A 57,624-nucleotide genomic window follows, 5' to 3' on the forward strand; every position below is an offset into this window, starting at 1 on the left:
CCTAGGACTTGTCCCCCTGCTGGTGGAAGAGGAGGGTCCAAGACCCCCAGGAAATTCATAATTTTCTTGGGGCGACCTCAGGTTGGGACCAAGTCCTGCAGGCGACATCTAGGGATAAACTTCTCTCCCAACTCAAGACTTCTTTTACTTCACAAGTTTAAAACAGGAACGAGGCCACCCCGCCCTTTTCCCTCTCCCTGCCAAGAAAAGGATCAGGTATGGACAATGACATTCCAATCACCCTCCTTTCTTCATTTCTCAAAGTAACGGGTGCAAGTGAGGACGTGTGTCCGAGATTTTATACACCTAATGCTCAGCGCGGCGGAACAGCTGGGCTCTCCCGAACCCAGGTTTCTCGCCCCGCCCCCTTTGTGATTCCCCGGGCTTGCTCCGCCCCTGCCCCTCCCCCGTCCCGCCCCTCAGCCCCGCCCCAGGCTCGGCCCGCCCCGCCCCCTCCGCAGCTTCCTGGACTTGCACCGCCTCCTCAGGCTTGCCTCGCGGGCCAGCCGGAGGCTCGTCCCGTCCGGCTACTCGCGTCTCGCGCCCTCCCAAGCTACCCGGGCGCGTCCCGCCTCCTCCCCGCCCCTCAGCTATTCTCCCAGCTTGCCCCGCTCCCGCCCGAGCGCTCCTTCCGCCTCTGCACACCGCTGCTCCCCCGGCTCCAGCCGCTAGCTGTCTCATCTCCATGGCGACGCTGTGTCTCTGGTTCCCAGCTCCCAACTCCGCGCGAACCGCGAGCTGGGCTGGGCTTCGGTGTCTACCCTCCGGACCGGCGGTGTGAGAGGACCACGAGCGGGTAAGAGGCACTGCAGCGACTGCGGGTCGCTCTCTCCCCTCCCTTGCGTGCGGACAGAGCCAGCCCTGGCCTCCGACTCCCCCAGGCCCCGCGCCTGAACACGCAAACTTCTCTGCCCTCTCCAGGTTCGGGCTCCGGAGCTCCGTGGCTGTCGAGGCGGCGCGCGAGAAGGTAGGCTCCACGCGGCTGCTGGTGCACCTCGGACTTGGCTTCCTCCTTTGGCTGTAGTCAGGCACTCCCGAAGGGATATAGTGTTTGTGTCTACATGGGTGTGAGTGGTAATTGGGCAGTTCCGACAGGAGGTCTACACCACCATTCTGTGACCTCCGATTCGCATGCGCCAACCCCCCCCCCCGCCGCAAACAGTGAAAATAGCCTTGTTGCATCTCAGAACTTCCAGCTACTTCACTCCATGCTTGCCCCCACCTCCTTTTTAAAAAAAAACTTTTTTTCTCTTACTTTTTTGGGGAAACAGCTTAATGACCAGAAGGAGCCAGCATTCACAGACTGTACTTAAGATGTCATTACTTGCTAGACATAACTTGCTCGACCATAAAAAATTTGTGTGGAATTTGGACAAATCATTGAACCTCCTCGGGCCATGTTTTCATCTTATGTAAAATGAGGGGCTAACGGCGGATTATTTCTAAGGTCTGGTCTTCAGCCTTTTGTGAGGTGACGAGATTGACTTGAGATTTCCTAAATCAAGATGTGTGGCCTTTGATTACTCAAACTAGTCTGCATTGCGCTGCTGTGGCGTTTAAATTAACACAGGGCGTAATTATAAATTTATCGTTTGACTTCCCAGAGGGCATAAGTGAATTGGGCCAATTTGTTCTTACCCCAAGAGACCCCTGGAAGTGACTTTTTAAAAATAAACCTGAAAAAGACACTGAAAATGTCTTTTGATTTGTTTCATTCTCCATAAATCAAATTCAGTGATCCCCAAATCCACCTGATTGATTTATTGATTGGATTTATGTATTTATCTATCTAGCTATCTATCTCAGGAAAACAAAGTTTTTTCCAGAGGTGAATTCCAACACCTTTGTAGGGATTCCACTGCACTACTCCAGAATTCCAGAGCTTCCTATCCCACCCCTCACCAACACCGTTTAAGCGAAATGTTGAGTGTTTTCTCCCTCTTATTTGCTCCATCCAGTCTCAAGTGTGCACTTAAAACTGGCTTTCTTAGAGTTCACCTTCAGCACTGTCCTTGCTAGGTGGTAGGTAATAATGTATAGGAGGAGGAGGAGTTGTAGTAATTATAATTGTAGTAGGATATAGGTGCTGTTATTCATTATTAGCTATTTATATTAACTTCGCAATAACTCTGTGAAGTAGGTAGTATTTTTGTCCTCATTTTCTGTTGAGGAAAGTGACTGTTAATTCATTCTTTGCTTATTAGAATACTAGGTGGCTTTTAAAAACAAATAGCCCCAAAGGATAAAATAATTGCACAAATGGGATGGAGGAACATGTATATATCTTCCAATATTACAAGAGAAACCTCAAATGAGAATTTTGTGAAATCTGAATTTTGAATGCTGGTAACTCGTTTTATGAAAGGTTTTTCGAAACCTATAGAATCCAAATAAATCCTATTTGGCCCTAATGGCGGCTGGTTAGTGAACATTTACCTAGAGGAGTAAAGGAATGAGATATTTTATGCTCTTTTTTTAGTACTATGTCCTTATAATCTGGTGCGCATATCTTAAATTGAACCAGTCACATATCAGGTGTTCGACAGCCACATGTGTGTAGTGGCTACCATATTGGATAGCAAAGGTCTACTTTAATACTTTCTTTTGCTTTCTTGATTTCTTCCTTCCCATTCAACAAATATTTATTGAGCACCAATTTATGTGATACCTGAGTTTTTCTGTTCTTCGTAGCCAAAAAAACTAGCTGCACTAATTGGGCCTTTGGGGTTTTTGTTGAGAGAGTCACTTTTTCCAAAAGGCTATAACTATATCACATAAAACTCATGTTTTGTACCATGTGTAGAAAATCTGTCCGCAATGAGAAGAATGAGACCCACCTGCAGGGAGAAGCCGAGATGAACAAGGGAAACCCCCATGCCCCTCCTTGAACACAGCTGTATCCACTATTCTGACTTCCACACAACTTGGGTATTTAACTCTTGGATTTTATGAGCCAACCCTTTTCTTCTTTTACCTAAGCTAACTTGAGTACGGTTTCTGTAACTTATAACCAAAAGTCCAGACTAATATAGCTAAAAAGGCAAGAACTAAGCCCTTTCTTTTAGAAATGAGCCCATAATTGGGGCACCTGGGTGGCTCAGTTAAGCGTGTGCCTTCCTCCTACGTCATGATCCCGGGGTCCTGGGATCGAGCCCCACATTGGGCTTCCTGCTCAGAGGGGAGTCTGCTTCTCCCTCTCCCTCTGCCCCTTTGCACCCCACCCGCGCTTGTGCTCCCTCTCTTGCTTTGTCTCAAATAATTAAAATCTAAAAAAAAAAAAGAATGAGGCCATAATGACCCCCACCCTGACCCCCAAAGTACATTTTAATTTACAAGATAAACAGAATATTTTCAAACACATAGTATCACATAATTACGCCTTTATAAATCACTTTGTCACGTACATTTTAAATATTTATTTAACGATATACATTTATCTTCTGATTAATACTACCCATCTTTCTATATTAGTCATTCAGTATTTTTTTCTTAATAAAAATAAATCTGCACCTGCCTTTTCCCAACTCTTTTCCTCAGAATCATCCCTCCGAATTCTATGGGCCTTTCTTTTTCATTATAAGAGCATTCTAAGACAATTAAGTTACTTATATCATTCCAGTGGTTTTATCCATTCAGTCAATATCTGAGTGCCTTTAAAATGGTATGGGACCCACACTCATGAATAAGAACCAGTTTGTGCTCTCCAGAAACTTCTATCCTGGTGATATAATCATTCCACCACTCTGTAGTTATCTGTCTACATAATGCTCATGGGTGTTTCCTTGACTGATTCTTTTGCTCCACCTGCTCCGTAAATGTTGGTATTACACCCAGGATTCTCTCCTGGGCCTTGTCTTGTTCTACGTGGGCCATGCTGTCCTTTCCCACTTTTTCACAGCTATCCCACACGTCATCTTTTCTCTTGAGTTCTAACTCTCTGTAATAGAATTGAACACCACTTGATTTCAGAGGACCTACAGACATCTCCGAATCAGAATTTCCCTAAAACAAACTCATTATCCACCCCCCAAGAATGTTCCTCCCCTGGTACCCTCATCCTAATCATCCACACTAGAACCATCAACTTCTTTTCTTCTCCCTCACTTCTATGTCTAGTGATCCTAAGTTTTACCTCTCTTTTGGTTCCAAGTGTACCTTCCTGGCTTTGTACATCATCTTTTTTCCCCAGACTAGAGTTTGGCAAATTTTTCTGTAAAGGGCCAGATAATATGTATTTTAGGCTTTGTAGGTCATACAGTCTTTGTCGTAACCATTCATCTCTGCCATCATAGCCTGAAAGCTGCCATTGACAATGTACATACAAATGAGCATGTCTGTATTCTCATAAAATTTCATTTATAAAAGTAGGCAACGAGGGACACCTGGGTGGCTCAGTCGGTTAAGCATCTGCCTTCCACTCAGGTCATGATCCCAGGGTCCTGGGATCGAGCCCCGCATCGGGCTCTCTGCTCAGCGGGGAGCCTGCTTCTCCTCCCTCTGCTTGCCACTCTGTCTGCTTGTGCTCTCTCTCTCTCTGTCAAATACATAAATAAAATCTTAAAAAAAAAAAAAAAAGTAGGCAGTGAGTCATATTTGGCTCTTGGGCTTTAGTTTGCCAGCCCCGATCTGGACTATTATAATGGCCTTGAAACTGGTTTCCCCACCTCCCATTCTTTCTCAGGTTTACCCTCCACAGAATTTCTTTTCTAAGATAGATCTAATATGATTATTCTTCAGAGCCTTGGTTTGCTTTCCATTGACTAGTGGTTAAAATTCCACATCCTTTGTACATGGTAATTAATGACTTTTCAAGTTTGCTCCCACATATATATCCAACTCCATCTATTGCCATTTTCTAAGACACTGTTGTTCTTCTCCTTCTTTTGACTGCCTACTTGGCTAAATAAATGTCACCTTCACTGTGAAACGTGACTCTTGCTTCTCATATCAGGTAGAATAATACCATATTCTAGGGGTACTTGTAGAAATCATACCTGGGGGAATATAGCAAACCGGGAGGACAGTCCTCAGAACTGGATTCTGGAACTGGAAAGTTGTTCAGGGGCAACTCTGTTGACTCTCTTCCTTTGTCTTTCCAATTCTGTCTTCACTGCCTGCTGACTGTCCTTGGGTACCCCCAGTCCATGAGCTCAAAAGAAGGGATTTGATTGACCCTGTTTGGGCAGTATGGAAAATTATATTAGAAGGAGTATATAGTACAGTGCTTTGAAGCGTGGTCTGTCCTGTATATGGGAAGTTAATACTTGTTTCCCCTATAAAATTCTGAGCTTCTCTTGTATCCCCAGAGCTTTTCACAGACATATCTGTGCTAAGGTACATGGTAGGTGCTCATCAGATATTTGTTGTAAATAGACATTGAATATCGGAACATGAAATAGACATGGAAGTCGGGAACTATCGTAACTGTGTTGTTCCCATTACCATTGGGACTGTTGAAATACACCAGAAGAGTCTGCCCATGTTCAAAATCCAGTGGGTATACTTCGTAGAAACTCAAACAGTGATTAAATGACTGTTGTGATGTTAACATTAACCATATACAATAGTAATGAATATACAAGGTGTGCACCTCAATACCATTCTTTCTGAATACCATGACCCCAATTTGAATAGGAACCACTGGGTGGAGAAGAGAATTGAAGTAAAGAGAATTAAACCACAAGACCAACATACAGCTTACATGCCTGTAAGAGATAGATAAACATATAGATAAAAATAGTGTTGCAAATTTTAAGTGGTATTTGTTTTTTTTTTTTTTACTAGATAATACATTTATTTTTTTTCAAAGGTCAAGAGATACAAATGGACATAAAATAAAAATGTCCCTCCTACCCCAGTCCTGTAGCCATCCCTTTTTCCTACTCAGAGTCAACCATTATTATGTTTCTTTTCTGAAAGCATTTCCTTTCAGAGATATTTTTGCATACTGATAGTTATTTGAAAAACACATATTACTTAAGATCAGGAACACGACAAGGATGCCCACTCTCGCCACTATTATTCAACATAGTACTAGAAGTCCTTACAACAGCAATCAGACAACAAAAAGGGATAAAAGGTATCCAAATCGGCAAAGAAGAAGTCAAAATGTCTCTCTTTGCGGATGACATGATACTCTATATGGAAAACCCAAAAGAATCCACTCCCAAACTATTAGAAGTTATAGAGCAATTCAGTAATGTGGCGGGATACAAAATCAATGCTCAGAAATCAGTTGCATTTCTATACACGAATGATGAGACTGAAGAAAGAGAAATTAGGGAATCCATCCCATTTACAATAGCACCAAAAACCATACGTTACCTTGGAATTAACTTAACCAGAGACGTAAAGGATCTATATTCTAGAAACTATAAATCACTCTTGAAAGACATTGAGGAAGACACAAAAAGATGGAAAAATATTCCATGCTCATGGATTGGAAGAATTAACATAGTTAAAATGTCCATGCTACCCAGAGCAATCTACACTTTCAATGCTATCCCAATCAAAATACCGATGACATTTTTCAAGGAACTGGAACAAATAGTCCTTAAATTTGTATGGAACCAGAAAAGGCCCCGAATCTCCAAGGAACTGTTGAAAAGGAAAAACGAAGCTGGGGGCATCACAATGCCGGATTTCGAGCTGTATTACAAAGCTGTGATCACAAAGACAGCATGGTACTGGCACAAAAACAGACACATAGACCAATGGAACAGAATAGAGAACCCAGAAATGGACTCTCGGCTCTTTGGGCAACTAATCTTCGATAAAGCAGGAAAAAACATCCGGTGGGAAAAAGACAGTCTCTTCAATAAATGGTGCTGGGAAAATTGGACAGCTACATGCAAAAGAATGAAACTTGACCACTATCTCACACCATACACAAAAATAAACTCCAAATGGATGAAAGACTTCGATGTGAGACAGGAATCCATCAAAATCCTAGAGGAGAACATAGGCAGCAACCTCTACGACATCGGCCAAAGCAACCTTTTTCATGACACATCTCCAAAGGCAAGAGAAACAAAAGATAAAATGAACTTGTGGGACTTCACCAAGATAAAAAGCTTCTGCACAGCCAAGGAAACAGTCAAAAAAACTAAGAGGCAGCCCACGGAATGGGAGTTTTTTTATATTTGCAAATGACACTACAGATAAAAGACTGGTATCCAGGGGTGCCTGGGTGGCACAGCGGTTAAGCGTCTGCCTTCGGCTCAGGGCGTGATCCTGGCGTTCTGGGATCGAGCCCCGCATCAGGCTCTTCCACTATGAGCCTGCTTCTTCCTCTCCCACTCCCCCTGCTTGTGTTCCCTCTCTCGCTGGCTGTCTCTATCTCTGTCGAATAAATAAATAAAATCTTAAAAAAAAAAAAAGACTGGTATCCAAGATCTACAAAGAACTTCTCAAACTCAATATGCGAGAAATAAATAAACAAATCAAAAAATGGACAGAAGATATGAACAGACACTTTTCCAAGGAAGACATACAAATGGCTAACAGACACATGAAAAAATGTTCAAAATCATTAGTCATCAGGGAAATTCAAATCAAAACCACACCAAGATACCACCTTACGCCAGTTAGAATGGCAAAAATTGGCAAGGCAAGAAACAACAATTGTTGGAGAGGATGTGGAGAAAGGGGATCCCTCCTACATTGTTGGTGGGAATGCAAGTTGGTACAGCCACTCTGGAAAACAGTGTGGAGGTCCCTTAAAAAGTTAAAAATTGAGCTACCCTATGATCCAGCCATTGCACTACTGGGTATTTACCCGAAAGATACAGACATAGTGATGAGAAGGGCCATATGCACCCCAATGTTCATAGCAGCATTGTCCACAATAGCCAAAGCCTGGAAGGAACTGAGATGCCCTTCAACAGATGACTGGATTAAGAAGTTGTGGTCTGGGGGTGCCTGGGTGGCACAGTGGTTAAGCGTCTGCCTTCGGCTCAGGGTGTAATCCCGGTGTTATGGGATCGAGCCCCACATCAGGCTCTTCCGCTATGAGCCTGCTTCTTCCTCTCCCACTCCCCCTGCTTGTGTTCCCTCTCTCGCTGGCTGTCTCTATCTCTGTCAAATAAATAAATAAAATCTTAAAAAAAAAAAAAGTTGTGGTCCATATATACAATGGAATATTACTCAGCTATCAGAAAGAACGAATTCTCAACATTTGCTGCAACATGGATGGCACTGGAGGAAATAATGCTAAGTGAAATAAGTCAAGCAGAGAAAGACAATTATATGATTTGTCTCATCTATGGAACATAAGAACTAGGAAGATCGGTAGGGGAAGAAAGGGATAAAGAAAGGGGGGGGTAATCAGAAGGGGGAATGAAGCATGAGAGACTATGGACTATGAGAAACAAACTGAGGGCCTCAGAGGGGAGGGGGAGTGGGGGAATGGGATAGACTGGTGATGGTTAGTAAGGAGGGCACGTATTGCATGGTGCACTGGGTGTTATACATGGCTAATGAATCATCGAACTTTACATCGGAAACCGGGGACGTACTGTATGGTGACTAACATGATAGAAAAACATTAAAATAAAAAAAAATGCATATTACTTATATAATGGCTGGACCTCATTCTGCTCAGCTTATCAGTCACTGCTTTAACTCTACCTGTGTTCTCAGTTACTCTGTTTTTTCCCTGGAGTCAGTGATCTTTTTAAGCAAGTATCATTACTTTGGAGCTTATGTGATTTTTTAATTAATTAATTAAAAGTCTTCAGAGCTAGTCTGCTTGTCTCAATCACAATAAAACCTTTTTATTTCCCTTAGCAATCTTAACCAGCCCCATTGGATATCGTCCCAGTTTTTCCTTTAGATAAAACATCACGTTGTTTCTACAGCATCCCTCCTGTGTGCCAGGTGCTGGGCTAAACACTTTACCAGGTCATCCTATTTAATCCTTACACTGATCCAGTGAAGTTGGTGCTATTGTGGTTCCTTTTTACAGATGCAGGAACTGAAACCTAAAGAAGTTATGTAACCTACAGAAGCTTACATGGGAAGTGGTAGAACTGGGCTGTGAATCTAGTCTCTTGCACTAAAGAGCCCCAACTCTTGAGTATCACTCTGTAGTGCCCCTCACCCCAGAGAATTCAATTTTATGAAAGGAGATTAAATGGACATTTCCTAGGTAATGATAAATCCAGACCCAGCAGAGCCTGGATTTCCATCAAGGGCTGGGATCTGCCCATCCTAGGTTTTTCTTTTACCAGGTGAAAATGGGAGAATTGTATGCACTGATGTTTCATCCAGGTAAAGGGTAGAATGTAGCAATTCATCAAGATCCTAGAGCTAGAAAGGAGAGAATATAAATATAAAGGGGATGTCTACTCACACATATGAGTAGCCACAGGATTGTGGAAATCTGTGGAAAGCACCTCTCAGGACAGGTCATCTTGGATTTCCTTTGTTAGGGTCTCATTTGGTTCATTATTGTGTTGCTTCAGCTTTTGAGCTCTACTGCCCTGGAGAAGTAGGACATTATCCTAGAGTTTGGTCTTCTGCAACTTTTTTTTTTTTTTTTTTTTTTTTTTTAAGATTTTACGTATGTCTTTATTTAGACTGAAAGAGCGCTCGAGTGAGCCTGGGGGCAGGAGCGGGGGCAGAGCAGAGGGAGAGGGAGAGAGAATATCAAGCAGACATCATGCTGAGTCCTGAGCTGGATGCCACTGGGCTCTTCAGGCGACCCTGAGATCATGACCCGAGCCGAAATCAGGAGTCAGATGCTTTTCCCACTGAGCCACCCAGGCGCCCCTGGTCTTCTGCCACTCTTTCCCAAAAAGGTGCCTTGCTTTTTTGATGGACTTTAGCTCTCTGAATTTCTCAGAGGAGTAATCAGATTAATGACATATATAATGTCTGGCTTGTTCAGGATTTCCCAGAAAACAAAGCCTGAGGCAAAAGTTTATGTACCAATGCTTTGTTCCAGAGTGCAAATCAGTAGGAGGGAGACAGATTTAAAAAGAGAAAAACTTAATACAAAATAGAAGCTTCTCTTTTATTGTCCACAGTTTTGGCCCTGAATTTTGTATTCCAGAAATCCCTGGTATGTACTACTCCTACTAATTTTTGAAGTCTTGCTTGGGATGTGGGGACAGCAAGTGTTGGGGAAGGAGAGGGCAAGTAAATTGTTACTTATGAAAATTTTAAATGTGGCCTCTCTCATACTTAAAAAACCGTTAAAAGTTGATTTTTGTCTTGACAATTAAAATTAATATGTAGAGGGCTAATTTACGGGAAAATCTATTTAGGGTAACCTTAGAAAGGTAAACATTCACAAAGAAAGCATTATAATTTGTAAGTATTAATAAATACATAGGGGAACTTATAAGGTGAGAATTGTATTTTAAAATGTAACTTTGGATGAAATCAAAGGTTAATTTCTAAATGTATTTATTGAAATAATATTTTATTTAAAATACTCTTATCTTGAAATATCATGGAAAAAATTCTTGTTCTGGCTTAAATACTGTTTTTCATAACACAGATGAACTGGAGTGTGGCAGACAGTTTGGTTTATGTTGTTTTATTTTGTTAAAGTAGGGGAGAAAAGTGGTTGGAAGGATGAACCAAGCTGAATTTATGACTTCTAGGGTCAGCTCAGTAGGAAAGGGGAGCCCTTAACCTGCTGTTGATTGTGTTTGGATCTGGAGTCCAAGTTACATAAAACGAAAACAGAAGCAGTGAATTAGAGGCTTATTTAATACATCACTTTTCTAACATGCAGAATTATTCCTATAGCTCTTTTTACATAAGCTCCAAGGTGAAATGGGGAGAAGGGGAAGGGCTACTTTCTCTAGACACTTTTTTTTAACCCAATTTCATAATCCAAAAGAATGAGGTTTTTCAGTTAGGATGGAAGTGACACTACTAAATAAAAAAGCCAAGATATTTAATATCCTTCTGACAGAGTTCTGCGTTGTTTTATTTATAGTCTAAATTTATACAGTATTTAAAGACTTAGGAAGTCAGTATTTTGTTTTTTGCAAGAATTATCTAGACAAGACAGATGCTGTAAAGATTAGACCATATAAATTATTTTTAGGATACTTTAGATCTCTTTTATTACCAATTTACATAGTTTCTGAATAATTGGCTTTAGTATGAAATTATATTTTAGCTAGATAGTAGAAATGTTTATATAAAGGCTATGCATAAATTATTTCAAATGCCTCAAACTAAAATAATAATGATAATGCTAGTTTTTATTTTTGCTTCTATTTTAGGTACCAAAATATAAACAGAATGGCAGATTGCTAGTGTTTGACCCAAAGGGTAAATGATTCATTACTTAAAAAGAATGTTTTGTTACCATTTTGTTCTAAATAAGAAGATAGTCTACTGGAGTGATTGAATGTGGTTGAAGTCTTAGTAGTTAAATCCTTTATTATATTGCTTGTCATTCAAAAAATGCTGAAGTGTATTTGCCAATCAGGAATTTCTGTTAGGAACATCACTGCAGATAAAATACTGAGTTGGTTTTTTTTCTTCTCTTTCAGAAAAAGTGATGAGTGAACCAAATGAAGCAAAGTCAGAGTAAGAAGACATCTCTGGTTGTGCAGCTGATCTGTCACATGCCTTTTAAGCAATTAGAACTAGATAATGCGATCATTTGTCAGCCAATTAAACTTGAAAGGCCAGAAATGCCTGGATTAGCACTTTAGCTTTTGCTTCAGTCAAAGCAATTGTTACTTAGATAAAAGAACATTTAAAATGAAAAATGAATTTTGATAAAAATTTAGAGGTATAGATAATAGTCATTTCTACTTTTTTAAATGCTTAAATACCAAGTAGTCTGTATTTTACTTATATAACTTTCATTGCTCATTCCTATTTCGTTTTGATACTTGCTCATTTCTTTCAGAATATCCCTTTAAATGAATATTTGCTTTACAATTAAAGATTCTTTATTTACTATGAGATGGATCATTACTACTAAATAAGGGAAACTGATCACCCCAATTAGCTGAAGGGACTAGTGTTAAAAAGAATCATGGTCCACTTTCAGTACAGTAGCTAAATATGAAGTCCCTGATTTGTTCAAGGCACTGATTCTAATAATTCATCAAAACCCTTCCTGATATGATCATCTCCTACCTCCTGAGAAAAAAATTCTATTATTAATTCCATGAAAAATTATACTTTGAAAGTTGGTCATAAAACACATTCATGGAGATCCATTATTGACAGATTGGTAGAATGGTGCAAAACTGCTGTTATTTTGGCTTATTCTGAATAAAATTGGCTGGGAAATTTTTCACCTTATGCAGTATATATTTTAATTTTCGTACTGTCAAAGCTAAAAATTAAAATTAGAATCCACCTTGGCTTTTGTTGTAAATTATATATTAAATACATATTTTTGTATTAAAGAGAAAGAATGTGTAACAGATCAAAGAGAATCTATGTTTATTTCAGATTGTTATAGATAATCAGAAAAAATAGATGCCCCCCAAGTATATTAATCTATGTGTAAATATGTATCTATATCCAATTACATGGTTGAAATATATTTAAATTTTAAAAATATAAGAAAATTTTAGTAGTCTTTGAAGGAAGTATGATATAACTTTCAATAATAATAATAGATCATTAATGAAAATAAATTACTATTGTGTCTGTGAATACCGATGTTCATAGATTGTGATAAGCAGTGCTGGAACTGAAGCAAGGGGGTAATCCACATCCTGAGTTAAACCCCAGGGATAAACCAAATGCAGCCTGGGCCAAAATAGGAAAGCAGAGTGATTACTTGTTCTCTTCATCTCATTAATAATTGCATCTGCTTATCAAACTAATTTTTGCAAGGACAAGACATCATGTTCTCTTCAGTTGACTTGCAAAGAAGAGTTTGGGTTTGGTTTGATTGTTGTTTGGTGTGAGGGAGGAGGAGGAATGGTTAGTGTAGCCAATAAGCTTCACATGTGTGCGACTTTGTCGCCTAGGTGCCTTACCCAGAGTTCAAGGTAACCAGGGCCAGTCCTGGAAAAAAAAATGATCAAGTAGGAAAATAGAAAATCACAGAGGACCTTTGCTTGAGGAGCGGTGTGACCTGGAAAGTTGATGAATTTTCTCAGAATAGCTTTCATTCCACTCTCTACCTCCCTACTGGTGGCGCGTCCTCTTCTGTCCCCTCCACCCCCCACTCCCCTTTCCTCCTTTGTTAAGTGAAGCAGTGGGAGTGCTTTTGCCTTAATCTTCTCATTGCTTCTTTATTCTAGTCTGAGGCATAAGGAATGTATGGACTCATAAACAAAGAGTTTCAAATTTTTGTGCATGTGAAGCCCACATTTATTATTTCCTCTTTTCCCCGTGGATCCCATGTGTGAAAGATTTTGTCTACCCAACAAATTGCACTTAATTAACAATTTTCAGCAATAAAAGTAAAATATATCTTTAATGCTAGATGAAGTTTTATAGATCTTGGACCTTTGATCTGTTGGGTTTGGAGTCAAGCTTTCAAGAATCGTTAAAGATGGGGGGGAATGGCCAAAGTAAATCCACAGCATTCAGTTGAAAAAAATTGAATTTATAGGTTTTCCATGATCATATGTTTTATCTCTTCGAAGATGAATGACAGGTTTTTTTTAATTTCTATTTTTATACTTTAAGTAAATGCCTCTTTGGACGTAGACCAAGATTGGCAAGCAAATTTTGTACCTTACCAACACAAGTCTCTCTAAATGTAGCTGGGACATTCTCAGAAAAGTAAGTTTTAATCAATTTTGGTTTTAAGCCTATGTTTGACAAGTTTAAATGATTTTTAAAACAAAGTTTAAAATCTAAACTTACTGAAAAAATTATTAATTCCAATAGAAATTTGGGGCCATTTCATAAATATGCCAAAAGCTCTTAACACATTTTTAGGAACAGTCCTAAAATCTAGGTTACCTATGTTCTACCATAAGTATGTTTCAGTAGGATGTCTAACTTGACTGACTCTCTAACTAAGTAGAAACTAAAATATCTTCCATTTCCAAAGGATATTATATAAAGTAAAAATCTGAATCTTTCCTCAACTGTAAGTATTTGAATTAAGGAAAACAAATATTTTACAATATACTAGCTATCTATTTTTTTTAATTGTCAGAGGCATTACCGTAAATAATGTCACTTTCTCAAATGGAAGTCAAAAGATTATAGTTGAAAACGAAGTTGAACTTTGGGCCTTTGATTCTTTGAAACTATATGAAAAAGACTACAGATAGTGAGCAGAAAAGGAATTCATATTTTACTGTTAAAATGATGATTTTGTCAATTCTCATATGTATTTTTATGGCATGTTCACTGCTTCCAAATAGTAATATCCCATTTAATATTGGGCATTGACTTCCTCCGTGTTGTGTCATTAAGGTTATTAGAGGAATTTCCAATTATTTAAATATCCCAAACTATACCAGACAAATTCCCTAAGGGATATAATTAGTGACTATGTAAGTACCATATCTCATAGATTCTAAAGCACACATATTTTCTTCATATTTTAACATTTCTTACAATTGATGGCATCTTACACTTAAACTTGGCAGTGCTTTTTCTTTCTTAAGTAACAACAGTATGTCTTATAATAAATACATGGTATCTTAGAGTCAACAAAACACTAATTTGTTGGGGGGAAGACAGTACAATTCTTTTATTTAGATTAGGTATTAAAGCCTATAAATTCTAGTAATCATTTGTAGCAAGCTTTGACAACAGGAATCTCACTAGAAATTAAATACTTAACTGATTTCTCAACTTTTTAGATGTAGAGTTTAATCTTGGATGCTTTTTTTTTTTCCCAATTAGAAAATCGAGGAGGGCAGAGGCAGAACAAATGTAAATCAACTTTGCATTTTTCATTACTAGAGAGGGGTTTTGCTTTAGCAGCATATATTGAGGAAGTGAAGATTCTGTTCCCTCCCATAATATTAGGAATATAACAAGCTATTCCGCCTGTTTGCTAAATCACTGTACAAGATCACTGACATAACTGTACTCATGTTCTGGATTCATATGTCAATGGGAAAAAAATGCCACCATAACTGGGGAAAGAAAATACTTCACATCTTTTTATATCTTGACATGCAAAGTAGAAGTTCAGTTTTTTTTAATTTGGTAAAGAAGATATATTAAAAGAATGTTAAGGCCACAGAAAAGAGACTTGGGATTATTTTTCCACCAGCATAAGGACCTGTCTTTGTAGACAGAGTGCACCATACAAGAATCCTCTGTCTTAATGCATTATTAGTGACATGAAGTTTCAGCCTTAAAGGCTAAAAGAGAAAATTAACCCACTTTTATTTTAGCTACTTAATGAAAAAGCAGGCTACTTTATGTTATGACCAAGGTTTGATATTAGTGTTGGGCTCTCTCCATAAGTGTAGCATTGCTATTAGCAATGGTAAGAATTGGTTTATAAATCTAGAAAAAACCTCAAGGCTAGTATTCCTAGTTTTATTCCAACATATTACAATGATGTGCCAAAGACATTCATATAATTGATTGCTTGTATGCTCTATGTTAAAGAACCCTGAAAAGATTTTAAGGATTGTTACACAACGACAAATGCCAAGTAGAAATAGAATTTTAATTATCAGTAAAAATTATTTTTAATGCTTTTCCACAAAAAAGATATTACATTTTAGGTATTCAGTTTATTATTGGTATATTTTGTGTTTATATTAAGTGTGTATGTATGAATGCATATGAAGCTTTAAGGAGAACTGTGACCTAGGAAACTATTTTTTCACTATTTACTTTAACATTTAGGAAGGAAGTGTCTTCAAAAAATATTGAAAATATAGCTTCTTTAAAGAATACTGAAAATAGAGTATCTTCAAAGAGCATTGAAAATAAAGATACAGAAATGAATCTACAGTCGAAGCTACGGTCATCTTCCTTCTTAAAGGAAAGCACAGGTGATAACATTTGTTTTATGTAAATGTAGCTTCTAATTGAGCCCTCCTCCTTGACCTTTGGGATATTGACAACTCTGTAGGTCTGGAGCGGATCATAGGAACCAGTAATTTTTGAAATTCATGTACCACATGATTCTGATATGCAGTCAGGTATGGCATCCATGGTATACATTATATAAAATGATAATGACGTATTAAATTTTAAAATGAATTAAAATACCTATAAAAGCATTAAGTTCCATTCATTCAACAATGGTTTATTGAGTGCCAGGACTGTTTTAGAAACTGTGGATACATTAGTTGGCAAATAGGCAAAGTGCTTGCCTTTATGAGATAGTCAACTATTAAAAATAAAGGATAAACCATAAAAGATAAGACAATGACGTGTTGTGGCAGGTTCTGTAATATAAATAAATGGCACCTAGGAGAGGACTATTGTAGCTCTAGGGATCAGGAAGTTTCTCTTGATGCTCAGTGTTTGTGAATTGAAGGAGACAGTTCCTATGACATCACATGAAGTCCTTAATTCCTTATTATGACCTTCCCCTGATGGCATCAGTGTGATGAATCTTGAGCAGGCTGGGTACCCACTGGAAGATCAGGGTGGCTGTGAGCTGATGGAGACTGTAAATGAAACAGAAGCAGGTAGATGGCCTGAAGAGCCCAGCCATTCTAGGAAGGACTGGTATCCCTTTCCAGGATAGCATTTTTTTGTTTAGTCAAGAGTTTGCTTTAGAGTGGGGAGTTTCATCAACTTTTTCTTTTTTTCTCTCCTGCATTTTCTTAACATTGTCCTCTCTCGAGCTCTCCTGGATTTCCTGATTTTCTTTCTAACTAGTGTTTCTACATGATTTGGAGTAGCTAATGGCCAAGGCCCTATCAAAGAAGGCATGTCACAAGACTTTCGACACTCAGAACCTTTAACGAAAGCGAGGTGTCACGCAAGCAGTTTGAAGCTGTGAAAGATACCAGTAGAGCCAGAGCAGTTGACAAGCTCCTCAGTAGTCTTTCCCACAGACAGAATTTTAGGAAACACACAGTAAACTTTTTTAAAAAAAATTAGTTTAATGGTACTATATTTCAACGTGTGTCAGGAAAAAGTAAGACATGGTTACGAATATCGACTCAAGCCAAACTGACTCCCAGATCTGCCGCTTAATTAGTGGTGTGAAGTCAGGTAAGTGGTTTAACCTCTCTGTCCCTCAGTTTCATCTATGAACAGGGTGACAGTAGTATACACCTCACTGAGTTGTTGAGAGAATTAAATGAGTTAATATATGTAATGTTCAGAAGAGTAATGGTATATAATGTTTGGTAGGATTATTATATGTTACTTTTATTCATATATGCATCAGTTTCATGGCTGGTGACATGATCTGGTAAAATTTATATGTTAAAAATAGATTCAAGGAAAAACATTGAGTAAATAGTATAGGTGATACTCATATATAGCAAAATGAATGAAGATAGTAAAAGAATTATACTATTGGAAAATGTTCTAATAGATTGTATCATGGAGATTTTACTTCTTAAATATTTCTCTAATCTGTTCCTCCTCTCCATGCCTGTTTTACCAGTACCCTGTCACTAATCATCTCTCTCATCCGGACTTTTTAAAGAGACTCTAACCTCTCTCTTTGCTTTTTTTTTTGTGGGGGGGGTCTCCCCTCAACTATACTTTCCACCCTCTTAGCCAAGTGTTCCTTCAGAAATACGGAATTGATCATACATGTTTTTCTTTCAAAATCCTTTATTAGTGGCCCTTTTATTCTTAGGATATGGTCCTAACTCCAAGGCTCCTGGCCCACAAGACCCCATGATCTACCTACCCTTCCAGACACATCTGTCATGATTGCAGTCTCTCGACCTTGGCCCCTAAGCAGCGTCGAAGTGCCTTGTCGTGCCACACACATTCTTATTTCTGTGTTGGCTCATGCTGTCCCCGCTCCTTGGAAAAACTGATCCACTCAGACTGGACTATTCCTGACCACTCTCCAGATCGGCATGGGGCCCTCCTTTGTTCTCTCACTTACCTAGCACACATCTGCCACCGTACTTCCATACTGTTTACAGCTATCCGTTATGTTTCTGACTCTCTATTAGAGTCTAAATCAGTAACCGAAGTCAAGAACTGTTCATTTTTGTCTTCCTATGACTCCTCATAGTGCTGGGCACTGAGCAGGTAGTTATTAGTGCTTATTTCTATTTTTCAGTCATCTGTGTTTGGTCATAACTTGGGTGTCTTGACATTAAGAAAAATCATTAATAATGTTCTGTAACCTCTGGTTATATCTAGAATACTTCACATGTCTCTCTTCCTAAGGGGTGTGTGTGTGTGTGTGTGTGTAGAAAGAGAAAGAATTTTATTCTCAAGTATCCAAACAGTGACCTGACCTGCCTAAGAATTATTTACTGTTCAGCCTCCCTAGTCTTACTTTTATTCTCCAGGTTTTATTTCATATTTATATTCCTATAAGAAGAGTTTAAGAAATGTATTTCTTGAGATAGAATAGCATTAATTTCTTTTTTTCTTGAAATCATATTTTTTATAAACAAATTGTTTTCCACATATTAAAATTTTAAGCACCAAACAATTAATCCTAACATTAATTCAGTGTTATTGGTTTGGGTTTTTTTCCTCTTGGCAGTTTTATTACTTTTTTCGGAAATGGAAATCACATCATTTCATTGTGGTGTTATTTAATCATGAAAAAAATAAACTCCAGGAAAGCATATAGTAAACATATACACTTGTTACATTTTAACTTAGGAGTAACTATTTTTAATTTTTGAACTTTTCAATATTAATTGATTAAATTATGTATATTCTATTTTAGGTCAAGTGGGCAGAGTCGCATTCCTTGCAGAGCAGGAGAAAAATAATGAAACTTGCCTTCAGGATATTGATGACAAGTTGTCTGAATCAACAGATGATGATGGTGAAGATGATACCAATGATGAAGATAATGATGAAGACAGTAGCCCTAATAAGGATACTCATGCCCCATTAGAGTTAATGGCAGAAGTGAGTTTAACTTGTGCATTATAATTTAAGAAACTTAAAAATATTAAAATTACTAAATAGTGTATAGCCTTGAAAAATTAAAAAATAGTGAAGAGATCCTTGCCCCTATATAGATGCTTACCAAGCTACTCATGTCTCTTACTACATTCACGAAATTAGAGGCGAGAGAGGATTCTGGAAGTGACTTACAGTGTTCTGGTAAAGAAGCAGGAACAAAAGAAGTTTTGGCATAAAACTCTGCAAGGACTGCTTTAAGGAATGCTTTCTACATAACTGGGCGCCATGCTAGTTATTGGGGATATTTAGAGATAAATAAGAAAGATAGGTCCTTACCCTTGAGAACTAAGAGGTATGTATTAGGAATATAGTACAATTAATAATGAAATGTGTGCTAACAGAAGTATTTATGAGGTTCTCTGGGAAGAGGGAGGATTAAGTGACTAATTGAGAATGGAAGTAGAAGAAATGGGATAAAGGAAGGATTTTTAGGGGAGGAGACATGGAGTCTTAGAATCTTGAAGAAAGAGGGAAGCTCAGAAATTCATCTGCTAAACAAGTGGAGAAGGCATTCCTGGCATAGGAACAATATGTACAAAGGCACTGAAGCCTGAAACATCACATGCAAAAATTATACATAAACATTTACTGATGATTCTATGGAGAACAAAACAGTTTTACCCTACTTGTGGTATCACAGTCTAATATTATACAGCTTCACATATATCCTAAGAACTTTATAACAGTACATTTTAACTTCCTCCTTCTTATCCTTTGTATTATAGTCATACATTTTACTTCTACATATATTATAAGCCCTATAATATGTTATTATTTTTATTTTTAATGGTCAGTCTTTTAAAAAGTTTTTTTAAATTGGAAAATACCTTTTTTTGGAACACATTTCTGGTGTTCTCCATAGCTTTGTGTAGATCTGAATTTCCACGTGATATTATTTTCCTTTTACCTGAAAAACTTACTATAGTATTTTTTAATTATGCAGTTCTGCGAACAGTGAATACTTTTGTTTGTCTGAAAAGATCTTGATTTTATCTTCATTTTTTTAAAGGATGTGTGAGCTAGGGATTTGTAGGTTGCCAGGCATTTTTCAGTACGGACAATCCCTGACTTATATGGTTCAACTTAGAATCTTTTGACTTTACAATTATGTGAAAATGATACACATTCAGTAGAAACTGAATTTTGAATTTTTATTTCTTCCTTGGCTAGTGATGTGTGGTATGATTACTCTCCTGATGCTGGGCAGCGGCAACTCCCTGCCAGCCATGCCATCATGAAGACAAACAACTGATACACTTAGAGCCATTACACTTTTAGTACAGTATTCAATAAATTACACGAGATATTCAATACTTTATTATAAAATAGGTCTTGTTACATGATTTTGCTCTAATATAAGGGTTCTGAGCATGTTTAAGGTAGGCTAGGCTAAGCTATGATGTTGGGTAGGTTAGGTGTATTAAATGCATATTTCAACTTATGATGCATTTATTGGGATATAACCCCATCGTAAGTTGAGGAAGATCTGTACTTTGAAAGGTTGCGTCATTGTCAAATAGTTTGCATAGTTTCAGACACGATGTGTGCTGTTACACTTTTGTCCATCTGTATACGTCTTTTTCTCAGACTTTAATGTTTTCTTCTTTTGTATTATTTTTGGCAATTTGATTATGATATACCTTGACGTGGTATTCTTCATGTTGCTTCTGTTCATTGAGATTCTTGGATCTATGAGTTTATAGTTTACACCAGATTTGGAAAATGTTCAGTTATTAAGTCTTCAAATAATTTTTTTTTACCTCCGCGCTCCCTCTCTTCTGGGCTACAAGTTACATGTATGTTAGACCACTCAATGTTGTCCCAAAGGTCACTGATGTTCCTTTTTTGTTTGTTTTCTCTATATATTTCATTTTAGAAATTTCTATTGTTCTGTCTTCAAGTTCTGATCTTTTCTTTGTAGTTATAATCTGCTGTTAATCCCATCCTCCCTCCATTCCTCTCTCCCTCTCTCTCCATATATATGTGTGTGTGTGTGTATATAAAATTTCAGATATTTTATTATCTCTACAAGTTTGATTTAGATATTTTTATATCTATTCTGTCCTCATCATGTTCCTATTTTACTTTTGAGCATATGACGTTTATAATAGCAATTTTAACATGCTTGACTGCTGTACTATCATTTTTATTGTTCTGGGTCAGTTTCTATTGATTAAGTTTTCTCCAGTGTATGGGTCATAATTTTTGCATCTTTGCATGCCTGAATGTATTACTTTGCATTACTGAATCCTAGACATTATAAATTTTATGTTCTTTGATACAGGTTTTATTGTTTTCCTTTAAATATTTTTGGATTTTGATCTGGGACACAGTTGATGAGTTTCTTGGAAGCAGGTTTCTCTTTTTGAGTCTTGCTTTTTAAGCTTTGTTGAGAGGGTCCAGAGCACCCTTTACATTGTAGGGAGACTACTAAGGCAATGCCCTAATGAGGACTCTTCCCAGTGCTCTGTGTATTAAGAGGACCTTCTACATTGGCTGGAGAAAACATGAGCTCTGTTCAGCCCTTTGTGAGATCCAGTGATTGTTCTACCTGCTCTTTCCAACAATTCTTTCTCTAGCCTCAGATAGTTTCTGCATACTCATGCAGATTAATTCCAGCCAAAGATTCAAAGACACCTCTGACGATTTGTGGATCTCTCTTGAAAATATAATATTGGCCTCTCTGAACTTCAGACTGTCTTATTTCAACTCAGATCGCTGGTCTCTGGATGCTCCCTGCCTATGCTGGTACCTGGAGACAGCCCACAGCTATAAACTGAGGCAAACATAGGACCCATCTATTTTCCTTCACTCAGATCACTCTCCTATGACACCTGCTGTCAATTACTGAGAACTCTTGTTTCATATATTTTGTACAATTTTCTGGTTGTTTTAGGAAGGAGAGTAAACCTGGTTTCTGTTAACTTCATCATGTCTAGAAGCCTCAGAGTTTTAGCATAAAGAAAATACTAATGTGCTTGCCTTTTTCTGTAGTTTAACCCAAATGCTAGCCATGTAATCATATAAAGAAATCAGACACATTTACTATATTTTCCTCCTAGAATAAAGCATATACAGAGAGTTTTGAAACTTCCTTTAATATTATAAGTTGCTTTAAACAAGGGAGAAAAAAATTGATGCCAAGTATTGGAAAGATTTTACTTAACCACATTTCCTTTGACTGAACATCTAAATCATTCATGAATCATAGAGCATCCAAAGACCCTATTTGCCATAACCTCAGTCTTTGGAGTTGCTCATTTTATTTCTTTTCTGTTTGTTTTTTGACATTTAATTATAAAAGTAATCCATGACTTCATTTTCAGATAAATATTGAGACAATATGAGATTGCTTATTTTCATATCTTAGGTTATACCTGTGCTTAAGCTCTTCTGTTTTCAGAATGCATCCTGTTTTATTTTTTTCAACTTAAAATTAAAAAAATTTGTTTAAATAAATATTTTATTTGAGAGTGAGAGAGTATTGGAAGAGGGGCAGAGAGAGAGAGAGAGAGAGAGAGAATCTCAAGCAGACTCCCTGCTGAGTGTGGAGCCTGACCCAGGGCTCGATTTCATGACCCAGGAGATCATGACCTGAGCTGAAATCAAGAGATGGACCCTTAATTGACTGAGCCACCCCAGCACCCCTCAACTTTTTATTTTGAAAATTTTCACACCTATAGAAAACTTGAACGATTAGACACAAACCAAGAAACAAACTCTTAACTATAGAGAATAAACTGATGGTTACCAGAGGGGAGGCGGGTGGGGGGTTGGGTGAAATAGGTGAGGGGGATTAAGGAGGGCACTTGTGATGAGCAGTTGGTGATGTACAGAGTTGTTGAATCACTATATTATACACCTGAAACTAATATAACACTGTATATTATCTGTACTGGAATTAAAAAAAAAAGAAAGATGGTTAACAACTAAAATCAAAACATGAATTTTCATGGAATCCTGACTGGAAAAAAATGCAGCTACAAAAACATTTTAAAGACAAATTGGGAAGTCTCAATTTAAATGTAATATTTTATTATGGAATTATTGTTAATTTTCTTAGATGTGGTAAGGATATGATGTTACATTGAAGGATATGATGTTACTCTTAGGAGACCCATGCTCGAATATTTCGAGGTGAAGTTTTATGATGTCTGCAACTTACTTTCAAATGTTTGAGAAATATATATGTAGGCTGTATCTACACCTTATCTATCAAGAGAGAGAGATAAAGCAAACATAGCACAATGTTAAGAATCATTGAATCTAGGTAAAATGTACACATGTATTTATTGTTACAATCTTTCAATTTTTGTTTTTTTTATCATGACAAGTGTATTCTCTAATCCATAATATTCCACTGTGTGTGTGCGTGTGTGTGTGTGTGTGTATAGATAGATATCACATCTTCTTTATCCATTTATCTATCAATGAACACTTGGGCTGCATCCATGATTTGGCTATTGTAAATAATGCTGTAGTAAATATAGGGGGGCATGTATCCCTTTGAATTCGTGTTTTTGTGTTTTGAGGGCAAATACCCAGTAGTGAAATTACTGGATGGTAGGGTAGTTCTATTTTTAACTTTCTGAGGAACCTCCATACTGTTTTCCAGTGGTGGCACCAGTTTGCATTCCCACCTTCAGTGTAAGAGGGTTCCTTTCTCTCCATACACTTGCTGTTGCTTGTGTTTTTGTTTTATCATTCCCACAAGTGTGAGGTGATATCTCATTGTAGTTTTGATCTGCAGTTTGCATCATCAGAGGATGATGAGTGATATTGAGCATCTTTTCATGTATCTCTTGGTCATCTGAATGTCTTCTTGGGAAAAATGTCTGTTCATGTCCTGCCCATTTTTAATTGGATTATTTGGGTTCTGGGTGTTGAGTTGTATAAGTTCTTTATAGATTTTGAATGCTAACCCTTTATCAGATTTGTCATTTGCAAATATCTCCTTCCATTCAGTAGGTTACTTTTTAGTTTTGTTGATTGCTTCCTTTGCTGTGCAGAAACTTTTTATTTTAATGTAGTCCCAGTAGTTTATTTTTGCTTTTGTTTCCCTTTCCTCAGGAGACATATCTAGAAAAATGTTGCTATGGCTGATGTCAGAGACATTATTGCCTGTGTTCTCTTCTAGGATTTTTATGCTTTCAGGCCTCATATTTAGGCCTTTAATCCATTTTGAGTTTATTGTTGTGTATGGTGTAAGAAAGTGGTCCAGTTTCATTCTTTTGCATGGATCTGACCAGTTTTCCCAATGCCATTTGTTGAAGAGAATGTCTTTTTCCCATTGGATGTTCTTTCCTGCTTTGTTGAAGATTAGTTGACCATATAATTGTGGGTTTAGTTCCTGGTTTTCTATTCTTTTTTTTTTTTTAAAGATTTTATTTATTTGACAGAGAGAGACAGCCAGCAAGAGAGGGAATACAAGCAGGGGAAGTGGGAGAGGAAGAAGCAGGCTCCCAGCAGAGAAGCCTGATGCGGGGCTCAATCCCATAACGCCAGGATCACGCCCTGAGCTGAAGGCAGACACTCAACGACTGAGCCACCCAGGTGCCCCCCCGGTTTTCTATTCTGTTCTGTTAATTTGTGTGTCTATTTTTGTGCCAGTATCATACTGTTTTGATTTCTATAGCTTCGTAATATAATTTGAAGTCTGGAATTGTGATACCTCCACCTTTGCTTTTCTTTTTCAAGATTGCTTTGGCTATTCGGGGTCTTTTGTGGTTCCATACAACTTTTAGGATTGTTTGTTCTAGTTCTGTGAAAGGTGTTGTCGATATTTTGATAGGGATTGCATTAAATGTGTAGATTGCTTTGGGTAGTATGGACATTTTAACAGTATTTGTTCTTTCAATCCATAAGCATGGAATTTCTTTCCATTTCTGTGTGTTGTCTTCAATTTCTTTCATCAGTGTTTTATAGTTTTCAGAGTACAGGTCTTTCACCTCTTTGGTTAGGTTTATTCCTGGTATCTTATTATTTTTGGTGCAATCATAAATGGGATTGTTTTCTTAATTTCTCTTTCTGCTGCCTCATTTTTAGTGTATAGAAGTGCAACAGATTTCTGCACATTGGTGTTGTATCCTGGGACTTTACTAAATTCATTTATCAGTTCTAGCAGGTTTTTTTTTTTTGGTGGAAGCTTGCAGGTTTTTTATTTATAATATCGTGGCATCTGCAAGTAGTTAAAGTTTTACTTCTTCCTTACTGATTTGGATGCTTTTATTTCTTTTTGTTGTCTGCTTGCTGTGGCTAGGACTTCCAGTACTATGTTGAATAAAAGTGGTGAGAGTGGACATTTTTGTCTTGTTCTTGTCCTTAGGGGAAAAGCTCTCAGTTTTTCCCCATTGAGGATGATGTTTGCCGTGGTTTTTCATATATGGCCTTTATTATGTTGAGGTATGTTCTCTCTAAATCTACTTTGTTGGGGGCTTTTATCATGAGTGGATGTTATACTTTGTCAGATGTTTTTTTCTGCATCTATTAAAATGGTCGTACAGTTTTTATCCTTTCTCTTTTTGTTGTATCTCATTGATTGATTTACAAATATTGAACCACTCTTGCATCCTGGGAATAAATTCCACTTGATAGTGGTGAAAGCTTTTTTAATGTATTGCTGGATTCGGTTTGCTAGTATTTTATTAAGGATTTTTGCGTCTATGTTCATCAGAGACATTGGCCTGTAGTTCTCTTTTTTGTGATGTCTTTATCTGGTTTTGGTATCAGAATAATGCTGGCTTCATAGAGTGAATTTGGAAGTTTTCCTTCTTCTTGTGCTTTTTAGAATAGTTTGAGAAGAACAGTTTTTAACTCTAAATGTTTTGGTACCATTACTGTGAAGCCTCTCGTCCTGGACTTTTGTTTGTTGGGAGTGTTTTGATTACTGATTCTATTTCATTGCTGGTAATCGGTCTGTTCAGATTTTCCATTTCTTCCTGCTTCAATTTTGGTAGGTTATGCATTTCCAGGAATTCATCCATTTCTTCTTGGTTTTCTGATTTGACAACATAAATGTTTCATAACATTCTCTTGTAACACTTTGTATTTCTGTGGTATTGGTTGTTATTTCTCTTCTTTCATTTCTGATTTATTTGAGTCATCTCTCTCTCTCTCTTTTTATGAGTCTGGCTGGAGGTTTATCAATTCTGTTAATCTTTTCAAAGAACCAGCTCCTGGTTTCATTGATCTGTTCTATTGTTTTTCTTTGTTTGTTTGTTTGTTTGTTTGTTTAGTTTCTATATCATTTATTTGTGCTCTAGTCGTTATCATTTCCTTCCTTCTGCTGCTTTTGGGTTTTGTTTGTGTTCTTTTTCTAGCTCCTTCAGGTATAAGGTTAGGTTGTGTATTTGAGATTTTTCTTGCTTCTTGAGGTAGGCCTATATTGCTATAAACTTGCCTCTTAGAACTGCTTCTGCTGCATCCCAAAAGTTTTGGATTGTTTTCATTCTTGTTTGTTGCCATGCACTTTTTGATTTCTTCTTTGATTTCTTGGTTGACTCATTCACTATTTAGTAGCATGTTGTTTAACCTCCATCTGTTTTGGATTTTCCAGATTTTTTCTTATGGTTGATTTCTAGTTTCATAGCATTGTGGTCAGAAAAAAATGCATGGTATGACTTCGATCTTTTTGAATTTGTTAAAGCTTGTTTGGGGCATAATATGTGATCTATTCTGGAGAATGTTCCATGTGTACTTGAAAAGAATGTGTATTCTGCTGTTTCAGGACGGAATGTTCTGAATATATCTAGTAAATCCATCTGGCTCAGTGTGTCTTTCAAAGCCACTGTTTCCTTTTTGATTTTCTGTTTGGATGATCTGTACATTGATGTAAGTGGGGTGTTAAAAGTCCTCTACTATTGGGGCACCTGGGTGGCACAGCAGTTAAGCATCTGCCTTCGGCTCAGGGCGTGATCCCGGCGTTATGGGATCGAGCCCCACATCAGGTTCCTCCGCTATGAGCCTGCTTCTTCCTCTCCCACTCCCCCTGCTTGTGTTCCCTCTCTCGCTGGCTGTCTCTATCTCTGTCGAATAAATAAATAAAATCTTTAAAAATAATAAATAAAGTCCTCTACTATTATTGCATTACTGTTGATTAGTTTCTTTGTTTGTTACTAACTGTTTTATGTATTTGGGTGCTCCATGTTGGGTTCATAAGCATTTTTACAGTTGTTATATCTTCTTCTTGGATTCTTCCCTTTTTTTAAAATTTTTTTTTAAAGATTTTATTTATTTATTTGACACACAGAGAGACAGCCAGTGAGAGAGGGAACACAAGCAGAGGGAGGGGGAGAGGAAGAAGCAGGCTCCCAGCGGAGGAGCCTGATGTGGGGCTCGATCCCAGGACTCCGGGATCACGCCCTGAGCCGAAGGCAAACGCTTAATGACTGAGTCACCCAGGCGCCCCTGTCTCCTTTTTATTATATAGTGTCTTTCTTTGTCTCTTGTTTGTCCGATAAAGTCTAGTTTGTCCTATATTTAAGTATTGCTACCCTGGCTATTTTTTTTGTTTTTTTGACATCCATTTGCATGATAAATTCACTTTCACTCTGCAGGTGTCTTTAGATCTGTAACGAGTCTCTTGTAGGCAGCATATAGATGTTTGTTTGTTTGTTTGTTTGTTTTATCCACACTGTCACCCTATGTCTTTGATTGGAGTGTTCAGTCCATTTACATTCAAAGTAATCATTGATAGATATGTATTTATTGCCATTTTGTTGTTTTATGGTTGTTTTTATAGTTTTTGCTGATCCTGCTCTCTTTAATGGTTTGTTGGCTTTCTTTAACAATATACTTGGGTTCCTTTTTCTTTATTCTCTGCCTGTTAGTGATTTTTTATTTGTGGTAACTATTAGGTTTATGTATAACATCTTCTGGATATAACAGTTTATATTAAGTTGATGGTCACTTAAGTTTGAATCCATTATTTATTCCTCTCCCCACCATGTTTTAGGCATATGGTGTCATATTTTATATCCTTTCATTTTGTGAATCCCTTGACTAATTTTCTACAAAAATACTTAGTTTTACTGCTTCCGTGTTTCCTACTTTTCATACTTTCACTTATGGTCTTTCCTTTCCACTCGAAGAGTCCCCTTTAGGGGTGCCTGGGTGGCACAGCGGTTGGGCGTCTGCCTTCGGCTCAGGGCGTGATCCCGGCGTTATGGGATCGAGCCCCACATCAGGCTCTTCTGCTATGAGCCTGCTTCTTTCTCTCCCACCCCCCCTGCCTGTATTCCCTCTCTCGCTGGCTGTCTCTATCTCTGTCGAATAAATAAATAAACTATTAAAAAAAAAAAGAGTCCCCTTTAATGTTTCTTATAAGGCTGATTTAATGGTCATGAACTCCTTTAGTTTTTCTTTGTCTGAGAAACTCTTTATCTCTCATTCTATTCTGAATGATAGCCTTGCTGGATAAAGTATTCTTGGCAGTAAGTTTTCCTCATTCAGCACTTTGAATATGTCATGCCACGTATTTCTGGCCTATAGAAGTTTCTGCTGAAAAAGCCACTGATAGCCTTAGGGGGTTTCCCTTATCTAACTGTCTTCTGTTCTCTTGCTGCTTAAAAAAAAAAAAAAAAAAAAAAACTTTTTATCACTACTTTTTGCCATTTTGATTACTATGTGTCTTGGTGTGGATCTCTGGGTGATTTTTGTGGGGGGGTCTCTGTGCCTCCGAGGTCTAGATATCTGTCTCCTTCCCCAGATTAGGGGATTTTCAGCTATTATTTCTTCAAATACATTTTCTGCCCCCTTTTCTCTCTCCCCTTCTTCCGGGATCCCTATAATGTGAATGTTATAATGGTTGATGGAGTCCCTGATTTCCCTAAGTCTATTCTTATTTTACATAATTCTTTTTTCTCTCATTTGCTCAACTTGATTACTTTCCATTACTCTGTCTTCTGGTTCATTAATTCGTTCCTCTGCTTAGTCCAGCATGCTTTGTATTCCATCAAGTGTACTTTTAATTTCATTTATTGTGTTCTTTATCTCTGACTGGCTCTTTTTTATCTCTGTGTTAAGGATCTTCCTGATGTCTTCCACTCTTTTCTCAAGTCCAGGGAGTATCTTTATGATCATTACTTTAAATTCTGTATCAGGCATATTACTTATATGTTTCACCGAGGTCTTTTGCTATGATTTTGTCCTGTTCTTTCATTTGTGACATATTCCTCTGTCTCCTCATTTTGTGTAACTCTCTGTGTCTGTTTCTGTGTTAGGAAAGTCAGCTACAGGCCCTTGCTCTTGAAGGTAGTGGGCAGGATGTGCACTTTTAACTCGGTGGCACTGGTCCTCCTCCACAGGGGACGCACAGCCACCACGGATATAGAGCTGGCTGGCTGCTCCGCAAAGCACACGTGGGCAGAGGGTGCTGTTTTAACAAGGTGTACATGTCCTCCATGAGAGGTCAGGAGAGGCAATGTTGGCAAGGTTTTGGGGGGTTTTTTGGGGGAGGGGATCTGCAGCACTGGGACTAAGTCAGGCCTGGCTGCAGGGGGTAGGGTGTGGTATAAGCAAGTTAGGTAGTGAATGCCAGTGCTGTGCTGGTTCCCACAGGTGGTTGTGTGTTTATGATGAGGGGCAGGGGAGGGAAATGGAGGCTGCCAGCTCCTTTGTTTCTGGAGAAGTTCCTCAGCGAACTCTGAGCTCGGTAACTAACTCTCCCTCCCATAAGCCCCAGACACCCTTCAAACTGCTGTTTCCAAGCTGTATCTCTGCAGGCTGTTTGCTGTGCTGTCTCTTTAATGGTAGGGGCTCAGCTTCCTCTTGCGGTCTGGGCTCTCCAGAGCCAAGCCTGCTGATTTTTAAAGTTCTAGGCTTTTTAAGTCCCAATGGTTGTAAGCACTCACAGAATTCAGCCCCTCTCATTTTCAAAGCCAAATGCCATGAGGATTCTTCTTCCCCTTGTAGCCTCCCCCATGTGATAATCTGTTTCTCACCCCTCTTCATGCCCATGGCTCCCTCCCTCCAGTGTTCAAATCCATGGAGTTTAAGTTCCCACTGAGTCCTTGCCTTCCCTGTCTTCTTCGATGTGGCCTCTTCTCTACACCCAGTTGTGGAGTTTATTTGGCCAGTCTTTGGGTCACTATCTGTGTTGTTTGCAGTGATGAATGTTATCTAGTTGGATCCATGGGATAAAGTGAGTTTAGAGTCCTCCTACTCTGCCATCTTTCCTGAAAGTCCCAACTCTCTATTTTGAATGTCACAAATAATTTAAAACCAATTTTTTTAAACCTGTCTTCTCACTTAACTTTAGCTTGACTGTGAAGTTTAAAGCAATTCTCATGAAAGTCTTTAGCCAAATATCCATTGCATGAATTTCTTAATTTCACTGCATTTTGAACTGTTGAAATATGTATATTTTTGTTAACACAACAACAACAACAAAATAGGTCATTACAAAGGACACTTTGAAATTGATTCCATGTTCCTTGTCATTTCCTGAGGCTAGTACTATTAATATAATGTTTTGTTAAATTGACTAGATCTTAGTTGATATTGAGAAATTCTTGTTAGTTTTGTTAGGTGTAATACCCAGAGTGTCATGGGTTTTTAATTTAAAGTGAAATGAGATGATATCTGTAAAAGGCTTTAAAATAATCTAGGCAAAATAATAATAATAATAATAATAATAATAATAATAATAATGTTTATTATTATTATAGAGTGAGGCAGAGTGAGGAAAAAGTGTGTGGTGATATTGATAAAATCAGAAAGTGAGAATTGGGGCCGTGTACTTCTTTTACTATTTTTTCTACTTCTGTGTATATTTAAATTTTCCATAAAGATTTAAAAACATACACAATAGCTGTATATTGTACTGGTCACATTCTCTGACTATGATCAATTAAACTACACACTGAAAACAAAAATAACTTCAATAACAAAGTGAAACTATGTAAAAGTAAAAGATAGTCTTCTAGATCACACTTGAATTAAAAATCAAAATCAAAATTAAACACACAAACTATTTAGAAAATGGTGATAACTGCAACACTAAATATTAAGAACTTTTGAAAAGAGCTCAAAGTTTCAAATGCTTTGATGATGACGATGGTGATTAAAGGAGGAATGACAACAAATGAACTAAATATTAATGCCAGAGCCTAGAAGAAGAACAAAATAAACATAATGTAAATAGGAAAAAGAAATAAGCAAAATTCAAAGTAAAAACCAAATTAATGTATCTGTTTAAGAGCAGGATATTTGAAAAAAGAATGACATAGATAAACCACAAGATATCATAATTAAAATGGAAGGAAACCACAATTAGTAAAAATCTAAGACAGATCTTAACCTTAGACAAAAAGAGATTTTAAAAATACAAGAGAATTCTGTTTAATGAGTTTAATGTAGCATTTATTAATATGACAATAAGTGGGGGTTGTGGTGAAAGTACCGGCTTGTAGAAAAATCTTCAGGAGAATTCTGTTTACATTAGAAAAATTTAAATAATCTAATATTCATGGAAGAAACCCAGAAAACTGGTAGAGAACTTCTTAAAATGTTGCCTAGGTATGTCTCACATGTTTGGAAATGTGTGGGAAGTGTCTCTTCTAAAATACTCCATGCCCCTGTCTCTTGCCCAGTAAGCCTAGTGTACCTGCCTGTGTTTAGAATATATCTCACACAAGCAACAGCAGTCATCCCAGTGTAGGGTTATTCTTTAATGGAAGCAGTCTAAATAAGTTAGACTAGATTAGTAAACTGCAGCCTAAGTAAAAAATATAGGAATTTTTAATTTTATGGTGAGATAATTATCATGGTATGTGGTTTATTTTTTAAAAGTTACTGAATAATCCTAGTTTTTGTAAATATGATATGTGTTCACTGATGAAAAAATACCAAAACTATACACATGAAGATGCTAAAAATAAACATCTCTGGATGGTAGAAATATAAATGCTTTTTAATTGGGGACAGAATGTGTTTATTTAGCTTTTAAATTTCCTACATACAAAAATAGGTACTACTTCGTAACAATAAAAATAGTAAAACAAAAACTGGATGGTACAAGAGCTGAAAAATATTAAATATACATCATTGTAATTCTACTTTTTATTTCTTTTTCTTTTTTTTACTAAATATTGTCATGTATTCATCGATGAAGCTTACAAATAAAAGTTGTATCTGAACCAAAGCGATATTAATTAACGTCTTTACTATCTCTGCCAGTTGAATCAACCTATGTATTCCCACCTTGATTCAGAGAATTGTTAAGTAGTACGTATATAGTATGGCTGCAGCAACATGGAGGTATCGTATTTGTTCTCTGTTGCCTTGCCATGGGAAGTCCTTAAATATTCTTAATTGATTGATTATAGACACTCCTGGAAAGACATGTAAATGTTAAAAGTTCATCATTAATGGAGTATTTTTTAGGGAGTTTATGATTGACATTTAAATTCTCTCTGAAAGTACTTATCTGAAGAATTTCTTATTGTTTTCCAGTTCCTGAGAGCAGAAATGGGACAAGACTACCATTTGGCAAAAAAATTATGTCAGATGAGTAAGTACAAAATACTTTTCTGTTTTCTAATTTTTCCTTTGTTTCTAAATGCATTCCATAATATGTAAGATGGTCTGGTTATTATACCCTAGTGAGTTCCCTGATAGTGTCTCAGTGATTCTTTATTAATAAGTTAAGTTGATTGGTAGAATGACTTTTGGACTTCTAGGATAACTTTGAGTGGGATAAACTAACAAAAGCTAATTATCACTGGAAAATAAGTCAACATCTTTACCTTCATGATAACGGGTTAGTAACTTTATGCCTTTAATTTCAAAGAAGTGTCAGGTAGGGCAGCAGACCTTACTTAACATGCATGTATTCCACAAATATTTGAGTGTGGACTGTGCCAGGCACTGTGTTAGGCACTGGAAATACAGCAGTCAATAAGACAGATAATCCCACGTTCATATATAGTATCCAGCAGGCACTATATATAAATAACAAATTCGTATATAATTAGCGTGTCCTAAATGATAGGTGCTATGGAGAAAAATAAATAAATAAAGTAGGGAAGAAGGAATAGAAAGTACCAGAAAGAGGCAAAGCAGTTTTCAATAGGATGGTCCAGGGAGGCAGGACATACAGCAAATGTGCCGAGACGTGAGTGTGCCTGAGGGGGAACAGCAAGGAAGGAACGTAACCAGAGTAGAATACGCAAGGGGAAATGTGACAGGAGATGAGGCCAGAGAGGTTATGGTTTGGGGGTTCTGTAGATTGCATAGGACCTTTTCACAATTTAAGGACTTTGGCTTTTTCTCTGAGCAAGGTGGGAAATCATTGAGCACTTTTGAGTAAAGGAATGATAATATTATCACTAGTAACTAGTGTTAGACCTAAGTCTTACAGTAAAAGTCCTCGAGTGAAAACATGTATAGGGATTGTGAGGACCTACCCTCACTTGCCTCACACAGACTCTCCACTATGGGAACAGTACTTCTTAAATCATTGGCTAATTTTTAAAAGGGGTTTCTTGAATGCTTTAACACTGCTTATTTTTTTATCCAAAATAATTTGCCTTGTGTAATCCTTTCAAGTACTTTGACATTTAGAGACATCAAATAAAATATTTTGATTAAAACTATTTTTGGGTGGTACACAAACATAGGATTTCTGATCAGAAGGAATCCTTCAAGAGAACCATGTCCAGTTGTCTATGTTTATAAATAACGAAGCAGAAGCAGGGAGAGGATACGCAGCCTGCTCCGTGCTCTTCAGGGAGCTAGCGGCACAGCCAGAACTGGAACTCAAGCTGCCGCCTCCCACAGCACGTTTCTTCTCCGAGGACTGGTGTAGAAGGGAGTGAGTCAGTAGCTTTCACTCTCAGTTCTCCGAGTCTCTTGTGGAGCCTAATGATGGGGAAATTTATATATTTCCATATCCGTGCATCATTTTAGAAAGCCTCTGGCTGAAGCTTACAAAATATATGCCCTGATATCACCACATCTATTGGTCAGTTTGGGTTGTTAGCCTTGTAGGATGCTATATAAACAGTAGGTGCTCAATAAAATGCTTATTGACCTGACTCGAACCAGTGAACACACATTGAGTGCCAGGGCAGTGGGGATGAAAAAGTTCAAGCTCATCTATCCTAATGGGGTTATGTCCCTGTAAAATATCCCTCCCTCCCTCCCTCCTTCCCTCCCTCCCTGCCTCCCTCCCTCCAGCCGTCAAGCACCAGCTCCGTACCAGACATGCTGGCAGCTGGAGAGAAGGCAGGAATCATAGCACACATGCTCTGAACCATTTTGGGGTTGACATTAACTATGTTTTGGTTTGGTTTTTACCCTTACTGGCTCATCCAGGAATACTAGTCATTCTTTTCTGTCAGTGTCAGATAGTGGTGCCTCAAACTAAGGATTAGACTACAGGAAAGGAGGTCCGGAGAGCCCCAAGACAGGCCCCATGATCCAGGGAGCCCGTTGGGAAAGAACAGGGCTCCCAAGAAGAAGAGAGGCCCAGAGATGGGAGTGGGGGCTGGGTGCATGCAAAATAAGATTGGCTACCCCTGAGGCAGATTCCAGCCATGGTATGAAATTAGGGAGATCCAGCATTAGCAGTGTCAAACAAGTTTAAGAAAGAACAGAGAGTTGGAGACGCTCTGTCTCAGGGAGGAGAAAGTGCTAGTTTGATGCTAATGGGAAGCACTTTGCTGAGAACTCTGAATTCCTCTCTATATTCAGAACAACAGACAAATGATTTTTTTCATCTAGGATGGACCCCAAAATATTTTATATGTAAGTGCTTACAGTATATTGTTTTGTCTTTTTTTCCTATCTTCTAGCTCTTCTGCAGAACACTTTCCCTTTTCTCTCTCTCTCTCTGTGTATCTATGTATATATTCAGATTATTTACATATTCATGTATTTATATATGTATGTATTAAGCACCTACTAATAATGAGAGTATTCTTGAATACTTTAATTCTTAAAACAATTCTGTGAGGCAGATATTATGAACCCCACCTTACAAATGAGGAACCTAATTCTTAGCAAGGAGTACTAATTCACCAAGGTCACACAACTACTAAGAGGCAGAGTTAAGATTAGATCCTAGGTCTGGCTTGAAAGCCTCTGATATCCTACTATATTTCCATTTCCTCATTTGATTAATAAACTTTTATTTCTGGTCAAGGAGGCAGGGACTTGGAAAGGGGGTACTTTTATGGGTCAATCAAGCTTAAAATGGCTCCTGTGGTCAACTAATTACTTTCTTTGTATCTAAGGCAATTAATTTATATAATGTATCCTTATCCCTTCTGAAATGTTTTATAAACTCATCTTCTTTTTTTTTTAAAGATTTTTAAAAATTTTTAAATTTATTTGAAGAGGTAGAGATAGCCAGCGAGAGAGGGAACACAAGCAGGGGGAGTGGGAGAGGAAGAAGCAGGCTCATAGCGGAGGAGCCTGATGTGGGACTCGATCCCATAACGCTGGGACCACGCCCTGAGCCGAAGGCAGATGCTTAACGACTGCGCCACCCAGGAGCCCCAATATAAACTCATTTTCTGAATAAAGCTGCTGATTGCTAGTATGTTTCCTTGCTGTCCAATCACAGTAAAGTCATTTATATCTCCACTGGGCTTCAGGGCTTCCCGCCTGGCGTTCACGTGCCTGTGGCTTCTTTTCTGTTTGTCCTGACTTAAAAAAAAATTGTATTGGGTTCCCCCAAGAAATTTTATTTGTCAGTGAAGGCTTGAATTTTATCTGTCTTCCACACACGATTTTTATATGTGAGTAATATTTCCTCAGCCGTTTTCCTGCTATGTCGTGCAGAACTGATACCTCAGCTCTCTGCCGCTTCTTGCCAGGCACTGGAGGCATCCTGGAAAAGTGGTTTTTAAATTAGACTGAAAGTCAGGAGTCCCAAGCACTTTTCTTAGTTCAGCTCATGACTGACCGTGAGATTTTATGTCAGTCAATCTTTCTGTTTATTAGCCTCTTTACCTTTAAGAAGGGAACCTGCAACTCACTCTCCGCAGGGCACATCAGTGCTGCTCACAGGCAGCCCAACATTTTACGCAAAAAACCCATTTAGGCCTGGAAGACCTACTTCATCAATTATCATTGTAGGTATTTAAAAATAATGGCCTGAGAAACAAAATGTTTCTCATCACTTTGGTCTAACACAAATATAGATAGATGTATCTTCAGGAAGGATAGTTATAATGAAGTTTCCTTCCTTCCTTCCTTCCTTCCTTCCTTCCTTCCTTCCTTCCTTCCTTCTTTCTTTTTTTTTTAAAAAAAAAAAGTTATTTATTTATTTGTCAGAGAGAGAGAGTGCATAAGCAGGGGGAGTGGCAGGCAGAGGGAGAAGAAGCAGGCTCCCCGCTGGGTGAGGAGCCTGATGTGGGACTCGATCCCAAGACCCTGGGATCATGACCTAGCTGAAGGCAGACGTTTAACCAACAGAGCCACCCAGGCATCCCATCTTTCTGTTTTTGAGTAAAATAAATCAGTTTTTCCCATTAACCTAGAATGTAATTTTATCTAGGCATAAAAGGACTGCTTTCTACTCTTCACTTATTCCATTTTTTTTTTAAAGATTTTATTTATTTATTTGACAGAGAGAGCAAGCCAGCGAGAGAACACAAGCAGGGCGAGTGGGAGAGGAAGAAGCAGGCCTCCAGCGGAGGAACCTGATGTGGGGCTCGATCCCAGGACCCTGGGATCACGCCCTGAGCCGAAGGCGGACGCTTAACGACTGAGCCACCCAGGCGCCCCACTTATTCCATTTTTTAATGTTTTGAGGGCCCCAGCTCTGTGTCAGGCACTCTCCTAGGCATGCAGCAGTGAACAAGACCAATGTTCTGTCTACCCTAGAATAGCCTCCAGTCTGAGGGACTTAGAACCCTATGGGCAGCAGAATCCCCCAGCTCCTGCCCCAGCTCTTTAGCCAGAAGGAAACATCCACTGAATGTTTAGGAAGGAGCCAAGTCTTTCTCTAGGTCCAAAACCATTTCTGGAAACCTCACTGTGCACCAAGGACTGGACTAAGTACTTTATTTACATTATCTCATTGATTAATCAAAACAGCCTAATGTGGCCAGTAGTGTTATTACAGATAAGGAAACTGAGATACAGAGATAGTAAATATTTTGCCCAAGGAGACCCAACTAGACAGTGGCAGAACCAGGAATCACATCTGACAGTCTTTCTTCATGGCCCATACTGGGATCTGCTTATGGGCTCAGGTTGGGAACAACTCCCAGGACACTAACTGAATGTGCTAGAGGCTTTTCTTACCCTTTTACAAACCCTATTAGCCTCTGAAAGAGTAAGGAGAATTTTTTATTCATCACCTAGAATATATATTTCTGGGGTAAGCTTCAAAGCAGATACCTGTCCCTCACTTTGAAAATTGACGTTTGCCAATGGTTTTTGTTAAACCATAAGAGTTGCTGATTCCAGGGGTGCCTGGGTGGCTCAGTCGTTAAGCGTCTGCCTTCAGCTACGATCATGGAGTATGGAATCAGCTACCCTTCTTTTTTTCTAAGATTTTATTTATTTGACAGAGACAGACACAGTGAGAGAGGGAACACAAGCAGGGGGAGTGGGAGAGGAAGAGACAGGCTCCCAGCGGAGCAGGGAGCCTGATGCAGGGCTCGATCCCAGAACCCTGGGATCATGCCCTGAGCCGAAGGCAGACGCTTAATGACTGAGCCACCCAGGCGTCCCCCAACATGGAATTTTCTTAACTATATTGAAGATTTCTTATTAAGCGTCCCATCAAAAAGGATTCCATGGGAGTAATACATTGGGGAAACCAAATTCTCCACTCTGTAAGATTCATAATAGTTATGAGCATATTAATGGTTCTGTAAAATCTTACAGTTTCTCTTACTGTAAACTTTCCCTGATTAACCTCATTTGACCTAGTTTCCCAAATATGTATTAACATCTTAAGAACCTAGTATCTCAAGGGGCAAGTTGGAGAAACTGATCTAAAAAGAGGGTCGGAAAAAGATTTAGATTGCTAATGATAAGCATATTTTAGTTCAACTTAAATTGAATTAAAAGATACTTTTATTAGAAACCTTTAAAGGTGTCTGAATTAACCTATAGGATCCTTAAAAGCAGCTTCTGAGCAGGTGCAGTCATGCTAACCCAATCAATGGTGAATTGTTATGTGGGTAGATTAGGAAAGAGAGACACTGGATTGGTGTGTCAGGAGTATAGCCATATGGGATGATAAGCACCGGAGCCTAGTTGAACCACCCACAATTATTTGTCTTACTCTCAGACAGGTGAACGGCACACTTGGTGTTTCAGTGCCCCCTGGGGGCCATCAAGATATTACATGGGAGTCACAACATTAAATGGATAAAGCAGAATTACGAATACTACCCAAGGCGCACTGTCTTCTCGTTAGTGAAGCCTCCACATTTTGCAGGATATGTCCCTTGTTTGGTTATAGTCAAAAAACGCTTTGGCTACAAGGCCTTGAGGAAAGCCTCATAGTGATGGAGATTGCATTCTTTAGATGGGAGGTAGAAAATATAATGAGAATTATTTCTCTTACAATGCACCTACGATAAGTAGAGCATTTTCTCTATTTGCACTTAGGTATTCCTATGGAATAATTGTTGATATTTCTTGCTTTGTGCATTTTCACTTACTCTGATTGACAGCTCCAGTCTCATTCTGAGGAGCCTGTTTGCTAAAACACTTTGAAAATTAATAACGAACATTCTGTTGTCTATTTTCAGTTCTAATCTATGAACCAGAAAATCCTGAGGCCAAGGAGTTTTTCTCACTTATTGAAGAAATGTTGCTGATGGGTAAATTTAAAAATTGAAATTCCTTCTTTCTCAAAGAACTATGAGCAGTCACTATTTAAAAACCCATTATCCCAAGGGATTGGTGAAGTGCATCCTCAGGAAGTGGTTAAGCAAAGGCCAACTGGGTGTCTTTGGATGGTTTAATGAACCTTTGTGAGTGGTCCTTTGTGGGTGGTCAAGGTGATTCCCTTTTCTCCGGGGGGTTGTGGGGTGGAACTGCCCAAGTGAAGCAGGCTCCCTGGACGCCAGGCCTCAGGCACTGACAGAGTCTTCACAGGGAACAGAACATGCTAACTGCCACACAGGTTAGCGGCACTGTCCTGCAATTCCAAGGAAAACCACTACCCTCTAAATTACCCTACATCTCACACCTACTGTGTTTAAGAATTATGGTGACAATAGTAAAAAAATATTTGTATAGACCTATGTTTTAAATTTACTCTAAATCCATAAACATCTTTATACCAGTAAGAACATATTCTTCTTTGTACTACTACTTTGACCATATATACAGTCAGCAAAGTTCGGCTCAGTCCTCATGTTCCAAAGATAGGTATTTCTTAGATAAGGGAGAAGCAAGGAGAATTAGGATTTTTCAAAGAGTAGAGATATCAAGAACATTTTAAGCAATTCTCTTCCTTTCTGTGGCAGAGAAATCTCAAAATCTTGAGGAAGATGATGAAGATAGTGAAGAAGACAGTAGTGGTGAGAGTGAAGGAGAAAGCAGTGAGGAGCTGAGTGAAGAAAGCTCTGATGACTGTGAAGATGGGTGATGGAAGTTGCTGCTGTGGTTCAGTCTTCATGTATTTTCATTACTGTATACCATGGAAATATAAAGGACAAAGCTGCATTTTAATCTGATTGTTCTTTATTTGTCACACAGTTCTTATAGTTTACCCATATTGGTGTGAGCTCCTTCTTAATATTTAGGTCTTACGTCTATGTGAATTACTCAGAGAGGAAATTAATAATTGAAAAAACTTACATAGCACTAACCGTGTGTCAGGTACTGTTCTGCACACAATAGTTTACTTAATCCAAAAAACCCTTGAGGTTCGGCTTAAAACAACACAAATTTATTATCTTACAGTTCTGGAGGTCAGAAATCCAAAATGAGGTGCTCCTGGGTGGCTCAGTTGTTAAGCGTCTGCCTTCGGCTCAGGGCGTGATCCCAGGGTTCTGGGATCGAGCCCCGCATCAGGCTCCCAGCGGAGCCTCTCCCACTCCCCCTGCTTGTGTTCCCTCTCTCGCTGGCTGTCTCTCTCTCTGTCAAATAAATAAATAAAATCTTAAAAAAAAAAATCCAAATGAGCCTCATTCAGCCAAAATCAGGGTGTCAGCACGGCTGCATTCTTCCTGGAGGCTCTAGGAGAAAATCTCTTTCCTTGCTTTTTCCAACTTCTAGAGCTTATGCACAGTCCTTGGCTCATGGCCCCTTCCTGCATCTTCAAAACCAGCAACATCTGGCTGAGACCTTTTCACATGGCCATCTCTCTAATTCTCTCTCCCCTGTGTTGTGATTTTTGTTAAATTAACATTTGTTAAGGAGAGCCCTTGTGTGTCAGATGGTAAGTGATGCTTCCACAAAGACCACAAGGGAAAGTGAAATAGAGAAGTTTATTACAGGTCCTGGGGCAGGTACATGGAATGCATTAGAGGGGCCACATAGGGAGGTCAAGGCACAGACAGAAAGTGGACAGCAAGACCTGGGGCATGCCTTCATCAGGGCCATGAGTGGGGTGCTTTTGGGGCTCCCAGGCTAAGGCTGGATTGGCCAATTCAAACCAGAAAGATCAGGGTTTTGGTAAGCTCAGTGGGGGTCTTATCTAAGGGGTGCACAGGGGAAGCAGTTGGGAGGCAGGAGAGACTGTTTATCACAAGGGGCATTGGGGAAGGTATATCGGTTTACACTTGTGATTCTGCAGGCTATTATCTAGTACATGGGTGGTCATCTCATGCGCTTGAGAGAGAGGCTAGTGTGCTTAGCCAAAATAGATGCAAAGGCAGCAATAATACAGAATAGTTTAGCTAAACTCTCAACACCCTGCCTCCTCCTTCCACTTTTAAAGATTTATTTGGGGGTACCTGGGTGGCTCAGTCGGTTAATCATCTACCTTCAGCTCAGGTCATTGTCTCAGGGTCCTGGGATCGAGCCCCGCATCTGGCTCCATGCTCAGTGGGGAGTCTGCTTGTCCCTTTCCCTCTGCCCCTCCCCCCTGCTTGTGCTCTCTCTGTCTCTCAATAAATTAAATCTTAAAAAAAAAAAAGATTTATGGGGGAGGGGCAGAGGGAGAGAAGCAGACTCACTGTTAAGTGGGGAGCCAGACTAGGGGCTCAGTCTCATGACCTTGAGATCATAACCTGAGATGAAATCAAGAGTCAGATGCTCAGCCGACTGAGCCACTCAGGCGCCCCATCTTCCATTTTTAAAGACACTTATAATTCCATTGGGCACATCTGAATAATCCAGGATAATCTATAATCTTCCCTATTTTAGAGTCCGCTGATTAGCAACTTGAATTCAATCTGTAATCTTAAGTGCCCTTTGCCATGTAACCTCACATACTTATGGGTCCTGGGGATTAGGACATACACATTTTTGAGAGTGGGGGGACATTATTCTGCCTACCATAGGAAGTATTCGGTAAGTATTCATTTTTTGCAATTCATGGTATGGAGCTTGGAGGAAACACTTTGGTTGGAAATAGATGCCTTAATTAGGAGTCATCAGTTTAGACTCAATTAGATAACACGTAATAGAAGTATCTCTGATTAGAGATAGTAATCAAAGATAAGGAAGTGATGTCTCACAGAGAAAGTATAGTCTAAATAGAAGAGGACTGAAAATAAAATTATCTTAAATGATAAACAACATTTAAGTGGTAGTCCAAGAAAGAGAAGTGCACAAAAGAGACAGAAGAACAACCAGCAGGAATTCAAGAATATAGTGCGTGCTATTGGTCACCCACTCAGCATCTGTCCCTCCCTGCATTATTGCTAACAGAGCCCTGATTCTGGGGGTGCCTGGTGGCACAGCGGTTAAGCGTCTGCCTTCGGCTCAGGGCGTGATCCCAGCGTTATGGGATCGAGCCCCACATCAGGCTCCTCCACTATGAGCCTGCTTCTTCCTCTCCCACTCCCCCTGCTTGTGTTCCCTCTCTCGCTGGCTGTCTCTATCTCTGTCGAATAAATAAATAAAATCTTTAAAAAAAAAAAAAAGAGCCCTGATTCTGTTAGAATATTCACTCCACACACAAATAGCCATGGGATTCAGGGAAGATACCCTCAGGCAATCGGTACATGGCATTTCTTTGGTGATTGTTACTGTTCCAAAGGGGGACATGTGACCTAGAGTGGCCCAGACAGATCAAGGACTTCATTTCATGATTGGGAAGAGAGATTCCTCCACCCCTCTGGTTAAGAACCAGAAGCATGCTGCCCGACTTACTGCTGGCAGTCATTTTCTGATGATGAAGGGACCGAATCCTAGGATGAAGCTGATGCTGTTGATGGCAGAGCAAAAAGAACCTAGATTTCTGGTGATGTTCAGCCACGCAACGAACTGCTCTGGAAGGCAGCCCTCTGTTTGTGCTTACTGTTGTGTGAGATAGCTTTCTTACTATTTAAACTGGTTTGGATTGAGGTGTTGTGTTGTTTTCTGCCAAAAACCATCCCAACTGATGATGAGTACCACCACAGAAATGCAGGAGAGCTTCTAGGTCCAGAAAGATCTGCTTGGCCAAACGTTGTAAAGAGGACAAGTAAGATAAAAACTAAAAAGGGTGTGGGATAGCAACAGAGAGGTGGTTGGTGACATCAGGGAGAGCAGTGTCAGTCAAGTGGGGTGGAGGAGAGCCATGTTTCAGTGAGTTTGAGTGCGCTGGAGTTGAGGAAAAGGAAAGCAAGGAGTTCGATTATAAAGAAAAAGATGAAGTATTGTTGGAAGACATAAGGGAAAAGGAATATAATCTTTTTAAATGTTTAAGATGAGCAGGTTTAGGAGGAAGGATGATGATTATATGTACTGATTATTATGCATTAGGTACTGTACTAAGTATTCCGTATGTTAATGTTTTTCATCTTTGTAACACCTGTACGGGGTGGGCATTATTATCTCCCATTTACATTTGATGTAACTGAGGCCTAGAGAAATTGAGAGTAACTTTCTAAAGATCGCATACCTGGGAATTAGCAGATTCCAATCTAGGTCTTTTTTTGGTGTGTGTGTGGTGGCTTCATAACTATTTGACCATCTGCTCATTTCTTATCCATCCTGACTGACTAGGTTTTTGAAAGTGGTGATAGGTACATAAGTATCTAATGTGTATAGAGTTTATTTGGCAAATCTTCATCTTCGTTCCATTTTCTGGATGACTGCACATAGACACAGTATATTCCTTTATAGGGCATTCCCTATTTTCTTTGGCCCAGACAGCTTTGTTGAGCCTGGTGTCGATGAGCACATCTGGAGTTCCCATCGCTTTCATGGCAAATTTCCAGATCTCTATGAGTGCCTGAAGAGCATACCTCTTAAAGCCTATTCCATGGACGATGTGCTTGTGAATGTTGGTGGTGTGTTCTCTGGTCTGGTCACCAGCTCACTGGTGATGGAGTGGCCCTTTTCACTGCTCTTCCAGGTTATTTTAATCTAATGCCACCCTCCCTTCACCCCTGTGCTTTCCTCCCTAAAAGGTCAGTAGATAGAAACATTGAAAAAAGGGAGATGATCTGTGAAGTAAAGCCTATCTAATACCTCAGAAAATGCATGTAACATAACCTTAGTTTGTGGTGGTTGGTTCTGTTTGGACGACTGCCGCAGCGGTCCACGCGTGGAATCAGAGATGCCTCTCCTTCGTTCTCCAGTATTGGTCCTTATACAGCCTTCAGTTAGCCTACAGTTCTTTATATGTTAAACAAGGTGACAACCTGCGTTCCCTTTCATTGAAATGTGGTTTTTCCCTTTAACTGTACCCTGGTCGACCTGTAAGATACATGTAATTTTGGTGTTTGTCTAAAATACTGACAAGAGTGAACGCTTGAACATATCTCATAGTGTCAGATGTGAAGGAAAGCCTAGACCTATTGGAAATGTTTTGGGTTTCTGGGCAAGTATCCTATATCATGAGGTACTGAGAGTTCGCAAGAGGCAGGTAGGATGAGGCTGCCAAGGCCAGACTAAGGAGGGAAAGGTCTCTCTGATGGACTTACCTAATAAACTCCCCAGCTGTCATGGGATATGAGTTATAATGGGGCATGGGGAGTGAGCAGAACTTGGAGAGACTTGTGAAGTGAAGCACTGGGAGGTAAGATTGGCTTGCATTGCCTTGTTCAAAATGTACTCTTTGAAGCAGGAGATAGCCTATAGCAGACATTGTGATTGGTTTCTCCTATATCCATTCCAACCTAGGAGTTAAGTCCAAGCTAATCATGGTGCTCCCATCCTCCTTGCTATTAGATTTTTAAGATTTTGAGGTATCATTGACATATAAAAATTTTATTTGGGGGGGACCTGCATGATTCAGTTCGTTAAGCATCTGCCTTCAGCTCAGGTCACGATCCCAGGGTCCTGGGATCGGGCCTCACATCAGGCTCCCTGCTCAGCAGTGAGTCTGCTTCTCCCTCTCCCTCTGTAATCTTTCTCACTCTCACTCTCTCTCAAATAAATTTTTTAAAAAATTGAAAAACATATACTTGATGTTTTAAAAAATTGTTTTTACATATATTTAAGGTGTGCAACTTCATGATTTGATATACCTTGCAAAATGATCACCACAATCAAGCTTATTTACATATCCATCGTCTCTACATAATCACCAATGTGTGTGTGTGTTGTGTAGAACTTACGATCTATCATCTTAGCAAGTTTCAAGTATACAATAAGTATTGTTAACTATTTTCACTGTACTGTACATTAGATCTCCAGAACTTATTCATCTTGCATAATTGAAACTTTGTACCCTTTGACCAACATCTCTTTGCTTACTAGTTATTACTAGACATGGACAGAATTCAGCCAATCTTAGGTAATAAAATAAGAGCAGGACTTAGGTATGGACAAGAAAGTGTGTAGCCCCATGGCTACTGGCAGCCATCTTAGAGCCATGAAGAGGCTTTCTGCTAAAGCCAGTGGAGCAGAGAGAACAAAGAACCTGGTCCTTGATTATATTTTTAACTAACTCAGTTGACTAACTCTGGTTTAATACCTGCCCTCTCTCTGAATATCCTATATAAGACAATATATTTTCTTAGCACGTAAGCCTATTTGTTTCAGATTTTCTATTAATTACAGTCAAGAGAGTTCTACCCAATGTCCATGCCACAGCATAGCAAGCATGATGACCAATAACATCTTCTTAAGACTGTAAGGCAAACTGGGCTCTTAAGGTTACCCTCAGGATCATGACCACTCAAAGCCAAGGAAGGGGAATTGGTGGATCGTTGTGTCAGTTCACAGCATGTGTAAAATAGAAATACAGGTGTACCTCATTTTACTGTGCTTTGCTTTATTGCATTTTGCAGATACTGTATTTTTTACAAATTGTAGGTTTGTGGCAACCCTGCATTGAACAAGTCTCTTGGTGCCATTTTGGTAATTCTCACAATATTTAATACTTTTTCATTATTATTATATTTGTTGTAGTGATGTGTTATGGTGATCTGTGTGTGATTCAGTGTCACGATTGTAATTATTTTGGGATGCCATGAACTATGCCATATAATACAGCAAGCTTAATGGATAAATGTGTGTGTTCTGACTGCTCTACTGACCTACCCTTCTCTCTCTCTCCTTGTCCTCAGGCCCCCCTATTCCCTGAGACACAATAATGTTGAAACTAAACCAATTAACAAGACTACAATGGCCTCTAAGTGTTCAAGTGAAAAGAAGAGTCACATATCTCTCACTTTAAATCAAAAGCTAGAAATGATTAAGCTTACTGAAGAAGACATGTGGAAAGCTGAGATGGGCTGAAAGCTAAGCCTCTTGCACCAGTTAGGCCAAGTTGTGAATACAAAGGAAAAGTTCTTAAGGAAATTGAAGGTGCTACTCCAGTGAACATACAAACGTTAAGAAAGAGCAATAGCCTTACTGCTGATATGGAGAAGGTTTTAGTTGTATGGCTAGAAGATCAAACCAGGCACCACATTCCCTGAAGCCAAAGCCTAATCCAGAGCAAGGCCCTAACTCTCCAATTCTCTGAAGGCTGAGAAAGGTGAGGAGGCTTCAGAAGAAAAGTTGGAAGCTAGCAGAGTTGGTTCCTGAGGTTTAAGGAACGAAGCCAGCTCCATAGCATAGAAGTGCGAAAGGAAGCAGCATGTGCTGATGTGGAAGCCACAGCAGGTCAACCGGAAGATCTGGCTCAGATAATAAATGAGGATGGCTACCCTAAACAATAGATTTTCAGTGTAGACAAAACAGCCTTCTCTAGGAAGAAGATGCCAACTAGGACTTCCGTAGCCAGAGAAAAGTCAATGCCTGGCTTCAAAGCTTCAAAGAATGGGCTGACTCCCTTGTCGGGGTCTAACGAAGCTGGCGGCTTGAAGTTGAAGCCAATGCTCATTTGCCATTCTGAAAACCTAAGGGCCCTTAGTTGGCGAGGATGCGGAGAAAGGGGAACCCTTTTACACTGTTGGTGGGAATGCAAACTGATGTGGCCATTCTGGAAAACAGTATGGAGTTGCCTCAGAAAGTTAAAAATAGAACTACCCTATGACCCAGCAATTATACTATTACTATACTACATAGGATACAAAACAATAATTCAAAGGGATCCATGCACACCTATGTTTATAGCAGCATTATCAACAATAGTCAAATTATGGAAAGAATCCAAGTGTCCATCGACTGATGAGTGGATAAAGAAGATGTACACACACACACACACAGAGAGAGAGAGAGAGAGAGAGAGAGAGGAATATTACTCAGCCATCAAAAGGAATGAAATTTTGCCATTTGCAATGATGTGGATGGAGCTAGGGAGTATTATGCTAAGCAAAATAAGTCAGAGAAAGACAAACACCATATGATTTCACTCATATGTGGAACTTAAGAAACAAAACAAATGAACATACGGTGGAAATAAAGAGGAAAACCAAGAACAGACTCTTAATGATAGAGAACAAACTGATGGTTATCAAAAGGGAGGTAGGTGGGGGGGAATGGGTCAAATAGGTGATGGGGATTAAGGCGTGCACTTGTGATGTATGTAAATGTTGAATCACTAAATTCTATACCTAAACTAATATTACACTGTATGTTAATGAACAGGTATTTAAATAAAAACTTGGGGAAAAAATAAGAGACTTTAAGAATCATACTAAGTCTACTCTGCCTATGATCTAGAAACGGAACAACAAAGCTGGAATGACAGCACAGTTGTTTACAATATGGTGTACTGAATATTTTAAGCCTATTGTTGAGACCTGCTCAGAAAAAATCCTTTCAAAATATTACTGCTCATTAAAAATTCACCTGGTTACCCAAGAGCTCTGATGGAGATATATAATGAGATTAATGTTGTTTTCATGCCTAGTAACACCCATTTTGCAGCCCAAGGATCAAAGAGGAACTTTAACTTTTTGTATAAGAAATACATTTTGTAGGGGTGCCTGGGTGGCTCAGTCGTTAAGCGTCAGCCTTCGGCCCAGGGCATGATCCCGGCATTCTGGGATCGAGCCCCACATCAGGCTCCTCTGCTGGGAGCCTGCTTCTTCCTCTTCTACTGCCCCTGCTTGTGTTCCCTCTCTCACTGGCTGTCTCTCTCTGTCAAATAAATAAATAAAATCTTAAAAAAGAAAAAAACATTTTGTAGACCATAGTTGCCATTGATAGTGATTCCTCTGATGGATCTGGGCAAAGTAAATTGAAAACCTGGAAAGGATTCACCATTGTAGATGTCATTAAGAACATGAGTGATTCATGAGAAGAAATAAAAATATCAACAGGAGTTTGAAAGAAGTTGATTCCAACCCTCATGGATGACTTTGAGAGCTTCAAGACTCAGTGGAGGAAGTAATTGCAGATGTGGTGGAAATAGCAAGAGGACTAGAAGGGAAGCCTGAAAATGTGACTGTATTGCTGCAATTTCATGATAAAACTTGAACAGATGAGGAGTTGCCTTTTTTTTTTTTTTTTAAGATTATTTATGTATTTGAGAGAAAGAGACTGAGAGCACAAGCAGGGAGAAGGGCCAGAGGAAAAGGGAGACACAGATTCCCCACTGACCAGGAAGCCTGACATGGGGCTTGATCCCAGGACCCTGAGATCATGACCTGAGCTGAAGGCAGGTGCTTAACTGACTGAGCCACCCAAGTGCCCCTGAGGAGTTGCTACTTATTGATGAGCAGTGAGAGTGGTCTCTTGAGATGGTTTCTACTCCTGGTGAAGATGATGTGAAGATTGTTGAAATGACAAACGAGGATTTAGAATATTACATAAACTTAGTTGATGAAGCAGTGGCAGGACTTGATAGATTGACTCCAGTTTTGAAAGAAGTTCTGCTTTGGGTAAAATGCTATTGAACAGCATTGCATGCTACGAAGAAGTTGTTCATGAAAGGAAGAGTCAGTCAATGTGGCAAACTTCATTATTGTTTTATTTTAAGAAATTGCCACAGTCACTTTAACCTTCACCAACCACAACCCTGATTAGTTAGCAGCCATCAACATCTAGGCAGGAACCTCCAGCAGCAAGCTCAGATGATGGTTAGTGTTTTCTAACAAAGTATTTTTAAGTATGTACATTAGATTTTTTTAGACACAATGCTAACACTTAGTAGACTACAGTAGAATGTAAACATAACTTTTATATTTACTGGGAAGCCAAAAAATTCATTTGACTTGCTTTATTGTGATATTTGCTATATTTCAGTGGTCTGAAACTGAATCCTCAATATCTCCAAGGTATGCCTGCATGAAACTGGTTTGAATGGTTATCCCTGGGTTGTGCAACTGAGGAGGGGAGGTAAGTAAGAAGAGTTTATTTTTTAATTTATACTTTTTATTTATCCTCTTTTTTTTTTGTCATGGACATGTATCACTTTTTTATTGTGGTAAAATATTCATAACATACACAATCATTTTTAAGTTGAATAGCATTTAGTATTTTCATATTGCTGTGATAATATCACCACTATCCAACTCAAGAACTTCATTTTCTCAGACTGAAACACTATACCCAGTAAACAATAACTTCTATTCCCCCTCACTCCAGCCCCAGGCAACCACTGTTCTATTGTCTATTGGTATGATTTTGACCATTCTAGGTACCACATGTAAGTGGAATCTTACAGTATTTATCATTTTTGTGACTGGCTTATTTCACTTAGCATAATGTCTTCAAGATTTATCAGCATCATAGTATGTATCAATGCTTCATTTCTTGTTATAGCTAAATAATATCCCACTGTGTATATATCACATTTTGTTTATACATTCATCCATTGATAGACACTTGGGTTGGGTCCACATTTTGGCTATTGTGAATAATGTTGCTATGAACATGAGTGTACAAATATCTGTCCAATACTAAAAACTTTTTAATTAAGCCTATACATGAAGTGGGGGAGGGTGGAAATCTGGGAAAAAGTTAATAAAAGTTTAACTATGGTTGTGCTTGGGTGATGAGGTTATTTCATTTCTTTATAGAGTCATATACTTTCTTTAACAATTACATATTATCTTAAAGGGAAAATATATGTATTTTTTAAAATAAACTTTAAAAAAGAGTTAAGGTAAAACTGACCCGGGTATAGAAAAGTTACAAGGCAAGGAAGAAACAAGAGATCAATATTTGTGGAAGGCATATTGTATGTGAGCCATTTTAGTGGCTTTAGTATCCTTTTTGGTATGCTAGAAGCTTCTAATAAGGATAAACACTGGTAAATAAATAAGTAGGTTATTATGTTCAGAAAAGAAATGTCATCTGATATAGAAACTTGCTGACCTTCATAGAACAGTTAATATACTCACAAACTTGCTTACCCTTACGCTTAATTGGATAATTTAAGTAGCAAAAGTTATAATCCATCATCAATAGTGCCCCCCCAAAGTCCCTATTTTCTTAGAATTTATTATGTAGCTCCTATTGCTGAATAACTGTACAAATATATTTTTAATTGTGGGGGCCAAGGGCAGGCCACCCCAAGATAGGCCACTTTGGCAGAAAAATTCTTTTGAGTTAAGAAGCAATAAAAAACAAACAACAACAACAACAACAAAAACCCAAAACAAACCAGCAGATTCAGGAAAAAGCTCTTTACCTCCCCATCAACTGCCTTAAAAGAATTTAGATAGAGGACCCACTCCAAGAAAACTATCACCACACATAACTACAGTCTAATATCAACTAGGTGTGGTAGACGAGGAACCTAACAAAGCCTATTTGATCAAATTCTCCATGTCCCATTGTTCCTGAGTGGCTCAGCAAACATTTGTTGGTAAACAGTGTTTACCCTTTTTAATCTCCCTATGAATTGCATTCCTTCCCTTTGAGGTCCCAGAGCCCTAATCTCTTCTTAGTTCAGGATGGTATGTATTCCTCATTTTGCCTGCCTATTTTTGGAATTTCATGTCTGTGTGGATTTCCTATATGTACAAAATGAAATTTGATTTTCTCCTATTAATCTGCCTCATATCAATTTGATTCTTTGTCCAGCTAGAAAGATCTTGAAGAGCAGAGAAAATTATTTCTCCCCAACAAATAGTCGGTTAACTTTCATGAGCCCCTTTCCTCCTTTTTAATACTTTAACTTGCCTTCTCTTCTACTCTGAGATGATGTTTTTTCTGTTTCTTGCTCTCAGGTCCCTAAGTGTAGCTTTACCTCTAACAAAAATTATTTTAAACGTCTTTCCATAAAAAGGATCATTCAAAAATGATCATTCTGTAAAGATGATAAATTTCATAGTACCCTGTCTACCACTGGACAGTGTGCTAGGAAGAAAATCTCTTCCTCATCATAACAGGCACCAAATCAGTTTCTTCCTATTGGCGTCAGAAGAACTCATCCAAAGGTGAGGCAGAACACACGAATCACCAGGCAGCATCACCCTCCTAAAGCCATCTTCTCCTAGCCTGTAACCCACCAATGACAGAAAATAAGAAGAAAAATATTAAAAATCATGTACTAAACAGAAGTAAAAGAACTTTGAGAAAGTTATCTCAAAGTAAAACTTGCTAAATTGAGATCTTTTACAACCTGTTAAAGCAATGGCTTCAATACTAATGTAACTGGTGGCTCCTTCGTAGGCTAGTTGAGGTTCTGTAGATGGCTCTGACTTTTTGAGACTTATTTCTTCCTTCTCTACATTTTCTTTTCAACTCATCCGAATCCAGATATAACAAGAAAAAACAACTGATGCAAAATGATTCTGCACATTCATTCCTCAGTTGCTAGGTGCCTTCCAGATGGCCATCTGAAGATTTTAGGAATATATTGTCTATTCAGCTCCTTGTCTGTGGCTTGTCCCTTGCTTTGAAGTTGAGATAATGTGCCTAAAACCCTAGTGAGAAGATACTGGTTATCATTTAAAACACATATTTATGCATTGCTTGAGATTTCAGGTTGTGCAGATCTAAAGGGTCCCCGACTTACCCAAAGGCAAAGAAAACAGAACCTCAGTCTTGGAACTGAGGGTAAGATAGAAAGAATGAGCTCCAGGTGACTAACTGCTTTGGGGAAACCCATGGTACTGATGTGCAGATGATACAGGTGAGAACTTTGGCTGTGAATACATTCCAGTGAGCTCTTACATGTAAGTTCTTGACGTAAAAGGGACTGAGCTACAACAGCTCAGATGAATCCCTCTCATTAAATTTCCAGTTTTCTTCCCTGAGTAACTGGCCAGGATTAGGAAAGGAACCCAATCTGAAACAGAAATTTAAGTTCTCAGATTTTCCATGATTGAGTCAGAACCTTCCAGAAACTTCTCATAAACAATAGTCACCTACATCTAAAAACAAAGGCTAACTTCCTGTTATTTTAAACAGTTAAGAGCTTTTACACTGAAAGAAATGGATAAAATATTATTGGAGCGATTCTCCCATTCCATACCATTTCACCAAAGCATCTCATGGGGGAAATCAACGTTCTTGCATCCCACTCTTTTGGGAAAAGATTGATTTTGCCTTGGTTTCTGTTGAGAGAAGAGCAGAAAACATAGATACATCTTAAAAGCTCTCCTTCACAATTGCAGTCCAGGTCTGTTATTTCTTTGGTCTCCACTTCTGCAGTGAAATACCTTGCCTATATCAAAGAGTTCCTTTCCTAAGGTTACCTTTGGGGTAATGCTCTGTGGGAAAGAAATGGCTATTCACATCCCCTTCTCTTTCACGAAAGGGACAGAGACCCTGCGTGTTTCAGGCCACTTCCGGTAGCATCTCTCAGCATTTTAAACAGCCGGCTTTGTGAAATATGGCAGGGTATGAATGTGAACGGGGAAGGGCCTGCAGTTTTCCTTGAAGAACTGCTCGCTTGTGGGGGCTGTTGTTTCCTCTCAGAAGTTGTAATCTATCGCCACCTGCTGGTCCCTCTGTCTGCGTGTTTGGAAAAGCAGGAATTGGGTTTAAGATTTACACAAGATTTGCCCAAATACAAATCACTGTGTCCTCCTTGATTAATTTCTTTAATATTAGAATATTTTCATCTTTTGAATGCCAAAGAGGAAGGGACCGTTTGACAATTATCTGAGGAACTCAGCTCTCTTCATTAGGAGAAAAGATTGTAATTTCCGGAGTCCTTTCCAGCGTTCTGGCTGAAATTCTGCCTTCCTCGCCACACTTTTAACCCTTTACTGCCTCTCAGGAGTATGTGTGATCTGTTGAGGTAGGGGTGTCGATTTAGCGATGGTCCCTATGAAAGTCCAGAATAATTTGGGAACTATCTTTAAAGTACACAAACACACTGAATAGGCTTTAGCCTCGACTTAAGAAAAGCCGAGTGTAAGGTTAATAACGCTTCCCACAGCCCTCGTCTCAGGGGACAGACGTTTAAACGGTGAGCACTGCCATTTTTCCTCTCTTTTTTGGTCATAAATTAGATACTTAAAATAGACTTTAAAGAGCCAGCTGAAATGAACCAACACTGTGGCTCCAAATTACCTTTCCTGGAAGCTAAAAATGCTAAATGCGTCAAAAAAAAAAAAAAAAAAGACTGACATTTCTTATTTACTCACCTTGACGTGGACCATATTTTACACATAAAAATCTCCCCCGAAGCCTGTTTGGGGCCCCTTCCACGCCTTACTCTCCTCCCACCCATTCCCTTTTTTCTTTTGCTGAAAGGCTGGGCTCCAAATCCGCTTGGAATATCTTTAAACATCCCTGAGAAAGAGCATTGTGGGCGGAGGGTCGTGTTCCCAAGTCCCAGCCATCGCTGACCTAAAGGAAGGTTGTCCTGGGTGGACAGGATCGAGTAGCCCGGGCTGCAGGCTCGGAAACCCCTACCACCCGGGAGAGACCGGAGGGCTCTCGCTCGCCCACTCCTTCCCCCTCTGGGCTCGGTGTTCCCATTTCTTCAAAGCTCTAAACCTTACATCAAATGCAAACGAAACAGCTGGGCGGACACCACTCCCTTCCGGACCACCCCTCACCACCGGTTCGAGTCCCTGTAGAGGATATCTATTTTCCACCCTCATTGTCCACAGCATCTCCTCCCCACCACCCCGGGAGTAATAAAAGATAAAAAGAATAGTGAGAAACAAACAAAAATATGGATTCCAAATGTTCTAAAGAGCCAAACGACAACCACAACCACCCTCACTACAAATTCTTACCGAGAAGGAGAGGACGAAATACTCTAATCCCCAGCCCCCACTCCAACAAGGGAAAAACACAGCAGTTACAACCGGAAGGGAGGCGGGCAGGGTATGTGGGGCGGGTTGGGCCGAGAGCTGGTGACTGAAGCTGACTAAAGGGAGGCCTAAGGGACAGAACGGCGGGCGCTGTCCTCGGTTCTGAAAACGCCTGCCCCGTGTCCCAACTCTGTGTGCTGGAACTGGCTGAAATTCCAGGCCCTTAGTTCCTTATCTCGCTGAGCCCAAGAGTCTAGGTTGGAATGGGAGATAATTGGAAATTAAACCAAAACCATAAGTCCCCAAGTCTGTTACTTTCCCTGCCTAACTGGAATGTCAACTCCATAAGTGCAGATATAATATAAGTTGCTGGAACGGTGTAAAACTTTCTGAGAACAGCGCCTGTCACATAGTAAGTGATTGATAAATATTCGTTTAATTACCTAATTTCTAGTTATTTAGTTAAACATTTTAAAATTAAGGACGAGACTTCATTCCCTCCCCCTCCATAAAGAAGAAAGGGAGGGATGTCCTCACAGTTGGACGGACTCAACTTTAATTTGTGATACCTGCTTTTTGTAGATTTCTTTTACCATAGGAATCATTTTCTTGGCTAAAACGTTAGGGGTGAACATTTTGGACACGGGTCAGAAGAAGGAGATTTCTCAATCTCAAGCCACAGGTGAAAGTAAACGAATCTTCCTTTCTGGGAAATCTTGGGTCTAGGGAGAGGGCTGGGGAGACAGGGTGAGCAGGCATCCTTCTGGGACAACTGACCATGAGGGACATCGCTATTTGTTGCCTCCTCCCGCCAGTCTCCTTGCTCCTGGCGTCTTCCATGATTTAGCATGGGCACTGGGCTCTCTGATTGATGCAACCATCTTATTTAGGGAGGTTTGAGGAGGGGGCGTGGGTGGAATTCCGAGCCTCATTTCGGAGTAAACCGCACATTTCAAGCGTAGCGGTGCAAGGTTTTGAAGGGATGTGGGCACGCCCACCTTGCCCAGCCTGGAGCTCTGGCGCCCAGAGCTGCCGCGACTGCCCGTCCGCCGTTCAGGATGCTTTTGTGTCCTTAAAAAGTACCCGCGCTTTTATTCTGAGGTGGAGAGAGGACGGCAGTATTTTCTTCAGTATGAAGGGCAACGCGGTTATTTCAAATCTCAGAGCGCGATCCCTCTAGAACGCGATCCCTCTTACTGATGGGACTATATCTTCTCAGGGCGGAATCTTCGATCTTATTAGGGAATTTTCGGTTATTAGTAAGATTTTCTGCATCCCCTCAGTGTCGTGGTGAAAGGAGATAAGACATTCAGATAGAAGGTACGGGCTTCCGTTGGACCGGCAAGGCCGCAGACGTGTCCATAAATAACCCCTGCCTGCTGCACCGCAACAAGGGGGGAAAAAACCACTGTGTAACGAGTAAAGGAATCATTGGTTACACGGTATCACCCTGACACAAAGATCAACTTTTTTTGCCCTAAAGAAAAAGAAACTGAGGTAGAGGAGAGAGGAGAACGTACATTAGTGACGAGGCTGGCTGAGCGATGGCTTGAAGAGGCAGGAGAGTAACAGAGCCCAGACAGCCCTTCCAGGTGTAAGCTCCCACAGGGAGGAAAGACCCGCCCGCCCAGGGCCTCGCGGTCTCTGGGTGCCTGGCGCCCCCTGGTGGAAACTTTTGGGTGAACGCCTTCTTATTGTGAGGGGCTTTTCGGAACGCGGCAATTCATTAAATATGCTTAAGTAATGCAAAGGGAGAATCCTTAAGGAGCGCAAAATCGTAGGGGGAGTGAGGAGAGAGGGCAGGGCTGGGAGGGACGGTCCGTTGCCCACCCCCACCCCGCCCCTTGGGCCACCTCTGTGCTCGGGTTTCCCGTTTGTGTGGAGCAGCGCTCGTGCGTGTTATTAACCTTCAGATGTGATTAATCAGGAGGACTTCTTTCCCTATTACCAAGGGGACCAAAGCTAGCAGGGAGTGCATAGTGGGTGGGAAACAGGACCTTTCTCTGCGGGTGCCACTGGGTAGCGGTCCTCAGGTAAAGTACTTTGGGGAGGCTCTGAGCTGGATGAAGAAACTGAAGTGAAAGATGAGGTCTCCTCTGGGGTCTGAGTGTTCCTGCCCTCGTCTCTGCCTCCTTTGCTTTTACAACAATCCTGGCTCAGTAGAGAGCCAACGAGGACACAACACCAGAGCTCGCTTTTACTCAGGAAAGAGTAGCGGGGTCGTAGATCTGGGGGAACCGCAAGGAAAGAGAGGCAAAGCCACTGTTCTAGTCTTCTCGAAGATATGGGAGGGGAAGGGAAAGGGGGAGAGGAATGAAGAAGCACTCAACGAGGGAGAACTCTTCATAGGAATTATCTTTTCCCTCGTCTTACCCGACACCCTCTTTCAAAAAATAGAGCATGCTGAGTACATTCTGGATTACTCATAGGGCCTTTTTTTTTTTTTCCCGGGCCCCAAACCGTGATCTGGATTTATAATCGCCCTTTAAAGCTCCAGAGGGGATCAGGCACCTGCAAAGGAGCCCCACCGCTCTGCCGACGAGCTGCCCCCGCGAGCAGCGGCCTCGTGATTCCCCCGCCGAGCGGTCCCCGCCTCCCCACTCCGCCCCCGCCTCCCCCGAAGCCTACCAGCTGCCTCTCCCGACCGCTCTCTTCTCCTCCCGGCGCTCGCTTGCGGGACGGTGCTGGCGGGAGCCGGGCGGCAGCTGGAGGTGACGCCGGGAAGATTACGCCTGTGGCAGGGCCCGGGCCGAGAGGATCGCTGCGCGCTGCGCAGAGGAGCGGCAGGAGCGTCCGGCTTGCTGCCGCCTAGCCCAGGTAGGTAAGCGCGCGGCCGCCTGGACTTCCCAGTGCCCGGCTTCAGCTGTTCAGCTGGGTCCTCTTCACCCGCGGTTTCTTGGCCAACCCCCACTCGCAGCGACCGCCATCTACCCTCCCTAGCAGAATGCGTTCCGTCTGCCCTACTCCCGGCTTTCCCTTGGTGCGCTTCGCGCAGCGACCCCCGACCTCTCCCTCATCCTACCCCCACCAGCGAAATTCACGCCTGGGGAAGCCCAGAGGCTGACACCCGCCTGAAGTGGAGAGAGGATTTTCCCCATCGCTTCCCGGCTGTGAGCTCCCGTCTCACCAAAAGGCTCCTTAGTAGCAGCAGCCAAAGGCGCGACTCCGAGCGGTAACCTGTTACTTCCCCAGAAGCTGCGGTCTACCGCGGCCGCCGTTACAGTTTGAGTGCGCACGCTGGGCTAGGTGTGGGATCCCAGGGTGCGGGTGAAGGCGGTGGCGAGCAGGTGCTACTCTGCCGGGTCTTAGATCTACCCAGATTGGCCGGCACTCTCTGCCCCGGGGCCTTCGGTAGCCATCGCGCCAGCGCCGAGCGCAGTCCAGGGACGTCGCGAACAGATCCTAGTCTGCCTCCTTCCGAGCGCAGAGGGCAAGTTCGTTTCTCCAGTAATGTTCCCCTTTCTTGCCTCACCCAACCTCTTCGGCTTTGTACAGCGAAAAATCCGGGGACCTCAGAGAGTTGGGTGGAGAGGGAACACAGAAACCTGGACAGAGCCTCGTCCTGGGCTTCCAGATGGCTCAAAACGGGGTGGGACAAGATGGAGACAAGGTTCCGACCCGCTGCTTTCTGGCTGCCTAGAGTGCAAGGTGACTGTAGTTCTTCCCCGACCCAGTCCGAGAGAACGTAAAGGTGTGGACCCTTTTTTCCTCTCACCTTGTCTCCCCAAAGTCCCCGGTCCACAGAGCCATTAGACTCCTTCTTTCCAGGGAATTAGCCAGACACAACAACGGGAACCAGACACCGAACCAGACGTGCCCGCCCCGTGCGCACTCCCCCCCGCCTGCCCGCCCTCCGGCTGCTGAGAGCCCAGTGGGGCTTGTCATGGCTCGGCTGGAAAATCGCGCGCTGAGCCTCCCTTGCCCTGCTAGCCCTATCCCCCGCACCCTTACGTCCTGAACTGGCCTTGGGCTACCCTAGTCTCTGCGCTGCACTCCAGGTCACCCCGCTCCGCCGCCAGACCGGAGAGAGCAGCCCCTGGCTACGGTG

General features: G+C 40.1%; 1 protein-coding gene across 4 annotated transcripts; it reads left to right on the top strand.

Moving 5' to 3' along the window:
• The first annotated feature begins 586 nt into the window (after window positions 1–586).
• ERICH2 (glutamate rich 2) lies at window positions 587–46,927 on the top strand. 4 transcript variants are annotated; one of them, XM_087861327.1, is made up of 10 exons: window positions 587–796; window positions 922–967; window positions 11,244–11,292; window positions 11,517–11,553; window positions 13,630–13,725; window positions 15,769–15,917; window positions 18,755–18,942; window positions 32,452–32,509; window positions 38,718–38,789; window positions 39,441–39,639. In XM_087861327.1, the coding sequence occupies exons 4-10, from the start codon at window positions 11,525–11,527 to the stop codon at window positions 39,560–39,562; spliced, it is 714 nt and encodes a 237-aa protein (XP_087717453.1). In that variant the 5' UTR covers window positions 587–796; window positions 922–967; window positions 11,244–11,292; window positions 11,517–11,524; the 3' UTR covers window positions 39,563–39,639. The 4 variants fall into 4 exon arrangements, with proteins under 4 accessions (XP_087717453.1, XP_087717445.1, XP_045635987.1 ...); XM_087861319.1 differs by lacking the exons at window positions 11,244–11,292; window positions 38,718–38,789; window positions 39,441–39,639 and adding exons at window positions 24,399–24,552; window positions 45,588–46,927 and having other exon boundaries at window positions 703–796; XM_045780031.2 differs by lacking the exon at window positions 11,244–11,292 and having other exon boundaries at window positions 703–796.
• Window positions 46,928–57,624: the final 10,697 nt, after the last annotated feature.

The sequence above is a fragment of the Ursus americanus genome, chromosome 1 (genome assembly GCF_024610735.1).
Source record: "Ursus americanus isolate L20-20 chromosome 1, mUrsAme1.1.p, whole genome shotgun sequence".
NCBI lineage: Eukaryota > Metazoa > Chordata > Mammalia > Carnivora > Ursidae > Ursus > Ursus americanus.

What these genes read in the sequence shown, in the direction of transcription:
- ERICH2 (XM_087861319.1), top strand. Translation starts at nt 11,525, where the DNA reads ATGAGTGAACCAAATGAAGCAAAGTCAGA. An exon ending in CTTCTTAAAGGAAAGCACAG is followed by an intron (nt 15,918 to 18,754) that starts GTGATAACATTT and finishes ATTCTATTTTAG; the next exon opens with GTCAAGTGGGCAGAGTCGCA. An exon ending in CATTAGAGTTAATGGCAGAA is followed by an intron (nt 18,943 to 24,398) that starts GTGAGTTTAACT and finishes TTTATTTGACAG; the next exon opens with AGAGAGACAGCCAGCAAGAG.